Source organism: Leptonychotes weddellii, chromosome 6, assembly GCF_054177405.1.
Source record: "Leptonychotes weddellii isolate Sample4059 chromosome 6, ASM5417740v2, whole genome shotgun sequence".
Classification (NCBI taxonomy): domain Eukaryota; kingdom Metazoa; phylum Chordata; class Mammalia; order Carnivora; family Phocidae; genus Leptonychotes; species Leptonychotes weddellii.
In genome coordinates, this window is record NC_138374.1 from 15350751 (window position 1) to 15422839 (window position 72089).

The following is a 72089-nucleotide window of genomic DNA, read 5'->3' on the forward strand; positions in this document are numbered from 1 at the left end:
GTTTTAAATGGGAAGCGACTGAGACATGAACAACATCAAGTATGAGTTTTTTATTTCTCCATGGTGAGGGTGCAAGATCAGACTGACATTAGTTGGAGGGAAAAGTAACATTCTGATGATACATTTGAGCCTTAGCGTGTAAGTGTGGACACCCATCCCCCCAGTGGCTTTATGATTATGACAGCTTCCATTGTTTTTAGGATATGGTCCAATTCAGTCCCACAAGACCCTGGATGACATGGCCCCTGCGCTGCCCCTTCTGCAATCTCATCTGGGTGCCATTGCCTCTCCTCCCTCTTCATGATCCACACACTGGTCTGCTTTCCATTCCCCATTCTCAGATTTCCTCCTGCCTCAGGGCCTTTGCACATCTCTTAGTCCTTTCTCCTGAAAAATTCCCTTACTTCTCCTGGATCACTCTTATTTTCCCCTCCTCATCCCACATCAGATATTCTTTCTTTGGGGATGCAATTCATGACCCCTGAGAGTTTCCGTAGTGTAGTGGTTATCACATTCACCTCACATGACTCCTGAGATTAGGTCATGAGCCTCTGTTGTTACCTGGATTCAACAGTTATTAGTTATTTGTGAGTATCTTTTTACTTTGACTCAACTACCAGACTGTAAATTCCATGAAGGCAGAAACCAAGTCTGTTTTTATTAGTGTTTTATTCTTAACAAGTAGGCAACACTGGACACATATCTGTGGAAGGAAGGAAGGAAAGAGAAGGAGGGAAGGAAGGCAAAAATTGAAAAGGAAAGCCGAGGAAGGGAAGGATGCGTCCAAATAATTGACTAGCACTCTTGATGGTGCATTTTTTGCTGTGTAGATGCAGACTATTTTGCCAAGAATTTCTGTTCCTCTTAAGGATTATGATCTCCTTAGGACCAAGAACCTTGACTGATTCTGTATTTTGTCTCTACCATCTCTCGAGCACATAAAATGTATAAAATATTTATTTATTTATTTTTAAAAAGAGTTTGTTTGTTTGTTTGTTTGTTTGTTTATTGGGAGGAGGGGCAGAGGGGGAGGGAGAGAGAATCTGGAGCAAACTCTGCACTGAACGCAGAGCCTGATGTGCGGCTTGATCCCATGACCGCAAGATCTTGACCTGAGCCGAAATCAAAACTCAGGTGCTTAACTGACTGAGCAGACTGAGCCACCGAGGCACCCCCCAAAATTTATTTTTTTAATGAAATAGTTGCATTTGGGGCTGACAAAGTGTTGCCTGGCAGACAGCAGAGCTCACCTGAAATACTAAGAGATAGTTCTTCGGATGCTGTCATGGCCTGCAGCCGTTCCAAATTACCTAGAGCCTCCAACAACATGTGTACTCTATCAGTCTGATGGCCACCTATTTCCAAATGAGGTCAATTCAGCCTAGACCTAATCAATGCATTCCAAGTCCCAGATGCTCAGGTTTCTATTCATATGTAATTTAAAGAGAGAGGCTTCAAAGAAGGTCAGTTCTGAGCTGCCTAGGAGAGGATTGTCCTTGTCTACTATGGAGTTAGAAACGAATACCAAAAGTTGGAAACAAATACCACTTCTGAGTGTAGCCCCTAGAAGCTTAAGGGAAGGGACAGGGAGATGCCTAGGAAACTAGTTGTAAAAAGGACTTGGCCCAATCACCCTTGGCTTTTTAAAGGATTCTGTCCTCCATGACCTCCCTTGAGAGTAGGAATCTTGACCTTGAGCAACTGTCATTTTGTACCATTATTTCGTGTACCAGAATCTTGCTGCCCTACCAGACTGTAAACTCCCTGAGGTCAGAAGCCATCCCCATTACCTAGCCCAATGTGGGTACTTACAAGATTCTTAAAAGACTGATATCAGTGATAATGGCAGAGTAGGGAACTTGAAAATAGCTCATTCCTCCACAAAAGCAATGAGTACTTGGCAAAACAACTCAGAATCAACCCCTTTGGAATTCTGGAAACTAACCAAAAGCATACAGCAGAAAGGGGGACACTTAATAAAAATTTTGAAAAAAAAAAAAACCCAACCTCCAAAAGACAAAAACAAAAACAAACAAACCTAACAACTGAATCTCAGTAGGAGAGCTTTGTGGCATTTTTAACTTATCCTGGTCCCAGTCCCCACTCCCTAGCTCAGCAGTGGTCTTGAAGACAACGGTCCCGCAATCCCAGTTTAGGCACTGGTACCTTGAAGGAGAAAAATAGATCTTTTTCTCAAAGAACTGTGGCTGGTTGTTTTGACCTGTCTGGTGGCTCCCTGGAGCAGTTCAAAGGGCTCACCTTTACCTTGCCTGACTCAGAACTCACCCGGTGCTGGGATGGCTATCCACGGGGCACGTGGCAAAAACACTTAAAGACCAAGGTACTAGTTCCCGCTGCCTGGGCAGTGGATAACAGTCGGTGCAAGCAATAGACTAACCAAAAAATTTGGAAGGAAAGGCTGGGGAATGAGATGCTTTGGAAAATAAGAGCTCTGAAATTCTCTGACATTTTCTTGGGAATCGTGAAGGCCACATGCATGCCCAGGGCTGTTTGCAGGCTCAGGGAAGAACTGAGGAGACCCTAAACTCTTTCTTCTGGCTGACATTCAGGTGCGGCACAAGAATGAGGTAAAGGCTCAAGTGGAGCTGTCAGCTGCTTGGCTGAGTATTGAGGACATGTCCTGGTACGCACGCAAAGCCCATCTGCAAAGACTGGGAGTTTTTGTGGTTGTCATTGTTCCAGACATTTAAAGAAACCTCTGTCCAATCTCTACCTGGTAACCAGACTTAAGTGGTCACAAATGACAAGGAATCAGGCTTTATGAAGTCAGCTTAGAAAAATCATTCAACAAGCCAACAGCTAGAATATCCTGCATCGATACACCCCAGGAAGGATGATAATCTAATTTCCAGAGTTGCTACATTATAATATTCAGTGTCCAGTTTTCAACAACAACAACAACAAAACTGTGAAGTATGCAAAGAGACAAAAGAGTCTGGCCCATGCACGAGAAGAAAAGTAATCAATAGAAACTGTTCCTGAGGGCGCCTGGGTGGCTCAGTTGCTTAAGTGACTGCCTTCGGCTCAGGTCATGATCCTGGAGTCCCTGGATCGAGTCCCACATCGGCCTCCCTGCTCGGCAGGGAGTCTGTTTCTCCCTCGGACCCTCCCCCCTCTCATGTGCTCTCTCTCATTCTCTCTCTCTCAAATAAATAAATAAAATCTTTAATAAAAAAAAAAAGAAGAAACTGTTCCTGAGAGTACCTACATGTTGGACGTACTAGACCAAGACTTCCTATCAACAATTTCAAATATGCTCCAACAGATAAAGGAAACCATGGACATAAAGTTAAAGGAAGCCATGAAAATGATGTATACAACAACCATAAACATATATATACACGACAGCAGATCCCCCAAAATGTATGAAGCAAAAACTGGCACAATAGAAGGGGAAAATAGTTCCACAATAATAGTTTGACTCTTCAATAGCTTGCTTTAAATAATAGAGAAATTAGACAGAAGAATAGCAAGGAATTAGAATGCAAACAACATTGTAAGCCAACTAGACTAAACAGGTATCTATAGAATATGGCACCCAACAAGAGGGGAATACTCATGCTTCTCAAGTGCATGTGGAATATTCTCCAGGATAGACTCTATGTTAAACCACAGAACAAGTGTCAGTAAGTTTAAAAAGTTTGAAATCATACATTCCTCAGCCACGATGAATAAAATTGGAAATCAATACCAGAGGGAAATCTGAGAAATCCACAAATATGCAGAAACTAAACGATACATTCTTAAGTAACCAATGGGTCAAAAAAGAAATAACAATTTCAGAAGGGAATTGGGAATTAGAAAATACTTTGAGATGAATGAAAAGTATGACATACTGAAATTCATGGAAGGCAGCAAAAGCAGTACTCAGAAATTTGCAGTTGTAAATACCTGTGTATAAAAAGAAGAAAGATTTCAAATCAATGATATAACATTTTACCTTAAGAAACTAGGAGAAGAGAAAACTAAATCCAAAGCAAGCAGAAGAGAGGAAATAATAAAGCTTAGAGCCGAGCAGAGATAAACACAACAGAGAGTATGTGAGCTGGACACTGACCTTGGAGACTTCCACTGGCCCTAGGTGAGATGCACTGCTCTGGGGAGGGTGTGGACTCATTTGCATTAAAAGCTCAGAACCTACTGGGAGGGATGGAATTAGAACCCCAAACACTGCTTTCTGAGATTAAAAGTTCTAGAAATCTGATAGGATGGCTCTGGCTGAAGTTCTCTAGCAAGAAAGAACACATGGGCTCCCTAGAAGAACTATGGAGAGCAGAAGAGGGAGAGTCAGCCTGGACTGATGGCCAGAAATACATCCCAACAGTCCAGGAGTTTTGTTGGGGGGTAGGCAAGTGGCCCGGCATGCTGTGTGCCTTGTACCCTGGCTTATGTCGTATTTTAAGGATAAATGGCTTACATGATAGTGAATTGAAAGAGAAAATGTGAGGTCCATGGTGGAGTGCCCAAGACCATGGGAGGAATCTCAAACACAGGAGTGGACTGCAAAGGACCATCAGGGACGCCACGTGACAACACCCAGCATGCTACTCAGCTATCTGATTTCTCTCTGTTAATCCAGAAAACGGAGGCAGGACTGAAAGTTTCACTTCTTTATTTAGAGACTCAGGAGCTCGAGGGGTGGCCTGGGTGGCTCAGTCAGTTAAACATCCGACTCTTGGTTTCTTCTCAGGTTATAATCTCATGGGTTGTGGGATAAAGCCCCGTGTCAGTCTACTTGCTTGGTGGGGAGTCTACATGGAAAGATTCTCTCCCTCTGCCCCTTCCCCCCTTTCTAAAAATAGATTAAGAAAAAAGAGTCAGGGGTTCAGAAGTGGGTGGGAGGCTGAGGGGAGCCTTCATGATGGACATTCTGCTAACAGAGGGCAGATAGTGCTCAGGCAGTGAACTGGAAAATCAAAAGAGCTATGACCATATTTGTGTCCTAAGCTAAAGAAATCTACAAGCTACACAAATGTGTATACACACGTACACATACCCCCTACACTCACTGACATATAATATGACAAGAACAGTTAAAAACAAAGAAGAAAAGGAAAAGGAAACCAAGACTAGAAGAGTTGTCTTGTGCCCAGAGAGGGAAGCTAACTCACCAATTTGGGGCTGGGAAGCTCTCTGCGTGTGCTGGAGGTGGGGCCAGACATTTGTCTCTAAGTTTCCAGGAGTCGATGTGAAGTAGGAAAGACTACAAGTTACTCTGACTCATGGTGCCCATAAGGTGCATGTATATTTGTTGCTTAGATATTAGACGTGAGAATCTTCTGCCATGAATTCCCATGGGGTGGTCGCTGGTCACTTATATCAAGGGCAATGCTGCTCGTGACATTTTTATTGTAACAAGTGACAAAGCAATACAGCAGTCCCCCCTTTTCTGCAGGACATACCTTCCAAGAGCCCTCAGCGGGTGCCTGAAACTGCAGATAGTAGCGAACCCTATATAGACTACGTTCTTTCCTAACTGTGCATGCCTATGATAAAGTTCAACTTATAAAGGTACAGTAAGCAAGTCACAACCATAACTAATAATAAAATCAAACAATTACAAGATACTGTAATAAAAGTTATGTGAATACGATTTCTCTCTCTCTCAAAATATCTTATTGTATTGTAGTCACCTTTCCTCTTGTGATGATGCGAGGTGGTAGAATGCCTACGTGATGACATGAAGTGGGGTAAATGATGGAGGCACTGTGATGTAGCGTTAAGCTACTACTGACCTTCTGACCATGTGTCCAGAAGGCTATCACCTGCTTCCACCTCCTACCCGTTGATCGCGGGTAACTAAAACCATGGAAAGTAAAACTGCAGATTAGGGGGAATACCATACAGTCCTCTTGTGTAACACCCTCTGTGTCAGTTGATGGCCCAGCCACCCCCAAGTGCATCTCAGTAACATAATCAGGAAGGGTCAAAGCCCAGGTTTCTCTGACGATCGAGATGCATCTTTATTGGGGCACAGACCACAGGGTATGTGGAAGAAGAAAGGGACCATGCATCCTTCCTGTGCTCAGCTGGGCTTTGGTTGCTGGTGAGGAGCTGGAAATCATACTTTCAATCAAGAACTCAGAAAGAAGGTTCTGGAACCTAGTGGTTCAGAGTGCCAACCCAGGAGCAAACCGCCTAGGTCTGAGTCTAGCCCCCCACCCGCTATCTGTGTGATCTTGGATGGTTTAACATCACGGCATCTGTGGTCTCATGAGCAAAACGAAGGCTTAAATGGGATTGCACATGCGACACTTTCATTGTATTAGTTGGGGCTCTCTAGAGCCACAGAGTCAATCGGATAGATATCTTGTAGATGAGGAGCTTTATGGTAGGAATTGACTCATATGGCTATGGTAACCAAGAAACCCCACAGTCTACTGTCTGCAGGCTGGAAAACCCAAAAGGTAGTGGTATAACTCCGTGCAAGTCTGAAGGCCTGACAATCGGGGCTGATGGTGTGAGCATTGTCTGAGCCCAAAGCCTGAGAACCAACAGTGCCAATGTCTAGAGGGGGTAGAGATGGAGGCCTCAGTTCAAGCAAAGACAGCAAATCTATTCTTCCTCCACCTTTTTGTTCCATCCAGGCCCTCACCGGCTTGGGCGGTCCCCACTCCCATTGGAGAGAGCCATCCTCTTTACTCACTCTACCAATCCAAATGCCAATCACTTCCCGAGACACTGTCACAGACACATACAGACATGTTTTACCAGCTATCCCATAACCCAGTCAGGTTGTGCAGAGCTCTGGGGTTGTAGCATGAATGAAGCCAGTTCCCCTCACTCATAAAGCTTCATTTAGTGGGAGAAGATGGGCAATAAACAAACAGGTGAACAGAATGTGTCACACGGCAGTAAATACTTCATAGAAAAATCTCTGGGGGGAACAAAGTGAGGCCTGGGGCTGGGGAGGTTGTTGGTATTTTATGCAGAGGGTTCGGGAAATGGCTTGACCAAGAAAGTGCCTTTGAGAGAGACCTGACAGAAGCAAATGGGAGCCATGAAGGTATGTGGGGCGCGAGTGGTGCAGCAGAGGCAAGGGCAGGGAATGTGGGAGAAGTCTAGCCCTGTGCCTCAGGCACCAGAGTCAGCCATCCCAGGAAGCAAATGATTCTTCTTTACCTGTGTCTTCCTTCTGCTTCCCATCATCCTCTTTCCAGGAAGTGCCTTCTGGGGTTTGTGCGGCCTTCCTCGCCCCTGTGTGCGCAAGCTACATCTCAGCACGTGATTGTACAGCCATCCTGACTCTGCTGAGCGCTCGGTTGACCAGTCTTAGGGGGAAGAGCCACAGGCTAGTCCGGGGCACAGCTGCTGCTGAGACATTTGGAAGAAAAAGAGGGAGCCATTTAGAGAGCGTTTGTTTTGGGGTGTAGGCTGGGGCTGTTTCTTGGCTTAAACATATATCTTTGAGGTCTTAAATGTACACATTTGGCTTCCACACTTGAGAATCCCCTTCCCAGGGGCATGACCATGAAATCCGAGCGTTCCCAGCATCCATGCAGGACAAGTCAAGGGCTGTGCCCTGCTGACTACCGTGGTCCACACAGGGTTAACCCAAATTTGCCTGTGTTCCCCTAAAAAAAAAAAAAGCTGGAAGCATTTCTGTTTCATTTCTGTTCTCTGTGCAACTGTTTTTCTATGCTGTCCATTTTTTTCAAGAAGTAATGCCTTTGTCCTTTCGGAAGGATGAAGTCGCTTTTTATCTCATTGTGTTTACCCAGACCCTTATCACCAAGGGCTTTGTAAGTTACGCCTGCTATTCCTTCGCTTCTGGGTATAATTAGTGCCCATTGTAATCACACAACTGACCAATCGCGGGAGGCCCCCAGGGGGACCAGGGCTGGGAGACAGGCTATTCATAAAATCATACTTAATATAGTCTTATCTTGCCAGGGAAAAAAGCCATCTGTCTGGCATGCTGCACCCCAACGCCATGCAAGTACTCCAGCCCTCCTGGAGGTAACAACTCTTCCCCAAAGTGTGCGGCGCAGGGGCTTCAAAAGGGAAAAAGCCACACAGAGGAAATGACTGGACTCTTCATGGACATTGTCAAGGGGAGTTGCCGGTGTGCCATTAGGGGACAGATGCACCTCACAACCCATAGAAGAGAAAAGGGTAGGAGCGAGAGAAGGTGCAGGCTCTTCTGCATCACTCTCCCCCTATAGCAAAGCAGCTGGCTCTCCTCCTCCCGAAGATTTTCCTTGAAACTGCTGCGAAAAAGCGTTGCCAGGAAGTTAATGAGTCCCGCCCTACCCCTTTCTCCTCTCCCCTCCCAAAGAAGTGAAATAGGCTTATTTATATAAGTCAGCATCTGAAGGTAATTAAACATGTAATCTTATATTTGCAGCCAGCTCTCTCATCTGCAGTAAATCGCCCCCACCCCCCACACCAAGTGATGCCCCTCCTCTGCATCTCCGGTGCACCTTAAGCTTCCTCTTCTCCTCTTCTCCCTTAGGTAATGGAGTCAGGTCTTCATAGCCATCTGCCCCAGCTGAGTGGTAGAAAAGGAATCAATATTCCCATTTTACAGATGAGAAAACTGAATGCACAGGATTCCACAACTCACCTAAACTTAGGAAGGCCACAACTAAACAGCCCGGTTTCCTCATTTTCTGGTGAAGAGTTATTTTTCCTGTACCATGAAGGTGAGAAGGTAGGGTTTGTTCTGCTGCATTGATTTCTTTGGTTGGCTCCGTTTCCATATGTGCTAACTTAGGCTGCAAAATGTTCAAACAATAAAAGGAAGACACCACGGATGGAGGATTTTATGTAGCGTTTTGGAGATAGACGCTGACTTGCAGCCCACATAAACGGCCCCTTACGTCATGGACAGAAACCTGTGCCCCAGACTGGGGCATGTCAGCCAGGAGTGACACACAAAGGAAGTGGCCATCCAAGCCGGGAGGGCTCCCAACTCCCGGAAGGTTGATGCAACATCTTCCAATGGATCCAAAAGTTTTTTCCAGATCCTACTCCTATATGACCTTGTCTACTCATTGTCTGGGGTCAGCATTGTGAAACCACACACGATTAGGTGACTTTCTGTTGTTTGGATTCTAAATGGAATTTATGGTCTTAAAACGGAGCGAACACAGATCAGAATGTTCTACCAGAAAGCAGCATCATGTGGTAAGTAAGTCAAACACTTGACTGGGAGTCGCGACACCTTTTTTCTGACTCAAGTTCTATTAATAATAATTCCTTGGGTTATCTTTTTTTTTTTTTAAAGATTTTATTTATTTATTTGAGAGAGACAATGAGATAGAGAGAGCATGAGAGGGGATAGGGTCAGAGGGAGAAGCAGACTCCCCGCCAAGCAGGGAGCCCGATGCGGGACTCGATCCCAGGACTCCGGGATCATGACCTGAGCCGAAGGCAGTCGCTTAACCAACTGAGCCACCCAGGCGCGCCTCCTTGGGTTATCTTAAGGAAGGGGTTGGGGGTCAGGATCTCATTCCCCATCTGCCACCAACTGGCTGTCTGATTTCAACTTCTCTGACACTGTTTTCTCATCTGTGAAATAGGGAGGGGAGGTGTTGGACAGACTGATCTGGAAGAGCCTTGAGAAAATTTTGATTCTAGGGCACACCCGTAGCACGGTCTCTCTTCCATCCCAACCACTGGGAGGTCATCTCGGAATTAGCAAATAATTGAGGAGGACAAGTCAAATCTCAACTGGACCTCCAAAGGAGCTTGCATTTTACTTACATTGTACTTTCATTCCAGGGGGTATCCAATGGCGGGGGGGCGGGGGTATGAGCAGTCTTTAGTTACACAGCTGTTTTTGTTAAAATATAATGGTATTTGTTCTAATAGAATTTGATCTGTACCCGTGAGCATTTACGTTCCCTTAATAAAGCATCTTCCCTTCCCTCAGTCCAAGGGCCTCTAGCAGATCCTTAACATGGAGGTGACAGCCAGGGGACAGTGCCGAGAGATCTTCCTGTCCAACCCCTCACTGTTCAGATGAGGGGACCAGTGGCGACTGTAAGCATCACCAGGGCTCACAGTTAGCCATGGCCTCCCCAACTGGTGACTCAGAAAACAGAAAAGAAAAGCACACACAGAAACCTGAGCTGAGCATTTTTCTGACTGGTCGTCCTTCTCCTAAGTCGAGTGGAGAAGTTCAGTTGCAGGTCCACAGGGAGGCCACCTCCATGGAGAGCACCCTGGCAGCTCATGGGTTTGGAAAGGGGAGGCAGTGGGGAGAGCGCCCCCCTCTTCTCCCATGATTGGAGTCAGGAGCGAGCCTCCTTCATCCCCTCTACTTCGGGCTGCGTTCGCACATCGCTTCCCACCCCCAGCCCCCCGCCACACAATCCTGAATAAATATGCCTGGCCCTGGTCCATGTGGGAATTCTGGAGAGTTACGATTGTTATTTCCAGGAATGCACAGACACCAGCAAAAATTCATTTCCCAGACGCATGGCTATTTTGAGAACCAAATCTCCTGCTCTGTAGCAATCAAACTGGGGGCTTTTCAAGTCTTGCTTTACAATAGAAACCTGTTCTGCCTTCAGCTGCCTTTTACCTCCAAGAATTCAATAAGAGAGAGAGAGGCCATTAGAGTTTCCTCTCCCCATCTCCGCTTTGGCACGACATACATTTCGGGCCAACTTGCCTGGCTCTACATCTTAGTAAATTCTTCCTGACAATAGTTAGTGACAAGCATGTCAGAAACAACAAACTCCATCATCTATATGGCTTATCAATAATTTAGTCTCTTCCCCCTCGTGAGAGCCTGTGTGTTTTGCAATAATGAAATATATGATTTTAAAAATAAATAATAGGCTGTTGTCAGCCCGATTGTAGCTGCTAGTTATGAATGTGATTGATTGATTGAACATTTGACTTCATCTGCTCCAGCAGGATCAAAGGGAGACTCTTCTACCCGCCTAAGGCCACTAGCAATTTATTTAGAGACTGTGTTCCTGTCCCAGCAGGTAGCAATATTGGACTGAGGTACACAGAAAATCAGCTCTTTGAGGTTTTTTCCAAGTCCAAGGGAAGCAACAAATGAGATTTTTTTTTTTAGTTCATTAAATCATTAACCACTTAATCACTAAAAACAAGACATTATATGAATCCCCCTCAGCTGAGATACCAGGGAAACAGAAGGAGTGTTGCTCTGCCGAGAGATCTGGTGTTGGAAGGTGGGCCCTTTTCCCACGACGTGACAGTCTCTAATTTTTTATTTATATGGCACTGTATTTTTTTTTCCTTCATCTTAACTAATCAGTGTGGCAACAGCCACGTTGACATCCGAAAGTGACAGGTGTCTGAATTGCAATGAATCGGCTCTTCACCGGCCGATGTGGGGGCAGGAAAAGACAAAGGTGGGCAGGAGATGTTTGTAAGACCAATATCACCACTGTGAGGCTGGTTGAACGGAAAAGGAAAAGAAAGGGAAGAGAAAGCGGGGTGTAGGAGGTTGCCGGCGGTGTGGGGTCCCCAACCCCCCACCCCCACAACCACCACAACCCTGCACCTTCGGCCGGGGCAGAGGTCTTCCTTAGCTTGGCGGGCCAGTTGGCATAAGAAAGACTGTGTCCTTTCCTTCTCAAGAAGGGTCTCAGGGCCAAGTGTGATTCTTCGGCCCTCCCACGACAGCCTCCCTGGGCTTTTAAAAACCCTGCAAGCCAGAGGTCTCCCCCAGAGCGGGGAGCTGCTCAGCACTCCAATGAGCAGGGTTGGTGAGGAGCCCGAATCTGGTCCTGACCAGGGTGCCGGGAATAAAGGAGACAGGATGAGAAGGCCCGAGGACATCCACCCACAGAGGGACAGGCCCGTCTTCACAAGAACAAGTGCCAGTCTTAGTTGTTCTAGCAGGGGAATGGAAGAAAGGCAATGTGTCTTCCCTTTCCGGCTCCCCTAGTCCTGCGCTGTCTGACCTCAGGCAAGGCAATTTAATCATCATCCCGATGCTTTTGACTTCATAGGGCCTTTCATCCAGGGATCTCAAAGCACTTCACAAATAGCAATTCATTAACCTTCACAACCCACCCCGGGGGAGGAAGGGTGGGCATGTTTCCCCTGTGGTGGAAACGCTCAGCTGGAGGCAGGCGGAAAAGCAGCGCTTCCTTCAAGGTCACTTGAAAGTTGGCCAGGAAACTCGGGATTGAGCTCTGGAGCAGCTGACGTCAAATGGGGTGCTGCTGAGGGCCGGGGCCTCAGTTTACCCTCCTTCGCGCCATTTGGGCTGGATCCCCACCCTGATTCTCCTCACAGGGGGCGAAGGAGTCAAGTTCAGAAAGGGCAGGAAGGGCAACACTGCTCACGGGCAGCCACGCGCTGACCGCTCTCACACACACTACACTGCATCCCCTTCTGGCGGGAAGCCACTGGAGCTCCATCCACCCCATTTTACAGGGGACAAAACTGAGGCTAAAGGCTGTAAGGAATTTACTCAAGGTCATATAACTCATAAGGAGTGGAGCTGATGATCAATCTGTTTGCGATGATAATAATAATAGTAATTTATGTATATGCACAGGAACTGCCCAAGGCCACCCTTGAGAATTCTGTTTTCATTTATGGGCCTTTCTGGGTTTATGACCAACTCATCAATTGAGCCGATGAGCTGCAACAGGAAATGCTGAGGCCAGGGCTAGCCGAAAGCCTGGCTTGGCTTACAGAGCTGGAAAGTGGAGACCTGACAGAGAGACAAAAGAGTGACTCCGGAGAGGGATGGGGAGGCGGGGCAGGGGAGAGGGACAGCGTGGGAGGAGTGGGAGAGAGGTTTTAGGGGATGAGTTCAGCACCCGGATGGAGAGCTCCTGGGGCAGCAGTTACTGTGCCAGCGTGAACTGTATCACAGAGAGATGGGGAGACCAAGAATTTCGGGAAGTTTTGCTTTGCATTATGATGTGGTTTCTTAAGGGCATGCACTGGAGATTTGAGCTGCTTGTGAGTTGCTGCGGGAGGCCCACACTGACGCTTCGCCATGTGCCCGCGTGAGCGGGGGGCACATCTCTGCCCTGTTCACACCCCATCGCCTGCCGCTCCTCCCTGCTCACCTGAGCGGGGCGCTTGTTCTCCCGTGGCCCCAGGCCACGGAGCAAGGCTGTGGATCGCAGGCTTTTCAAATGCCCTCGCCACTGTTTTGTGATGGAATGCTCCTTCCCGTGAGTAACCTTACGGGGGCTCAGCAGGACCCGTGGAGCAGCGCACTCGGCCATCCGGTGAACTCACATGCATGCCAGGAAACGACCAGTATTTGCCAGTGGAAGTAGGACCCTAACAAACAGCTACAAAGTGTCAATGGCTTCACAAAATGAAATACGATTTCTCACTCACATGACATCCCATGTCGTTGGCTCTGCTCAGCAGTTCTCCTGGGCAGGTCACCCCCAAGCCATGGCTCCAGGGACCAGGCTTCTAGAGTTTTACTAGTCCCCTATCCTCTGGGGCCTTGGAGTCCTTTGCATCCAGTTGCCAGAATGGCAGAAGGATGGGGGGGGGTGGGGTGGAGAAGGGCACAAGAGCCAGAAGCCAGCCTGGAAGTATGAATATGTCCCTCTGCCAATCATGTGGTCCCACCTCACCACCAGGGAAGCTGGCGTATCTTGTCTAGCTGTGTGTCCCGAAGGAAAAGGAGACCTGGCTCGGGAGCATAAAGTAGTCTCTGCCATGCAGGGCCCTCCACACGGTACCAAGTGTTCCCAAATCGGCCAGACGTGGGACCCTGCTACTGTTGCTCCCCAAGGCACCTGCGCATCAGGTCTGTGGGTGCCATGTGATTCTCTTTCCCCACACAATGGATTTATGAGTAAGCTAGAATCCTCCAGAGAACAGAGTTTTGAACACGTTTGAGGAGTTTTGAGAAGGCTATAGGGACCTAGACAATTGGGAGGCATCTGACATTTTCCGGTTGGAGGGAGGACATGCCTGGTTTAATAACTGCCTTTAAATTGACATTGACCAAGGCACCCTTCTCTTTATTTTGTAAAACACAAGACCAGAAAAACAAAAAATACCACATGCGATGGTGCAAGCACCAAATAGAAAGGGATTCCTCACCAATATGCTAAAAGTCCTCAAAGGTCTATCTTCAGTGTCCATCCAACCACAGGTGACCTTGCTTTCTTGGAATATCCAGTCATTCTTGGGCAAAAGAGGGTGATTTGTCCCTCATTTTCAGGACAACAGCCTTGGTTTTCTTACCATGTGGAGTCATGGCCTTGGCAGTGAACCTGGTAGGAAACTGCATTCCTCTGTTTCCCTGGAGAAACTATGCTTCCCGGGTCACTATGACAATCCCCAAACATGGAGCTTTATCTTGGAACACAACCAAGCTCACTCCTCATGAACTGCAGGGGTTTCATAATGACAAAAACCTGCTTATAGCACAGTCTGTTTCTCTTCATTTCCCCCCAAAATACCAGACTCTGGTTGTAATGGAGAACTGAAGGCTGAAATATTGCAAAGCAACGTGTCACTGGTCCTTCCTCCAGGGTTCTTTTCTCTGATGCCTTCAATTCGCCCTCCCTTCCCATTGGTAGAGACAAAGGAGAACATTCTATAACCACTGGCCTCTGACCAGGAACGTGGAATAAAATGAAGCAAGATAAACAACAGAGAAAAGTGAACAGCAAATGGAACGGCTTACCGATCTTATAGTGCAGACCAGCAGGTGAGTGTGTTGATTTTTTCTCCTCTTCTTCCTAAATGTCCAGCTCTTGGTCCAAATTCTTACAGTAAAATCAAGGGTTGATAAAAGAGCCCTGCAAACCCCTACATGGAAATGACTTGCCCATCAATATGAGTCTTGGCTCTTTAAAGAAGTCATCTGGTTTGGCTCAATAGTTTGGCTTCTGTGACTCTACCTAAAGTTAATGACTTAGTTTGGAGTCTCCCAGAAGCAGAGCCTGAGACAAGGATTTGGTGCAAGTGAGAAGTTTCTTTGGGAGATGATTTTGGGAAGCATGATGAGGGGGTGGGTAAACGTGGGAAACAGGAATGAGAGAAAAGTGAAGATGATGGATACACTAATGAGTCGGACAAGGTGGGTAGCTGGGGCTCAATCCTGTGAAGACCATCTGACAGAGGATATAGAACACACCCTGTCAATTGTGTCAATTGCCATGCTGAAGAGCAAGGAAGCTTGAATGCCCATCCCCATTGGTTGAGGTTTGCTCAGAGATATTAATGCTAGCACATCCAAGCTATTCTACATGTACATAGGCCAAGCATGTTTCCATGGCCAGGAAACAAGTCCAGTCAGGTGACACAGGAAACCAGCAGACCATCCAGAGGCAGTCTTCGGGCACCCCTGGGAGAGGCCTAGGGATGGGATGTTGACAGTATCTGCTATAGATGATAATCCAATATAGAAAAAAAAAAAAAAAGAACAGAATTTCAGTGTTACCTATAACCGTGAAAAATTAGAAGCAATTTTAATGCCCACGGTAGAGGGAGGCTTACACATGTTCTGGTATATCTACTCAATGAAATATTGCCCCACTGCGATTTCGTTCAATAACATCACTGTTGCCAGGCTCTGTACTAGGTCCCAGGATCACTACAGTAGAAAAGACAAACCCGGTCCTTGCCTTCCAAGAGCGTATGGCCTCATTTGTTTATGCGGGATTTTAAAAAAAACATGGGTATATGCCTAGCTTGTACTTTAATACTCCACATGTGATCTTAATTCCGTTGTTAAAAAATGCATAGAAAAAAGACTGGAGGGAAGTATACTAAATTGCTAATAGGGATTCTCTTCAGATGATGGGAGTTTCTTTGCTTCGTACATTTCTATTTTCACCAAATTTCCTGTAATAAGAATGTATAAGGGAGAAAATCATAAACTTTATTTGAAAATAAGGGAGAAAGAAATCACCTGCCAAGCAGAGGGGAAACTCAAAGCTAGCCCTTTTCACCACCTCCCTATGCTGGACTTTCAAGTATGCCTAGTATTGCTGGTTCCCTGCTGAATCTGGAACCAGCATCTCATGCGAAGTAATTTGGGGCACTTCTCAGGCATGACTGGGGCCCGGGAGGGAGGCAAGCATCTCCTGATTCAATGTGAAGTTCTTAGGGCACCACAAAGAGAACAAGAAATAACTATCCTCTTCTTTCTCTTAAGTTAATTCACTGAAATAGGAAGCCCACAGTCATGTTGTCCGGGCTGGTTCCTCTGTATGCTGATGAGCTCTGATACCCTCTCCCGTCTTCCATAGTCAGCGAGTGACTTCCTTGTCCGCAAACTTCCTGCTTTTGCTAGAATGTTACCATCCCAGTAGGGGAAGGGGACCTCCATGTTGGGAATTTTCTGGCCAGTTCTGTCTCTAGTAGACTCTTGAAGCTTGGGAATGAAAGATGTTACCTAAATACAAACTATTCTTGTCAAATGCTTTGAAAACGTACAGTGAGCCAGGCTTAAAAGAGCAGAAATATGACCATATTCAATGTCATTTCACTTATTGCAAGAGTTACACTTGACAAAGTTCATCCTGAAATATTTTCCATACAGTTTAAAAGAGTTAAATATCTTGAAAATCCTCTCCCTAGACTCCCCCCAAACATCTCAATTCTCAGTTATTTCTGGTAGATGGAAACATTTTAGTTCTCTAAGCCTTTTGTTAATTCAGTCTTTGGCTATAGGTCCAGGCTGCAGCATTGTACAATGCCAGGGGGCTCCACTCACAGAGCTGTCTCCTGGAGTCTTGCAACATGGTGTCTATATGGATCCAAAAATGATTTTCAAAACAAGTCTTCTTGATGTTCCTGAATTTCTGATAGGGATTTTGGATATTTAATTCTGATAAACATGCTCAAAGGGAGGGTCATATACACTCTGGGATCATGATCATGATGATCACATCCACCCTTCCCAAAGTGTGTTCATTCCTAGTTCCTTGGGATGTCAACAGATCTTTTGCAAAAGACAAGGGCCATGATTTAAATTTAAATGAATTTAGGAAAGGCTGTTTAAGTAAATTTAAACATGGCTTTTATTGCAGGAGGACCTGGTCTTGAATATGCTGGTGGCCTGTATCTTTATGAATTTCCAAGATAGCATCAGAATATACAATGTTTCCAAGTTTTTGAATACTGAAGGGCCAGCCCCTCCGATTTCCCTTTTTGGCTTTGTCCCCATGCCTCATACGGCCCCCATCTGCTGTAGATACGATTACTGGCTCTGAGGCATCAAATCTAGGCGAGCGGTTCTCAAACATCAGTGCGCATCAGAGCTCCCTGGAGAAGTTAAAACATGATACCTGAGCCTGTCCTAAGAGGTTCTGATTCAGTAGGTCCCAGTGGGGCCTGAGAATATGCATTTCTGGGTTCCCAGGTGATGCTGTTGCTGCTAGTGGAGGGACCATATTTTGAGAATGACTGATTTAGAGATATTTAGTGATTCCCCAGCAACAGACAACCTGGAGGAACAGGAGTGATTTTCTAGTACAGCTGATCCTTTTAGATATGAATGTCCCATTTCCCCATGAAATGCAGGATAGTGAAGAGACACTTGGTTTTGAGAGACGAGGGTTGAGGGCCGAAAAGTGCAGATGAGCTCTATCGGGGAACGTAACTAAATGCACTCACAGAAGCTACAGCACAAGGTAGGAGCTCGTCTGGGACAGGGGTAAAGAGCGCTAGTTTGGTGTCTGACAACCTGGCATCAAAGCCCACGCCAATAATCTCTCTGCAGCCACAGCTTCCTCATCTGTCATGTAAGCATCATGCTCTTTGCCTGCTATGGTTATGGGAAGGGCAAACCGGATAGCAGGTGTAAAGCACTAAGCACCATATTCCACAACAGGCAGTCAATAAAAGGAAGGAAGACTTGCTTACTGGGAATAGGCAAGGATGGGGTACAGGAAACGGCCGAGCAAGGCCAGCAACACACCTGATTTACTGAACAGCTGGTCCAAGTTCCCTTAAAATCCTTTTGTCTGGGATTGGTTCCTTGTTGTGGTACTGCAATTAGGACGGAGAAGCCCCTCGGGGCATGGCAGGGGGTTGGTGGACTGTGGATGCCAGGGGCAGGACAGCCAACTCAGAAACTGCCCCGTCTCAGGCTTCTCCCAAAGCCCTCCAGTGCCCAGCACAATATACAGTAGATGTTCATGAAATATCTGTTGAAAAATCAATGTATTTGATAGAAGGATGCGACCAAACTTGGCCCCTGGGGCCACTGAATAATAAAACACCAAGATTTTGCTTTAGTTGCTCAAGCTTTTTCCTCTCAGAACAAACAAAAAAACAAAATGAAATGAAATGAAAATAAAATCAGACAAGCCTTTGTTTCTGAAAAACACTGAACAAATACACTCGAGTTATCATTCTCAAGAAAAATCAATGACTTGCCCATCCACCAGTATATGAGCCTTCGGCGTTGACTTGGAAACACTGGAGTCCTCCCGGCCCGAAGCTCTCTGGAGTCCTCTGGCTGAGCACACAACTCCAGCCTTCCTGGCTGGCCGATCCAGTGTGAAATAATTTCCTTCTTGGAGCGCGGAGCCTCCGCTGCAGGGACGAACGCGTCTGTGAAGCCCTCTGCCTTTTGGTGAACACAGCGAGTGCACAGAGAAAAGAGGCAATCAGGCAGCTCTAGGGCTTGGGGTTTTGGAAGAGTGGGGTTATGGAATAGCAAGGGGGAATTAACCACAGCCAGGAGAATGGCCAAGAGCTAAGCAGCTACCTGGCTGAGCAGCAGACTCACCCTGGGGGACCTTTTATTTAAATTATTGTTATTATCATTATTAAAATTATTATTTAATGACAGACTCCTAGGTCTCACCCCAGACTAGATTCAGAATCTCCATTGTCACATCCTCTTTTGGAGATTCCGTGGTAAAAGAAAGTGCGGGCGTCGATTCTGTTTCAGTCCCGGAGATACCATTGTTCTGAGGTACTTCCAACCTTTGCAGCTCACCCAGGGGTCTCGGGCTCAAGAGAATTCCTCCCCAAGTGCTCTCCATGGATGACCAAGCCGACAACATCGAAGAGGAGGGATGTGCTTTTAAGAACGTGCAATATGGAAACGAAGAGAGGGGGACATTCTTGAAGACTCTTCTCGTGGTGGCAGCCCATGTCTACACGCGCATCTTAGAAAGCATTCATCTTCAACGACGGTCCCGGAGAGGGACTAATGCAGAGCAGAAGTAGGCCATGATGTCTGCTTAGAAGAATGTTAAGATGCCTCCTTTCGGCAGTTTGGCTCTCAGGAAGGAAAAGTAGATGAGGAGGACCCTCTCAGTATCTTGCTAAGAAGTCAGGGGCCAGATCTCGAAGCTGAGAAGCTGGGAATGGCTCTCCCAGCCACTCCTATCCGGCTGTCCCTGCTGCACAGGGGAGAGGCTCTCATTATGAAGGGGTCTGTAGCAAGTGCTTTCCACACCCTATTTTGATTCATTGTCACACCGGTCCTGTGATATGGGTCAGGGTCGGCACGCTATGGTCACCACCAGCTTTTGTAAATACAATGTTACTGGCTCATAGGGACTGCCATTCATTTAGGTGCCACCTGCAGCTACTTTCACCCCCCAGCAGCAGAGAGGGGTGCTTGGGACAAACACCCTACGCCCTGTATTGAAGAGATGTCTGCCCTCCCATGTTCACGGCAGCCTTATTCACAATAGCCAAGATATGGAAACAACCCTAAGTGCCCATCGTCAGATGGATAAAGAAGATGTGGTATATATACACACAAGGGCATAGTATTTAGGCATGAGATACAGAAGAGACTCATGACATTTGTAGCAACGTGTATGGACCTTGAGGCCATTATGCTCTGTGAGACAAGGCAGACCCAAAAAAGGACAAATACTGGATGAGTTTACTTTTATGTGGAATCTATAAAAGCCACACTCATGAAGACAAAGAGCAAAGTGGTGGTTACCAGAGGCTCGGTGCGTGGAATAGGAGAAATGGTTGAAGGTACAAGCTTGAAACCAGTTGGTAAATAATCCTGGAGATCTAATGCACAGGATATTGAACGGAGCCAATGTTGTGGTATTATAATAACCAAACTCTTAATTATTCCTGCCACAAAAGCGAAATGATAATTATGTGAAGTGATAGAGACGCTAACACTGTAATGAAATCATATTATAATGTATAAGTGTATCAAATTTACACGATCAACATACTGTATACTTTAAGCATACACCATGTTATAGGACAAACATATTTCGATTCAAAAAGTAAAAGAAATTAGGCCATGAATAAGAAGGAAATCCTACCAGTTGTGACAACATGGACAGACTCTGAGGTCATTAGGCTACGTGAAATAAGTCTGACAAACACTGCATGTTCTCACCTAGCAGTGGAATCTAAAAAGGTTGAACTCAGAAATAGAGAATAGAATGGTGTTGGCCAGGGGTTCGGCGTTGGGGTGCATGGGGAGATGCTGGCCAAAGGGTATAAACGCTGAGTTATGAGATGAGTATATTCTGCAGATATTAGGTAAAGCACTGTGGCTATAGTTAACAGCACTGTATTAAACACTTCAAAGTTTCAAGAGAGGTTAAAAATGTTACTAAAACAAAAAAATAAAAACAAAACAAAACACTATGCTCCACAAAGTCTAAAATTTTTACTATATGTCTCATTACAGAAAAAGTGTGTTGATCCCTAAAACTGTGGGATCCCTATTGGCCCCACTTTACAGATGGGGAACAGAGGCACAGAATGGCTGTGGGTCACCTAAGATCATTTCGGTTATAAATGAAAGGGTCAGAGATGCCTTTGGCCCTCAGGGATAACTAGTCCCGTGCTTCTCCCACCCTTCACTGTTGTGCTTCCTGCTGTGTGGCATTGGCCCGTTCCTGCTAACTGTGTCAGCCAAGAAGGACATGTTTATCTGCTGTGAACGTAACGTCTCAGGCTGACGATCACACAGAGGCCTGCAGGGGATTCTGGAGTCCCAGAGAGTGGTCATCCAGCCCACCCCCTCCTCTCCAAGCCCCTAAAAACTGAGCTCCCAGCCTGCCCAGAGTTTATAGGAGAGAAAGAGCCATCCAACATGGACAGAGATAGCTCTCTAGAGTCCAGGAGACCAGCTCAGGGATACATGGACTGGGGAAGAACTCGAGAAGAGCTAGATAGCCCCGAGCAAAAGGGCAACAGCTGCTCTTGGCTGAACAACACCCCCCATGGAGCTCATCCCTGGTCCTCTCACTGAGGCCAGGCCCATGTTTGTCTTGACTCTGTTCTGTCTTTTCACCCAGCCTCGGCTTGATCTGCCTGTTGATGTTGCTCACCACCAGGATGCCTCCTGTGCGGGGTTCCCATCCGGTCTGGTTTCTGCCCGTTTGGCTTTGGTTCAGACTTAAACCCTGTGGGTAACAGATCACTCCTCAACTGGGGTCTGCAGCCCCTAAGGAGTGTCAGAACTAAAGCTCCACATCTTAGGCAGAAAACCAAACATTTCCACACATTTCCTGAGACCAAACCAATCCCAAGATAGGATAAGTAAAATTGGTGGAAAAGAAGGCTAAGTTAAAAGTCACCAGAATTTCTGAGAATACAGAAATGGTTATATAAATCATGGTAAAGCCATACAATGGAATACTATGCAGCCAGTTAAAATGAGATTAATGAAGATTTTTAAATGATGTGATATAGCAGAGGCAGGGGCAGCTTCATGGGTGTGGGACCTGAGCTATTAAACAGGGTCCCATCCTTGATGCCCATACTTGGTTTAATACTCCATGGCTACTATCCAGAAATTCTTAGTAATTTTTGAAGAGGAGGCGCCACATTTTCATTTTGCACTGAGCCCAGAAATTATGTAGCTGGTCCTGAGCAGGGATATCTCCCAGGGGGAGTCCTGGGGGAGTTGGGGGAGTCCCCTCCAACCCCCCCCCCCGCACTGTTCTCACCCTGACTAAGGCTTCCATGTGAGGATTCCTTTCCAGCATTTCTTGGGAAATTTTTGTGTTGTTCAAAATCCTGAAAGAAAAATTAGTGAAGAAATTAGGACCATGAAAAAAAGTATTGTAATTTTCCTGCAAGAATCAAAGCTTAACAATCAACAGAGAGACATTGCTGGTTTGAATCCATCAATGTTAACTCAAAAGCAAGAGCAGAAAACACGGGCAGGTTAAGATTGACATTTCCAGGAACCAGGATCAGCGTACATAGGAGAGAAGTGATCATGATCTACTCAGTCAATCTTGTTTGTAGCTCTTATCTCATTACAAGTGTGTGTTCATGACCCTGACTGCTGTGAATGGCAAGTCATTCTTGCAAATAAAACAAATATTAAATTTATATACATGTATATATATATCCTATTAATGATAATCTGATATATATACATCCTATTAATGATAATCTCAGAAATAACAAGTAATTTTGACATGTAATTCTGCACAGGGCTTTAACTTTGCTAGATCTAAATGTCACATTATTTGACTATTACCCAATAATGTTCACTGATATTTTCCAACATTTGATTATTTACTACATGCTATCATTCTTGTAAATTTACCAAATTTAGTATGTCTAATTTATTGAACCAATATTGTTAGAAATTCATAGAATGAGAAAAGAGTATGAACAATGTTGGAGTTCTTTTAAGACTAACTTAAGATTTCAGGAAGTTCCAAGAATTCCCAGGAATTCCAACTTCTCATTTGTAAACCCTGAAGATTAATATCCCCTGGGAAACACTGATGCAACATATGATTGTCCAGCGAGAGACCACAATTTCCAGCCTCCCTTGCAGCTAGGTATGGCCATGTTCTAGGTTTCGACCAATAAGATGTAAGCCCACATAAAACGTGAACCTTCTGGATTATATTTTTATGAGGAATCTGTTTGTCCTCCACTCTCTCTTTCCCTCTTCTCCCTGGCTTTGAAGTGATGAAAACTGGAGGAGCCATATGGAATCAAGGTATGGAGACCATGTGTTAAAGAGAGTACTCCTCCAGCCTGTTCCCTGGATTGCCTTGTGGAGCAGAACTGCCCACCTGCCCTAGCCTATCTTTAGACTATTACATGAGAGATAAATAAATACTACTTTATTTTTGCCTCTGTATTTTGGGGTCTCCTTATTACAGCAGCTTAGCCTATATGAACACACATAGGAATATGTTTGTGCTACAATGGTTAGCATTAATGACTTCTGCTACACAGAATACTAGAGCATTGTACACAGTTGCCTATTACATTATATTATATTGTGTATTACATTGTACACAGTGTGAGTATATGCAATATAATCTCAATCACTAAAAACTAACAAAGAAAATGCCCAGGAAAAAATATGTCAAAAGCCTGCCAACAAAGGGGATGGAAAAAGCCAAGACAGACATTGTTCCTGAAATAAATTAGGTGGTGTTATCTAAACAGCCATTAAACTTAATACTTACTGAGCACTATTTATGTTCTGGGGAAAAAAGCTAATAGAGAACAAGGAAGACTTATTCACTCCTAGAAAGGAAGATATTTGTAAGTAATTACCAGTATGAATGATACAAAGAATTTATTCTCTCCTTTTGATGAGTCTTTTTCCAGATCTTGGAATATTGGTGAGGTTTGGGATTTTGGATAATCTCAACCTCCTTGAAGGACTGGTCATTTCTACCATGTCTGATAGAAGCTGATGGTTTCACCAGGAGGTGGTCCACCCCTTCAGCGATCCTCCAAGGCTAACAATGGGCAGAAGTCCAAGGACTTCCATTTCACATTCTTGCCTCCCTCTTCAAAAACCTCAATGCACAGCTTCCCAAGCCCGGGGCTAAAGAAAACTGGAAAACATCCAGCTCCATTATGCTCTCTGTGTCGAGGGAGCCCTTACCTGAGAACACATAGGTTGTTGGGTTGCCATCTTGGAAAAACCAAGGGTGTCTATTTGGTTTTCATTGAGGGAAAAAGCTAAGAAAGCTGAACACACAGGAGAGTGGAAATTTGGCATTTGTCTTACACGGTAGCTTTAATTTTTGCACCCCTAAAAAAAGTGAGAAACTCTAGTATTCTGTTTAGCAGAAGTCATTAAATATCCTGTAAGAGCCTGTTCGAGTCAGTGAGAGGCAGTAAGTTTGCTGTTAAGTAATACTTGGTATTTACTAAAGGCTTTATCTGCCTATCTGTCCATCTGCATGCCTGGCTAACACGTCCAGCTCTGTCAGCTACTGCAGGGCATTTCTGTCCACATACCTGTCAAATTCCATTTTTCACCAGAAGCTTCATTAGGAAATAGAATCCGAGCCGTCTTAGAGGCACTTTACACAGCTGAAAATAATGAAGGAGAAGTCAATGCAATTAACCAGGCCCTTAACAGTAGGATTTGAATAGTGAAGGAACTAATTATGCGCCCCAGGCACCCACATATCATATTTGCCACATCATCAGGCCGCAATAAAGAATGTCTCAAAGCTGTGCATCTCAAAGGACAGGAGTGAGACAGGGATTACCTTGGTGAGTTCCTTTCCTTCCTCCTCTCCGTACAGAAGGCTGAATCTTACAAGGCAGAGTCTGCAGTTATCTGCCCACTATCCACTCTTCCCTTCTTCTTTACTAAAAGCATCATTTTACTCAGGTTGAAATATGCCCAGATAAAAGAACATGTTTCCTAGTCTCCGTTGCACCTATAAGTGGCCAATGAAATGTCAGTGGAAGTCAATTGAGGCTTCTGAGAAGGCTGCGCTTCTCCTCTCTCTCTTTCTTCAGCCTGAAACGTGGATGTGATAAACGGAGTTCCAGCAGCCATGTTGTTACCATGAGGTGATTTTTGGAGAGGAATTCATGAACTTAACATGGAAGAACAGAAAGATTAAAAGAGGTTGAGTCCCTCATGACTACGAAGCTGTCATACCGCCGTGGGATTACCAACCTCTACACTTCATGTTATATGACAGAAAAATAAACCTTAAATTTCTATCACAACTGCTAACTGGGGTGTTGGTTACTAGCAGCAAGTCTAATTTTGACAGGTACAACTTACCTTTCTACCTTTCCCACAGACATTTCCAAGAGCCCTAGAAAAATTCAATCATCGACTGAAGCAGTCGTTCATCAACAGACATTTACTTAATGCCCAACTCCCCAGTCCACACTGGGGAATGGAAGGGTGTGTAGGCATGGTCTCTGACCCTGTGACACACTTCCCCTTTTCCCCATTAGCATGAGTTGCTCTGTTCCACTGAGCTTGGAATCTTCGTTCGAGCTGCCTTGCAACAGAGGAATTATGTAAGCAGAGAAGGCAAAGAACCTCCCTTGTTCTTCTTACTATCACCCATAGTCCTTGGCACAATGCCTCCCCCTTAGGTGCTCAAGGTCTCTGGGTAGGGGTACATGAAAGCTGAGTTTTCAGCCCAGACCAGGCTGCTTAAGCATCTGCCCATCTCTGAAAATCATCATATAAAGGGCTGCCCACTTCAGACTCAAGGTTCACTGATGATGCCCTGCCTCTTTCCCAGCCACGCGCTTTGGAGCTCAGACCCCCATTCCATCCTCATCACCATCTTCAGATATGATGCAGAGGAAGATGGAACTTGCTCTCTGTTCTGGCTCTGCCTCTCCATCCTGGCCTCATATCAGGCATCACCTCATTGAGACAGACAGGCACCCTTAGGCAATGAGCACACCGTGCATCCTCCAACCAGGTCACATGTATTCAGGGTGAGGAAACCGTCAAATCAGCCAGGCTGTGGCCCATTCTGTCAATGTGTCTAGAGTGGGATAATCTCTAAAGATTGCGGGTTTCATCAGAGACCAGCCAGTGGGTCTCCCTGGGGTCTTTTTTTAGGAAAGGAATTGTGGGCCAAATACACCATTTGTCTCTCTCCAGCCTTCCTGGGCTCACCCGAGTGCCAGCTCCCAAGCCAGTCATGACAGAGGCAGGCCATCTGCCAGGTCCTTACTCTAGCCAGCTGGTGAGGGGAGCATCAGTCTTGCCGCCCAGGCCCACGTTATGCTGGAGGGCAATGTAGTTTGAATACCTGCTCCATCCCTTTCGACTTCTGGGACTTTGGACAAATTACTTAACCACGCTAAGTGTCAGTTTCCTTGGGGATAATATATCGACCTTACAGCGTTGTTATAAGGATTAAAGGAGTAAGTGTGTAATAACCCTCAGCCCTGTTCCTAGAGCATTGTGAGCTCTCAATAAATGTTAACTGTCACCATCAGTATTATTAACACCTAGCATCACCTGTTATTTTAACTGTCTTGTAACTTGGTGAACATTAAACATATTTAAGGCTCTGATGTCGATAAAGAATCACAGACTTTTTGGGGGGGGCGTACCTTTTTACTTATTTTTCTCAACTCCCTTACTCCTTCTTCTCTCTAGTGATATTATTTATCTTTTAGATTGTAAGGAAACAACCAAATTCCAGTCCGAGCTCTCAGTGGAATGCCCTTGCTCAGAAGCATCTTTATCACTCATCATCTGATTGGGTCCACTTGCTGATTTTTTTTTTTTTTCATGAAGTTTACAGTAGAGGGTCAAGTTACCTGCCCATTTTCTTCCCAGGACGCTCCCATCCACGGATATGTCTGAGGTGTGGTGAGACAGGCAGAAACATAAAGACACATGTGGGAATAAATGTGTAAATGTATTTAGACTGTATTTGGGGAAACTGGGCTTTCACCGCCATCTAAATTCAACAGAGCTGAATGTTCAGACCAAACAGTGGTTAGCCGTTGACACCAAAAACCATTTGCAGCCCAAATTAGACACAACAAACCTGGGAAAGAATTTTGAAAAATCCAAACCTTGCAACCCACCCCTCACCTCAGACTACGTTGGGCATCAGAAGTGAAGGGAAATATGCCTGCCAGGAGGAGACAGAGGCCGGGGCAGATTCCTGGGGCTGTAGCAGGTGAAAAACACATTTGCTGAAGCAGAGCATGTTTGGGGATTGGGATAAAAAGCCGGGGGTGTTTATAAGTCAAGGCCCTTGGTCCTGCTTCCCGTGGATGCCCACTAGGAAAAGCTGTCAGAGCTGGGGTGGGGGGCGCGAGGGCTGGGGCTGGGTTATCCTTATGCCTATGTGACCGGTAACAAAGTGGGAAAACTCAGGGATTCAGAGCATGAGTCTGGCCAAGGCTGGGCCTGCAAAAGCCAGACCAGATTATACGTAGGTGGAGGACTTGGGTGGGCCAGAGAAGGCAGGCCCTGCAGGAGAGGAGAGCCTCCACCACCCTCAGGAGCGGCTGTCTCCTGGTGACTATGAAGAAATGGAGGCCTAGGGTGGTCAGATCTGCAGATGTTTTAAGAAAAGCTATAAAAGCTCCCGATTTTCAATTGTTGGCAACTGTTGGAACACACTTTATAGCACTGTGTACAGGCTGAAGCAGACCAACCCTTCTGCTGGGTCCAGCTTCCGGAGCAGCGTCTCGATTCTAGGTGGGGGCTGGCTTTTATCTTACCTCTGACGCTTGGAGGTGTCAGGGGGTGGGTTGAGAGCCCGCATGTAACCACGTTCACTCCTCCGCCCGTATCTTCCTACCGCTAAATTAATCTAGCCTAAGAACTCCTTTGCAGCTTTGAGAAAAGTGATGCTCAAAAATCAAAGGACAAGCCCAGACAAAAACCTTCCCGGTGGAAGCCTCAAAGATTGAGCTTCACTTTTCTTTTTTACGTATTTTGTCAGGTCCCAGAATGGTTGGCCACATTAAAAATCACAGGTGTCTTAGTCACAGATGCTCTGTAGGTCCTCCCAGGACAGGACAGGCTTGGGAAGGAAAGGAGACATGGTGGGGAACGAGCACCACACCCTAGACCACCCAGGAGGCGGAGGACACCTAGTCAGGGGCCAAGTTTATGGCCCTGCCTCTACCGACTTTCAGTTTGGGGCCTCTATTCCCAATCTGCCCCTGGAATTTGGAATGTCCAGACGATGGCCCTGTGGGGGTCCTGGGGACCAAGGTTTGCAGAGAAGAGTGTCGTGCGTGGGAGGGAAGAGTGAAGTCAGAGGGTGCCCCGTTGGTCCCCAGCAGCGGGTCACAGTGGCACCTCTGTGTTTCTGCATTGACCAAGCGAGGGCTGTCCATGGGAGCCCAAATGCCGAAGAGGCCAACATGTCTTGGAATGAGGGCCAGCATCCGAAGACACACACTGCACAAAAATCTCCAATTCCAGGCGAGTGCTGTAGCAACCCCATCAGTCAGGGCTTCTAAAGGCTGCACAGCGTGCCTTCACCATCACAGCGTATCTGGGCAAAGGGAAGAAGAGGAAGGCAAAAACAAAAAACAAACAAAAAAACCCCCAAAAAAACAAACCAAAAAATAAAACTCAAGGTACGGCTCCCAAGCCTGAGATTAAGCCCTAAAGGGCTGGCTGCGAATCACCACGGTGGGAGCAGTTCTCTCCCCACACCCACCTTGCCTTTCCCGCCGATACCAAAGTCCCTCTCTCACCCACAAGCACACGCCCCAACCTTTCACTTTGTTCCCTAGAGCTCAGACACTGGGGCTGCTCAGAAAGATCTGGGAGCTTGCAGAGCATTGTGGGTACTGACATGCAAATGAGGAGCGCAACCAAGCGTGTCCCACATTGCTTCCGAGGACCTGAATTTTTTATGGCTTGTATGTGCTTTTTGATGTTTTCATTGTCTCCAGCATAACTGATATGCATTCTGATTCTGACAACTGGAAGTTTCTTTCTTTCTTCTTCTTTTTTTTTCTTTTCCTGGAGCTGGTCTTCTCTACCTCAAAACAAAACAAAACAAAAACAAGGGGGAGAAAAACAAAACAAAAACCAAAAAAAATCCACTGTAACAAACTGAGGTTACTTTAAGAAGTGAAAAATTTTAAGCAAATCCAACCACAGGAGCAACCAGGAAAGGAAAACATGTTGATTCTCTTAAATTCCTTGGAGGCAAACAACTCCAGCTTTCCTATCTCTCTTAAAGGGACAACTTCCAGAAGTGGGGGGGGGGGGGAGTGCTGTTTTTCTCATGGTGGTCAGTGGTGAAGAGGCTGTTGCTATTATGAAATACGCCCTCCCCATCTGTTTGCACTTGCTCCTAATGAAGTTGGGGAAGTTCATTTGGAAAAAGTGAGAGCCTTACAGGACCTCCTCCCCTACACACGCTCACACACACACACACACACACACTTCAAGGACGAAGTGAGCTTTTAAGGGGATCATTTCATTTTATAGCCATTTGCCCTTAAAGGATCCAGAACACCATCTACCCACGCCAAATACCTCAGATTCAGTGGTTTTTCTGGTTTGGCTGAGGGAAGGAATTGCTGGACAAATCACAAGAAAGACATTTTGGCGAGAATCCTGCCAACTGCCCACCCCCCAACTCAGGTGACTAAGATTGTCAGGTAATGGGCTGGGTCTGAGAGAACCTGTCAGAACCTGGACATTGGACCTTCTGAGCATTCCAGCTTCGTTCCAACCTTAACCACACAAAGAAAAAACAGGGCAAATCTTGTTGATGTGAACACAATGGCAATCTCTATAAAAATCCTAATGAACCTTGCATTTTGCTTGCCATTCTGCTCATCCAAGGACTTGCGACTCATCGTTCCAACCTCCACATATCTCCTTTGTCCAAATTCAGCATCATTCTTTCCATTCAGCAACATGCTGTGCTTCCATCGGCCTTGGATGACTTGTCCGCCAAGAACAGACAAATTTCCCACTCCCCGGTGCCCCTACTCCCCACCCTCCATATCCGGGACAAGTTAGACCCAGTTGCTCTTTGACATCCCTCTTTGGAACTTTCTTCCACATTCCTCACCTTCGCTGCAGTTCCCCCACAGGTTCCAAATGCCTCCAGGTTCTGAGGCCAGAGCTGCAGAATGGCACCCTCAAGGTCAGAACTGCTCCTCTGGCAACTTCTGTCCCCATCCTCAGCTTCCAGCTGCTTTCCCGGCTCACAGGCTGTGTTCCAAGTATTTCTGAATGAAAGAAGGCAGCACTCCATGTTTATTAAACAGTTTCAGACACTTGGCATCTAATTTCCACTAAAGGCCTGAGAGGTAGGTATTAGCATTTTCATTTCACAGGTGATAAATTCGAGGCTCTGAGAGGGTACACGACTTGCCCAAAGTCCCCAGCTGTTAAGTGTCCAAAGTTCAGAGATCTCCTGGTGACACACCCTTTCTCCAGAAGAGACACCTCTCAGTCCCTTCTCCATTGTGAAGACACTCCCACAAATAACATTTCTGGGACCTCCGCAATGACCCCATCAAGTAGATATTAATAACAACCCTGCTTTACAAATGCAGGACCGAGTAGCATAAATCCCTGCATTCCTATTGCAGTTCTGTTCTCTTTTTCCAGAACCTTCTTTGAAAGACCACAACAACTGCTGTGATTAAAAAGGAGTCTGATTCTCTCCTGGCCTAAGCCACTGGGAGGGGGAGGAAGGTCGGTGAGGAATTCCAAGAAGCTATGTTAACCTTTTCAATTATAAACGCCTTTAGGGACTTAATTCACGAAACCGCTCTGAAGACCACAAGCATTTATGATCCTTCTAAATATACCCACATGAGCCTCCAGAAGCATCTTAGGTAGTCAGAACCCAGCTCCGTAAAACACATAAATACATTTAAAATAGCAGTAACTGTTTCCACCCTCCGATTTTTTTTTTTAATGACTGAGTGTACCCCAAATAGAAATGTGGGCAGCCACCCCTTTAATAGCACTATTTATATTTAGCTTATCAGGATATAAATGGAAGCACAGTAGGCTCACATAGCAGCTCTGGGTTTATTTGCTTTCAACTTCAGAGCCAGACAGTCCTGAGTTCGTACTGACAATAAAAATAAAGAGAGACCCAAGTAAGCGTTCTCACCTCATCTCCGGCTTCCAGCCGTCATGCCCCTCGGTGCATCCAGTTTTCTCCCCCTGGAGCATCTGAGAGCTCTCCCGTGGGGAAAGGAGAGAGATGTCAAATGGGCTCAGCTTTTCAGATAATGAAAAGGAAGAGGACTTCTCGAGAAAGGCTTAGTGGTGGTGGCTACAGTAGGGCTCTAGGAAAACTCAAGTGGAGCAAATGAGGGCGAACCCAAAAAGAAACAATATTCCGCACTTCAAATTCGAGCTGTCCAAACTCCCCGCGCGCAACCCCTCCCCGGCACCCTCACGTTGTTTCGGCTTCAGGCTCTTGAAGAAAATGTATTTCTTTTGACATTTAATAATGTCTGTTGACACGCAACATCCCTGCTAGAGCTTTTCATTTTTTTATTAAATGATGTAAATTCTGTAACTGAGACCAGTTGTCATCAAACATCATAAGGCCAATCATGCCTCAAGTCATCAATATTTATTGTCCCTGGTGGGGGAGAGGCTGTTTTCAGTTTGGAGCAGATGGGTTTAATTTTTAAGTGGGATAGTTAAAGCAGACGCACCTAGGATAAAATGTCAGGCCAGCAAGGATCTGCCGACATGGTACAATTGAGATGTTCGTGCAGCTGGAAGGAAAGGGGGACGAGGAAGAGAAGGATACCCAGGGAGAAGGGAGAAAGGGAAAGAGGAGCGGAGGCACAGGCCAGAGAAGGGGGAAGAAAAAGAAGTGGGAAAAGAGATTAAAAAATATATATATATATGCTCATCGACGTGTAGCATTTACAGGAACCAAAACCTCCCCTGAAGGATATGCAGAAAGACCTGGGGAAGTGAGGAAGATGCCAGGTTCTGGAAGGGCAGGCTGAGCACCCCAGAGGAAAGTAAATTGGAGAAAGTGAAAGTGAAGTGCAGGAGAAGGAGGGAACGTGAAAGAGAACCTGAAAGAGAAGGCAAAAGGCAATAAATAAGATAAAAATGTGAGCAAAAGCGAATGACGAAAAATGAGAAAGGAAAAGAAAAAATGAGAGTAAAACAGAAAGCAAAAAGAAAGAAGGAAAAGGGATGGGGAGATCCGTAGAGAGAGAGCGAGAGAAGGAGTGAAGGGAGAGGCAGGGGCAGGAGGGCTGGCCTGGGAGGCGGGGCCCGTGGGGGACCAGGAAACAGGCCGCATGGGAGGGGGGTTGGGAAGTCTTTGGGCAGGCCAGTCCAGGGTCAGTCAGGAGTTGGTGGGGTTTGTCTTTGGCACCCTCACCTGGACTGCCTGTGCCCTCTCCACCTCTTAGAAGTTCCCCTATTACAGGCAGGCTTCTGGAAGGTTCTATAATTTTCTCACACCTGACCCTCAGGAAAGGCTCCGAGTATTTCATTCACACTGAGCCATAAATGACTAGTAAGGCTTAATGGAATACTTCTGGCTGGGCTCAAGTTTTCCTTGTTCGATTTTAGTTCTAATGGCAAATTCTGAGACATTGGGCATCCAAGTAGGGAAAATTTTAGGGGATGTGAAGCTGGTGGCCAGAGTCTCATGCTATATTCAAGTCTGTCCTGCTTCCTGAATGTTCTGTGGGGTACACTTTGCAGAACCAAAGTTCTTTTTTTGGAGTAATAGATGGGAGCAGTGTGACTAAGCCTTGGGTCTACGTGGCCCAGGATAAACCTTGGGTCCTGAGGCTTCTGCTTGGGACCCCAGGCCTGGGCTGCTGAATAGAGGGACCAGAAAGTGGGACCTCTGGGGGACAGAGGATGAGAAGCCTTGTCCTTTGTCCTTGGGGTTCAATGGGACTCTTGCAGAGACCAGGGCCTGGGAAGAGGAGGGACCAGGAGTGGACTATTCTGCAGTATCTCTGAATGCCCAAATTCTGCCCACGCCGGCTTTTGTGCTGACGTCAGTCAGAGGGAAGAAAGGAAGAAGGAAGGAAAAAACCTTAATAAAGAGAATTTCAAAAAAACTCCCGGAGAAAAATAAATAGGTCAAACCTCAAAGCAGCCCAGCAAACTCTCCTTAATGGTCCAGCTCACCACTTGCATTTTGAAATTACAGGCTTTCGTATTTATGTAACCTGGCCTGTGAGGTAGGCTAGGGCCAGGACCCCTTTCCACCATGTGGATGAGGATTCTGAGGCCCGAAGGGTCCTACCCAGGCTCTCAGAGCGTGTCAGAAGCACTGGAGACGCCAGGCCTGAGGATCTCACTCACACCTGCCCTCTCCTTGGAGGAATGAGAGATGAGGGGCGGGTATCAGTGTTCCAATGCCTCTGGACTGGCCTCTATTTCTCCCACCTTATGCATTCCTAAGTGGAAAGAAATTGCATTCTGTAGCCTCCCCCCTCTCCTGAATTTTCTCTCCTGGTGCCCGCATCCAGGCAGCCCTGGTGGCTCATTACAGCTCCACCTTGTGTGTGTGTCATTTGAAATGGCTCCAGGCCATTCCTGCCCAGGCACCCAGCTAGCAACCCAGAGCTCACCCAGGACGCTGGGTCCCTGTCTTTCTGGAGGATGATGCCCAGTGCTGACTGCTGGCACAAAAGCTGATTGGACGCTTCGATTCCTCACACCTTCACTAACATTTTGTCTTTTCTTTCTGACCTTTCCAATTTTTGCCCATCAGCATCTCATTGCTATTTTTATTTTTATTTTTTTAAGATTTTATTTATTTATTTGACAGAGAAAGAGACAGTGGGAGAGGGAACACAAGCGGGGGGAGTGGGAGAGGGAGAAGCGGGCTTCCCGCTGAGCAGGGGATCCCGATGCGGGGTTTGATCCCAGGACCCTGGGATCATGACCTGAGCTGAAGGCAGACGTTTAACAACTGAGCCACCCAGGCACCCCTCATTGCTATTTTTAATTGCCTATTTCTAATGACTGATGAGGTTAAACAGTCCTCCATCAACGTACCGGCCATTCAGCTTCCTCTTCTAGGAACGGTGCACATCTTTCCATTGGGTTTCCTGTTTTTCTCTTGTTCGTTTGCAGTGTTTTGTAGTCTAGAGTCTATTTCTTTGTTGGTTTTAGACAATGTTCATTATCTCCTCCCAATCTGCCTCCCGTCAGTTAACCGTGGTTCTGGTGGCCATGTTTGAACAGATATTTTTCATTTTGATGCAGTCCAGTTCACCGATCTTTGCCATGTGGTTTATGTTTCTGGTGTCTAATTGAAGAAATCCTTACCACCCTAACGTCAAAAAGATACTCTTTTACATATTCTTCTATGGAATACGTAGCATTTTTCTCTTACATCGAGGCCTTTTTTGAGTTCGTTTTTGAATGTGGTTTGAATTAGAGCCACAATTTTATTCATCCAGTGAGCCAGTTACCCCAACAGAATATACTAAATAATTCATTTTTTTTTCCTCCACTGAATCCCGGTGACTTTCTTTTTTTTTTTCAATCATTTATCATGGATCTCTTTCTAAGTTATTTTCTTTACTTTGTTTCTCTATTTGTCTGTTTTTGCACTAGTACCCACTATCTTTATGACATCGTAGAATGTCTTGTTCTCATGCTTTTTTTAAGGGGCGATTAATAGTAACTTTTACTCTGGGCTACTTTAGTCTTATCACTACAGTGTGACTCTTTCAGTGACTCTGCTGAAAATCCCAGATATACAAAGGACTCTTCTTTAGCTGGTCAGAACTCAAGTGTCTCCCAGCCCTGGGTCAACTCTGGACATTGTTTACCTCACAGTGGAAACTTACAGGAAAGTCCTTTCCCCGGCCTTGTAGAGTTTTGCCCCACATGTGCACATTCTAGTAAACTCATGGACTTCTTTCTGCTTCTAACCTCCTTCCTCTCTGGTTCTCTGCCCACAGATTCCTGTCTCCTCAGCCTCACCAAAGCCTCTGATCACTTTCTTCTCAACTCAGTGAAGCAGCCATGGACTGCTTGAGACCCTCCTGTTTGTGCTGTATTCTAGAACCTTCCTCCAGGAAGAAGGGCAGGGATCGTAGGGTTTACTTCATTGGCTTGCCTTTTCTCAGAGACCACAGCCCTGTGTTGCCTGCTGTTAGATGCCTGAAAACAGCTGCTTCATATATTTTATCCTTTTTTCTAGTTGTTTATGCTAGGATGGTAAGTCCTGTCCTGGTACTTCAACAGGACTGTAGGCAGAAGTCAGAGATGACTTTTTTCACTGACATACGTCAACTACTCTTGACAATTCTGGCAATCTGGCAGTCTTGTGAACACTTCTGAGTATTAAGAGTTTTCCCATTGATCATTACCATTTGCAAAGAAAGTTTTTCTTTTTATTCTTTTAATTTTCATGTTTTGTTTTTTTCTTATACTGTTGTATTGAATGGAATGTATTATACTATATTATACATATCGTATATATATTTAGTATATATATTATATATTTTTAAAAAGTAACCTTACCTTTTTTCTCAGTTAAAAAAAATCATAATTAGATGTTGAACTGTATTGAAATCATATTCTGGAAATACTGAGATAACCATGTAATTTTTCTTTTTAGTACATTAATATGGTGAATTACAATACTAGATTTGCTGAAGTGAAGTTATCTTTGCACTCTGAAATACAGCTTACTTTGCCATTATCTATTTTAGCTATAGAGTTGAATTTGGTTGGCTAATCTTTTCCTTTTTACTGTTTTATCTGGGTGTTCCGTTGAGGCATATGCCTCCCACAAAATATGTTAAACAACTTTCTCTCCTTCTGATTTCTGAAACAAAATTTGTGTAAAGTAAGGATTATCTCTTAATCTGACAATTTAATAGAATTTACTTCTAAAATTGATACCGGGACTTAACATGGAAAGCTATTTGATCACCTTATCTATTACTTTATTATGTCTATTCAATACTTCTATTTTTCTCATCCCAATTTTGGTTTTTTATATTTTTCTGACAATTCATCCATTTTGCCTAACTTTTCTGATTTTTTTGGTACACAGTTGTTCATAATATACTTTTATTACTCTATACTGCATCTGTAAGTATTTATCTGCTTTCATTGTGTATCTATTTTTTTTTATATCTTCACTCCTTTTTTAAAAAATTGATCTTTCATGAGAGATCCTTATGGTGAAGGAACTATTCAGTGTCTTGACTGGGGTGGGGGACATACGAATCTAAACGCGACAAAATTGCATAGACCTAAGTACACACACATGCACACACACCAATGTGTACAAGTAGAATAGAGAAATTCTAAATAAAATCAGTATATAGTATTTGCATCAATATCCTGGCTGTGCTTTTTACTCCGGTTTTGCAAAATGTTACCTTTGGGGAAACTGAGGAAAGAGTACATGAGACTCTCTCTACATTAATTCTTCTGATTGCATGTAAATCCACAATTCTCTCAACCAAAATTTCAGTGAAAAACTCAATTTTGCCAGATGTTTGATCCTCCTTACTAACCTTTTCAAAATGCTAGCTTTTGGTCCTATTGGTCTTAAAATCTATTTTTTTTCTGTTCTCTGTTTCATTAATTTCTATCCTATATTTATTATTTCTTCCCATCATGCCTTTCTGAGATTTCTTTTCTGCCACTTAAAAAGTGTAAAAGCTTAAATACCAAAGCTTAGCTGATTTGTTTTCAGTTTTTTTTTTTTACAAATGTATTTAAAGCCATATGTTCCTCCTTTTATCTGTCACACAAGTTTGACATACAGTGTTTTCATTTTGCTTTTAGCATTAAGTATTTTAGAACTTCCTTTATGACTTTCTTTCTGACCCAAGAGTAATAAAATAGCCCACTTTTTAGTTACCTATCATATAATTTTTTAAGCTAATACTTAGATATTGGTTTCTTATTTCCTTAACACCATCAAAAAACACTGTCTGGTTTATTTCTTTAGAATTTTTTGAGGCTTCTTTTATGGCTAAATCTATGCCAGTTTTTGTGTGGGTTCTATGTGAGCTCAAAACGTGATGTATATATAGTTAGTGTAAAATGCATTGTTCTATAAACACCTCATTTGAGTTTACTAATTATGGATACTTCCATACCTTGGTCTTCATTCATTTGTTTGGTTTTTACTTTTGCTCCGATCTGGAATCTCAATTTTTTTTATAAGTGAATTTAACTTATTTACAACTAATATATTAGGACTCATTCGTGTCACTTTATTCACGTGTTTGCATTTGCCACACTGGCTTAGGTCAAATTCTCCGGAAGCAGAGCCTGAGGCAGGAATTCTTGTCCAAGTGATGTGTGAGAGGAGAGCCCTCAGGACAGGGAGCATCGGGGACACAGAACAGGGCAGGGAACACAGAGAAGACTGTTTCTGGCTGGAGAGGAGCTTCCGCGGAAGGCTGGAGCTCACCCTGATGCTTACCTGCCACCCCCAGGAGCCACTGTCCAGGCACTGCTGTGCCTCCCACAGGAGACAAAGAGATCAGGGGTCTGCCCTGGGCAGTGTGCAGAAGAGAAAAGAGCAGACCTTAAAGGCATTCCCACACCTGGGGAACCAACCCTCTTTTGCTTGGGGTGCTCCCACTCCTCAACCTGGAGACCCCATCATGTTGGGCCTCCTTCAGAGTTCTCCCCCATCTTCCCTCACTTGCGGGTCTCACCCACCTTGCTCTGGCCTCTGTGGCATCTGCAGCACTGGGGTCAGGGAAGGGGACAGCAGCCTGTGCCAACTTGGCATCTTGTCCTACCCGTTCAATTTCCACTCGTCCTCTTCTGTTGTGGACCCTCCTCCGAGGACTTGGGCCCAGCTTTGGTGGGTGGATCGGAGGTTCACCTGAGTGCCCACCCCATCTTTTCCAGCACTGTCCATTGTCCCTTCCCCTAGGATGAGTCCCATCCCGGGAGGCTCTCCCATCTCTCAGGTAAGTAGACTCCTGTTGGGTGGGCCCCAGGTCCTACAGCCTGGACCCCACATGCCTGCATCTTTGGGGGACGGCAGTTCAGACTTGAGCAAAGATCCCCCCACCCACCATGGCTTTATTATGTATACCCGGAACTGGCCAAAACTATTTGAGGGGGCTCATAATAAAAGAGGAACATGTAAAGTTAGAAACAAAAACACATCCAGATAAAGTTTGAGAGACTCCAAGTCACAAACACGGGGAGGTAAAAGAATTCTTTCAGGAAAAAATCATTGGATTTCAGCCCCAACTTTTTCTGGCAGCTGGGGTAAACTTGGAGGCACTGGGCCACATACAATTGGGGGTTATCACCGAATGCATTTTTCGGAAAATCTACAGCAAACATTTCTAATTTTAAAATCCCTCTTTTTCAAAGGCCTATTGATTAAACAATTTGGCTAAACTCCTCCTCTATTCTATCTGGACAATTTTTCCTTCAGACTCACTTGACAAGTAAAAAACTAATCCTTGACGTGCTCTTTGAATCCGCTTTCGGCTCACAATGACCACTCCATGATGATCTTTGAGGATCGATGATGCTGGAAGGGGACTAAGAGCTAAAGAGAAGGGGGTGAGCACCCCAGAGAAGCATAAATTGGGGGTGCAAGCAGAGACTCTGGGCTCTGTGTCCTTAGCTTCCCTCCCAGCTCTGCCTCTGGGAAGCTATGTGACCCTACAAAAGATAATTAACCCTGTGTGACCCAACACCTGTTGTTTAAGCTCTGGGCTTCAATGTCCTCATTGGGAAAATATGAATAAGACTAGCGCCCCCCTCATCGGTTTGTCGTGAGAGTTAAATAAGATGATGAATACAAAGCACATTGCCCAGAATAAGGAGAATAAGGCAAGTTATAGCATCGAAATGGGAGCCAGGATTTACTGATGCGCACCAGTGCCGGACCCTGTGCTGAGGGCTTTTTACTCAGTTCTGCAGCTGAGCTTTCCAGGAGCCCTGGGAGCATGTGTGTATTTTAATAATGAGGAAACTACACAGGTACACTCTCCCCTTCTCCTTTGATGGATGTAGAAGCCGGTGTCCAGAGGGAGGGGATGACTTGCTCACGGTCTTTCTAATTGCAGAACCGGTGGTGGTCCAGACTGAGCCCACAGCTAGCTTTGCTCTGCCTGTCGGCTTCCTTTTTAGTGTCGGGTTAAACAAAACTTTTTTAAAGATGTGTCTACACTCTCCCCTTCCCCGTAGGAGGCCTCTGTGGGTTCTAGGAAGGAGGTGTTGTATTGTGCTCGAATGGTGTGTGTGTGTGTCCCGATACCACTCCCAGAGCAATTCATTTCTTACCTTGAATCCTTGTGCTGGGATTGTTTTGTAGCAAACTATCCCCATTTCACAAGTAGCCTCAAGCAACAATTAGTCCTGCATGTAATTTCTGAGTCAAATGGCGGGTTTGGGTGAGAACAGTGCACGCAATTTGGAAGCAGATGTAGCCCGAGGTGGAGTCACTCCCCGTGTTGAGGGGAGGTTGGGAGAGAGTAGAAGGAAAAAGGGCAGATGCACAGCCTGGTGGACTGCCCGGAGCTCTGAAGTAGGAGCCAAAAGAGTGGAGACTTGTAGTGGACAGAACAAAGCTCCCCCCACACCCCGAGATGCCCACACTCTAATCCCCCGGATCCTGTGAATATGTTCCCTGACCTGTCAGAAGGGACTTCTGTGGATGTGATTAAGGCTAATTAAGGACTCCAACATGGGTACATGATCCAGGTGGGTGCAAAGTAATCCCACGAGTCCTCAAAAGCAGAGAAACTTTCCTAGCTATGGATAGGGAGGTGTGCCGGCAGAAGGGGCAGGGGGGATGCATGGCTGCTGGCTTTGAAGACGGAGGAAGGGGCCACGAGCCAAGGAATGCAGTGGCTTCCGGAAGCTGGAAAAGGCCAGGAAATGGATTCTCCCCTAGAGCCTCCCGAAGGAACAAATCCTGCTGGCACCTTGATTTTAGCCAATGAGACAACTCTTTAAGGTACTAAAATTGCATTGTTTTAAGCCACTAAGTGGTAATTTGTTACAGCAAATACAGCCTGGCTCCAACTCTGCCTTTTCCTAATGCTTCAGCCCTGCCATGAACTCTGTGAGCCTTGGTGTCCTAATCAGTAAAGCGGGGCCATGATCACTTCTTATCATCCTGAACGCTCCAGGCCTGGCCAGCCCCGGGACCGCTGAAGTCAGTTCAACACTAACATACAACTGTGTGGCTCTGCCCCATACCTGTTGGGTCTGCAGGCACCCGGCAAGCCTCCTCCCAGCAGCCTCGCTGAAGGACAATAGCCTCCTCCCAGCAGCCTCGCTGAAGGACAAAAGCCTTGCCCCCTGCGCTCTACAAGCTGCCTGGAGCTTCCCACCCAAAGGACCCTGCCATCAGTTTCCCGGCTGGCCCCTACCCCTGCCCACTTCCATGGAGGCGCTCAACCCTGACTGCCTCCTGGACCACCTGGGAGCCTTTAAAACCATGGGATCAGGCCTCACCCCAGACCGACTGAACAGAATCCCTGTGAGGCCCTGCAAACTGTCATCTTGCAAAAGAACACGAGGGAATTTGGGAAGCAGAGGTCTCAGTCCATCTTCTTCCAATAATTATATCATTCCTACATCATTCAGGGCAAGTCATTTGATCTTCCTGGTCTCATTTTTCTCATGCATAACCTGAAAAACCCATCCCTAAGCTTCCTTCCATAACTGAATATCTCTCACGCACAGTTGTCTCTTCCTTTCATTTTTGAAGACACCTTAGGATTTTATCCCATCTTGGGGCCATTGTGGCAAGCGTCCATTTTCTCTGTAAAAAGCTGTCAGTGTAGATCTGAGACCCTGGGGTGGATCTAAACTAAGATGGTAGCATAGCCCAGAATTGGTTTCAAAATACATAAACTTTTAACTCTTAGAAAAGTAAAATAAAAGCAACTCCAGCAGACATTCTAACGACTACCCAGAGATGGCAACCAGTGCCTGAAAAGATGGAGGTCACTGTGTGGGCGTTGGTGGGGCGGGGGGGGGGTGGGTTCGGAGAGAGGGTGAGGGGAGCAGGGAGGGAGAGAGATGGGGCGGTGGGAGAGGGTAGGGGGAGATGTGTGTGGGGGGAACCAGAAATGCAGAAGACCCAACCTCCTCCATCTTTAACAAGTATAAAATCCACCTGCTCTGCCTACCTCCTTAGGTTAGCGTGAGAAGCCACAGGATGGTGGTCTGTTTGGACCATTCTGCTGCTTCTCCCTCCTTTTTGAACATGGACTCTTAGCAGCCAGCCTTCTGAGACAATGTTGTTGGGTTGAGGGAACAATGAGGCCCAGAGAAGGCAAGTGACTGGTTCAAAGTCATACCTTCTTCCCTAATAACCAGAGTCATCGATCTAAATCAAGCCCATTATATCAGTGAGGAGAGGCGAGCTGTGTTACAGTAGCAAACAACTGCCCACATAACAAGCTTTATTTGTCGCCCATCCTACAAGTCCATCATGGGTTGGCAATGCTTCTGTTTGTTGCCATCATGGGGGGACCTAGGCCGATGGAGCGGCCATCAAAGAATGAGATCGCTTTGGAGCGTTTAGCACTCTGGCCTGAATGGGACACATGTCACTTCTGGTCACACCCATTGGTAGGAACTAATCACAAGGCTCCAACCAACTCCATGGGGCCACGAGTAAAAGGAAGTACAAACCCACCATGCGCCTGCACGGCAGGATCGGAAAATACTTGGCAGAGGGCACAACTTGCCCATCACACTCATCTCTCTGTCCCACTCCCCTCCGTGGTCCCTCCTCTACAAAACCCCGCCTCATCCCATGAACTGTATTCCTGTATTTCCGAAAGTTCTATTTGACCGGAACATCAGGGTGCCTTCAACTCTGATCCCGCAGCCCTTCTTACCTGCCAGATTGGTGCTTCATCTTTGCACCTCTGACACCCAGCCCAGGGCCCGGGTGGGGGAAGATTAATGCTGCTTCCAAATACACATGACGTTTTCTTTAATTTTTGTTTAGGAGTTACAATGCACCTGCGCTATTTAAATGACTTAAAAATTATTTAATCCTTAAAAAACCCTTTGTGGTCATAACTTATTCCCCCCATTTTATAGCTGAGGACATTGAGGCACGGAGAGGTTAAGTAACTTCCCCCAGGTCACAAAGCTACCAAGAGGCGGAGCGGGGAGCTGCCCTCAGGCATAGTCCTGATTATCCAAGTGCAGGGCGCCTACTCTCTGCCGCTGTTTGTTGCCCCAGCCGGGAGGGCTACAATTGAGGGCGCCTTCCCACTCTTTGATTCTAGCCAATCAGCTCAGTGCTCAAGCAGGCTCCATTAGGACCTGCCTCTCCTTTTGGGGGGGCGTCCTAGACATTGTAACCCAGTTACCTTTTCTGTCAAAACTTGCCTGTCCTGGGGACGCCTGGGTGGCTCAGTTGGTTAAGCGTCTGCCTTCAGCCCAGGTCATGATCCCAGCGTCCTAAGATCAAGTCCCACATCGGGCTCCTTGCTCAGCAGGGAACCTGCTTCTCCCTCTCTCTCCCTCTGCTTGTGCTCTCTCTGTCAAATAAATAAAATCTTTAAAAAAAAACTTGCCTGTCCTGTGTCCTACCCCCATCCCTCAGGAGCTTGCCCTCTGCAGACCTGATACGTTCCAGGAGAGCTGGGAGGTGCAAAAGATCATTATTTTCCCCTTGACAGTTTTGCCCGAGGCTGGCCCCGGAGCAGATAATCCACCCTGGGCAGAACCATCTTGGTGGCGCCCGCAGCTCAGATCCTTGCGATGCAAACATGCAGGATCTGTACGGCCTATTTGGAGAAATATCTTCCAGCAAACAGCCTCTGAGCACCCAGTCGAGGCTTTGCTTCATTTTAAATGAGATCTTCAGATGAGGAGCCCAGGACGCCACAGGATTACGGGAAGGATGAGAGGCTGCGAACATTCGACTGTCCCAGTGCCATCATCTTGGAACTGGCAAGTGGCTTTTCTACCTGGAGCCCTTGGGGGACTTTTGCTGGTGTCTGTCCCTGACCCACAGTTTCTTCCAATTCAGGCCGAATCATTCAGTGCGAATGCCATAGAGTTTGCAAGGGAGATTTCGGAAGCTGAGGGTAAAAACCCACATCCAGCACGGGCTTCCTGGACAGGGCGGCCGGCAGGAGCAACTCTGGCAGATGGAGGAGCCAACATGCTTAGCCCTTGTGGCCTGTGCTCTGAGCTGGGCCCCGGACGACGCTGCACACACTGGGGAGACTGTCCTCACAGACTCTCAATGAAGTGCTCTCTCTGAAGAAAGAATTCCAAAAAATGCCCAAGGATTCAAAAGTGCATTCAAAAGTTGTGCTCTTTTCAGAAAAAAAAAAAAAAAAAATCCAAATTCCCAAATGATATTCAAACTTGAATTTGTTGCCAATCTGGAGCAGGGTGTGCATTGGGGGGGGCGGGGCGCTGTCACGTCAAGATGGGAAAAGATGAGAAAAAGGGAAACGGTGAGTTTGGGAGGAGCCCTTCCTCCAGGTGCTGGTTTGTTGCCATCGGCCTGAGTACCTTGCTTTGGCCTGAAGGTACCACAAGATGGCAGCATTTCTGAATGTTCCAGATCATCCCCCCTACCCCCACCCAGCCCCCACGGGGCCGCCTCTCAGAGCGCTGGGCTGCCTTGGCGTCCAGTCAGGAGTATATCCTCCCTCGTATTTAGGAGGATTAAGAGTCACGACCTGAGATGCTCTCGTCCTCAGCCAGAGACGAGAGAGCAGAAGGGCTGAATCTCTCTGGTGCACATTCAGCTGTTTAAACAAAATCAGCGTGAACCCAAGCGCCTGTTGGCCAGTGGCCACTTTGGATATTGCGCTGGATTGTCTTAGTTTGTCTGAGAAACAGAATGCTTGTTTGGCCAGATGTTGTGTGGAGGCCAAGGAACTTTGCGGTGCTCTAGAGAGTTCATCCCCACTAACTAACCTCAGTTTGGATGCTCTGGGGGACTTTATTCTGTGGAGCCTGGCACCACTGCAAACAAGCAGGGTCCCCCCACCCCACCCCCGACCACCACCCTGGATGCCCGCACCAAGCATCTGGTGTGAAAGAGTGGACAGTGTGTGCTGTTAAAAACTCTTCCCCGTGGGGCGCCTGGGTGGCTCAGTTGGTTAAGCGACTGATCCTGGAGTCCCTGGATCGAGTCCCGCATCGGGCTCCCCGCTCGGCAGGGAGCCCGCTTCTCCCGCTGACCCTCCCCCCTCTCATGTGCTCTCTCTCTCTCATTCTGTCTCAAATAAATAAATAAAATCTTAAAAACAACAACAACAACTCTTTCCCGTATCTATTTTACATACTCTATTTGTTCGTTCATTCATTTACTTTTCAATATTTATTCAGCACCTACTCTGAGCCAGGTGTCCTGCTATGTCCTGGGGATCCAAGAATGACTGTTCCGCCATCAGGGAACGTGCATCTAGTTGGGGGATGGAGGGGAGAATGAATTAATTACAATGGTAACAAGGGCTCCGCAGGAAAAGTGCAGGGTCTTACGGCAAGGATTCTGGAAGGCTCCGCCATTTATTAGCTGTTGATCTTGGGCAAGTTACTTAGCCGGGGTCCCTGTGTATGGTTCCTGAGATTCTGCACAGGATGGCCGTGAGGACTAGAGAATGCACGATGTTAACAGTGTCGGGCATATCCTGTGTGCAGACCAGTGCACCTGCCGCCTTCCCTACTGTCATGCACCTCACAGCTCCAGGGGGCGCTATTCACACAGACCACCCGGAATTGTGGAGGCTTTGACTGCACCACCCGGAGGCTCAGTTTCCTTATCTGTAAACAGAATAATAATAGTGACATCATGGACTGTTGTAAGTCCGAAATGAGCTATGGAAAGAGTGTTAGGATCCAGCTCCACGCCTGGTGTCCGTTATTATTAGACCTAGAAGCCTTGATATCAAAGCTCAATGTAAAGCCTTAAATCTGCATTTTGGAGCCATATGGAAAGTCCCGGGTGCCCATGAAGGTGTGCGTTTGGCCAATGAATGGCCAATTTTCAGCTAGTCATTGCTGCTTCTTCCTACCACCTGAAGGGGCGGCGGAGAAAGCTGATGCCAACCATGTGGCAGGGTACCCAGGCCACCATCTCAGCTTTCAGGACCTGGGCAGTACCCATCCTTATGGAGTACGAGAAAGATCTAAGGGCTGACCAGTCAGGTCAGCAACGAGGCAGCCGAGGGAGGGAAGAGGGAAGGCCACTCCCTTTGTGGAGTGATTTCCCCCATGGCAGCTACTGGGTGATATTTGTTACCTGCTGTCACCCTCTGGGCACATGCCCCTGTGTGAGCATCCTTACAGGTGAGGAAATGGGGGCCAAAGATCCCTCAGCAAATACGTGCTGAGGCTAGGCTTACACCCAGGGCAGTCAGACTCCAAATCCAGAAGGCTGTCTTGAGACGTTTGATGGAATTGGCTAGAATGTTACAGCTAGCTTGTCCCCAGGCCGAAAGAGGGAGGCACTCAAATGCTTGTGTTGGTCCTATGGACCAGTTCTGTCCTAACAGGCTATGTACTGTCTCCACATGACAAACACAGGGTGCTGGGAAAGTATGACGTGGCCATCCCACCAGCTTACATGCTGTCCTTAGCTTCCGTCCAGCCCACCTTCAGCTGCCCCGGGGTGAGCGGACTCAGGTGGGCAGATTGCCTATCTGGGGGACAGGAAGTCCCTCAGAGCCCCGTTCTGGCACTATGGCTGTCTCATCTGACTTCTAGGAAGGAGATCTCATTGTCCCAAGTCAATCAGGGGTAAAGTTAACCATGTGCAGACCCCTGAGGGAAAGGCCGTTTCGAGGTTCCCCGGGGGAGAAGGGAAACAGCAATGCCTCTGAAGATCTCCCCCGACCTGACGAGGAAAACCGTGACATCCAGCGACCCGCAGGCCAGGGCAGCCCAGAGGATGGATCGCAGTTGAGCCACACACAAAGCTCTTTGTGACACCTTGGATTTTAGGATGCTCTGGAAGATTAAAGTGTTTCTCAGATAAAGGAAAAAGTGGTGTTACCAAATGTTTGAGGATTGAGGGGTTTGGGTCCAATGGGGGTGTCTGTCAAGTGTGATGCAAACAGCGCGTTTTTTCCCTCTAAACTTGTTTGGCTAAAGTTGTTGTGGACATCTGATGTTTCTACCAGCTGGTATCAATTCCCTTTCTTCTCATCATAGCATCCTGGGTTTTCCTGTGGGGGGCCCTCCCCTCCCTCACTCCTAGGCTTCTGGTTTGAATGAAGCTTACTCTCTTCACGGGCTCTGGGGATGGGCACATGACCAGGGCCAACCAATCCCTACGCCTCATACTCTGGAGGGGGGATTGTTTCAGAGGTGGGTATGAGTCTTCAGCCAAACCATAAAAGAGTCAATCCTGAGGTTTTGCTGGAACTGGGGGACAACCCTCATTCTTTCTGCAGGGGTTGCTAAGCTGGGAGCCCCTCGGCCTGAAATTAATGGCTGTAATTCCCCTACATGAGGAGAACCAGCTGAGACTGAAGGCAGCCCAGAGAAAAGCAGAGAAAGGAGATGCCGTGACAAAGATTTCTGGTGACATCTTTTGATTGGCTGGATTCAACTGTGAATTTTTCTAATAATGTGAGTTAATATATTTCATTTGGTCTTTTGCAAATTTGAGTAGAGTTACTGTCTCTTAGTCCTGAAAGCCTCCTAATATAGAAACATTCTCAAAATACTCTATCAGTAAGCTGGGAGCTGAAGATACAATGGAAAATTTCATTTGAAATGTATTTGATACGAAATATCCATCAGAGTTGTTTTGTCTTGTAGATATTAAAGATGTAAGAGAAATTGAGCTGTGCCTACACTATATCATGGAAAAAAATAAACAAACATAAACAAATACACTTCATCATATTATCCAGTAAATCCCAGAGACCTACTTCTCTGGAGTCAGAAAGATCTGGGTTTGAATTCTAACTCTGCCAATTATCTTGAGCAACAGTCATAACTGTCACAGGCCTCAGTTTACTCATCTGTAATATGGGATAACAAGAGTAGCTCCATCATCGGGTCATTAGGGAGGATTATCTGAAATAATAAGAATATTGGGTCTTATCACAGTGCTGTGAGATAAGAACTGACGGGCAGGAACATTAAGTAGCTTGTTCAAGATCAGCTAACTAGTTTGTGGCGGAGCTGGGATTTGAACTTTGGCAATGTGGCTCAGAGCTTCTACTCCTGACCACCATGTTTATCATCTCTTGAACCTAAAAGAGGTTGAGTGACTTGCCCGAGGTCACACCTCATAATATTGTGCACAACGTGCTTATCATGGGGTCTGATACCAACACATGTTAAGAGAACATAGCAAGGAGAGTGTTAACCAGCTAGTTACATTTCAGCGCAGGGTCACATCTGCAGTAATGGGCAGATGCAGGAATGGGGTTTAGGAGGCCTGGTTTAGATTTTCCTCTGCCACTAACCTGACATGTGAACTTAGGCAAGTCACTTGCTTTTCTGGGCTTTGGTTTCTCATATGTAAATTGAGAGGATTGATGGGGCGCCTGGGTGGCTCCGTTGGTTAAGCATATGAGTCTTGATTTTGGCTCAGGTCATGATCTCAGGGTCGTGAGATTGAGCCCTGCATTGGGCTTCACACTGGCCATGGAGCCTGCTTAGGATTCTCTCTCCCTCTCCCTCCACCCCTCCCCCACTCACTCTTTTTTCTCTCTCTCCAAAAAAAAAAATATATATATATATATATGGATCAAAATTGTTCTCCACCCACCATAACCATCTACTCGTGCAGGGTTTGGAGCCATTCAACAACCAAGGAGACTGAGGCCACATGAACTGGGCTTAGCATGGAGTTGTAGGCAAGGTGGTTGGATTCAAGACCCCATCTCCCTGCCAGCCAGTCTGAAGGTGTGGGTCCGGGGCCTTATCCTCCCTGCTCTACAGTGCTTGCAGCTTGGAGCTTCTCTCCCACATTTTCCATATTTCCCTACCCTTCCCTGGTCTTCTTCTCAGGTCAAGGAAGAAAAATGTGACTGAAATTGGCCACTTCCGACCTGGAGCCAAGAAAGCCCAAGCCTGGCCCTTAGCCTTCTCACATGTCGAATCTGTGGCCGCCTCCCAGCCTCTTCCCTGCTCATTTTAATGGCTTTTATCACATCTGAACACACTTCCCGAAAGGCAACAAACTCTCCCAGGAAAAAGTAAGGTTTTGGTGAGTTAAGTGTAAGTGAATCAAAACCATATGGAAGAAATTTCCCCTGAAATACACTCAGGATGGACCATGAGGCACAAATGCTTTGAGAAACTATGGGCTGCAGGTGGGAGGGGTGGAGAGTCTTGGGTCTGACTTCGAACTTCCTCTCTGCTCCTTAGCACCAGGGACATTTGCTCCATAGCTTGCACAACCCCAAAGGCTCAGACCCCCTAACTCGTGCTGTCTTTAACAAATGAACAGATAATCTTAGGATGGAACTTAATAAGACCTTGGGGTAAAAATTCAACTAACCAAGGGCATCTTGTTTTGGCTGCTTTGTGGTGAGAGTCTCCCTGAAAGTGGTAAACTTGTTCAAGGTGGTAGATAACCTTCAAAAGTGAATTTGTTCATTCACTCAAAAGTCACTTGTTGAGTACCGACTTTGTGTCTAAAATTGCAATGTAATGGGAGGCAAAAAAGAATAAAGTAGGGTCCCGATGTCTCTGTCCGCTCTACCTCTGTCATGATGTCATTTACCCTGCTGCTATTTCTCGGTAGGTCTTGGTCGCTTTCAATGACACTAAGCTCTCTGCTGAGAGGCTTTCAGACCAGTTTGGGAGTATTTTCTCAAGGTGTTGGTTAAAATTGGGAATATACCGAATGGAAGTTTCTCCACTCTTATGCCCCCACTGTACTGCTTATTTATCAGACCTCATCTCCTACCAGAATACCAAGGCAGACTCCTAATTGGCATCGTGTTTGTCCCCTTCCAATCCATCCTCCACCCAACCACCAGAAAAATCTGCTTCAACCTCAAATCTGACCATGTCATTTTACTGTTCAGAGTCAGAGCTATCAAGAGCCTACTCAGTTAAGGGCAACCTCCAAGCATGGTAGGCAAGGCCCCCTACAGGATTTGGCCCTTACTTAACTCTCAAGCCTCTTTGGAAAGATATCCTGTGTTCTTGGATTAGAAGAACTAATACAACTAAAATGTCCATAAAATCCCAAGTGATCTCAGATTTAATGCAATTTACATCAAAATTCCAATGGCATTTTTCACAGAAATAGAAAAACTATCCTAAAATTCATATGGAATCAAAAAAGACCCTGAATCGACAAATTTGAGGAAGAAGAACAAAGCTGGAGACATTGGGGAGCCTGGGTGGCTCAGTCGTTAAGCGTCTGCCTTCGGCTCAGGTCATGCTCCCAGGGTCCTGGGATCGAGCCCCGCATCGGGCTCCCTGCTCCCCGGGAGGCCTGCTTCTCCCTCTCCCATTCCCCCTGCTTGTATTCCCTCTCTCGCTGTGTCTCTCTGTCAAATAAATAGAATCTTAAAAAAAAAATAAACTCAGTGGCTATCACGGCACCCCCCCCTCAGGTCCTATAGGCAAGCCTTAGTGCACTTGGGCTCTGTCAAATAAGGAAATAAAATCTTAAAAAAAAAAAAAAAAAGCTGGAGGCATTACATTAACTGATTTCAAACTATATTACAAAACTATAGTAATCAAAACAATATGGTACTGGCATAAAGACAGGCACATACACCAATGGAACAGAACAGAGAAATCCCAGAAAGAAACCCAGGCATACACAATCCAGTAATCTTTGACAAGAGAGCCAAGAACACACATCAGGGAAAGAATTGTCCCCTCAGTAAATGGTGCTCGGAAAACTGGATATCCCCATGCCAAAAAAATGAAACTGGTCCCCTTTCATATAACACTCACAAAAGTTAATTCAGAATAACTGAAGACTTAAATGTAAGACCTGAAATTATAAAACTCCTAGAAGAAAACATTAGGGAAAAGCTCCTTGATATTGGTCTTGGCAATGATTTTTTGAATAAGACATTAAAAGGATAGGCAACAAAAGCTAAAATAAATAAGTGGGACTACATCAAACTAAAATACTACACAGCAAAGGAAACAATCAATGAATTGAAAACGCAGACCACAGAATGGGAAAAAATATTTGCAAACCAAATACCTGATCATATATCCAAAATATATAACACCCAAAATATATAAGGAACTTACACAACTTAATAGTAAAAAAGCAAATAGTAAAAAAACAATTAGAAATGAGCAAAGGACCTGAATAGACATTTTGCCAAAGAAGACAAACAAGTGGCCAATAGATAATGAAAAGATGCTTAACATCACTAACCAAGGGCAACCAAATGCAAATCAAAACCACAATGAGATATCACCTCATCCCCATTTAGGATGGTTATTATAAAAAAGGCAAGAGATAACGAATGTTGGCAAGGGCATGGAGAAAGGAATACTTACACACTGTTGGTAAGAATGTAAATTGGCACAGCCATTATGGAAAACAGTGTAACAGTTCCTCAAAAAATTAAAAATAGAACTGCCATGTGATCCAGCAATCCCACTCCTGGGCATATATCCAAAGGAAACAAAATCAGTATCATGTTCATTGTAGCATTATTCACAATAGCCAAGATATAGAAAGAACCTAAATGTTCTTTGACAAATGAATGGGTAAAGAAAATGTGAGATATATAGAGAGATATATACATAGACATACACAGTGGAATATTATTCAGCCATACAAAAGAAAGAAATTCTGACATTTGCAACAACATGAATGAACCTGGTGGGTGTTGTGCTAAGTGAAATAAGCCTGACAGAGAACTTCTATGTGGAATCTGGAAAAAAAAAAAAAAAGATCAATTTCATAGAAACAGAGACTAGAACAGTGGTTGCCGGGGCTGGACAGAGGGGGAAATGGGGAGATGTAGGTCAAAGTGTACAAACTTTCAGTTATAACATTAGATCCTCAGATCTAATGTACAGCATAGCAACCAAACAGTTAATAATATGATATCAAATACTTGAAATTTGCTGAGAGTAGATCTTAAGTGTTCTCACCACAAAAAAGAGTTAACTATGTGAGGTGATAAGTGTGTTAATTATCTTGATCTCAGTAATCATTCCACAACGTATATGCATATCAAATCATCATGTTCCTTGCTTCAAATGTATACAATCACATTTGTCAATTATTCCTGAATAAAGCTGGGCAGGGGTAAAGGATACAGGAAATGTCTCTGTATTATCTGTTTAATTAAAAAAATTTACTGTCACAAACCAAACAATTTCTACAACCTTTTGTATCATCTTCTAAGGACATCTTCTAAGCTATGTTTGCTCTTGTGAAAGTCTCTGGTGCACTTTTTTTTTTTTTTAGGGGGGGCGGGGAGGGGCAGAGGGAGAGGGAGAGAGAATCTTTTTTTTTTTTTTTAGATTTTATTTATTTGAAAGAGAAAGAACACGGGCAGGGTGGTGGGGGAGGGGCAGAGGAAGAGGGAGAAGCAGACTCCCCACTGAGCAGAGAGCCTGACATGGGGCTCGATCCCAGGACCCTGAGATTATGACCAGAGCCAAAATCAGAAGTTGGACACTTAACCAACTGAGCCACCCAGGCACCCCACTGGTTCACTTTTTAATCACATACTCTTTGTTCTTACGCTTAGGATCTACAGGATGTTTCGTATGTTAATATAAGTTATATAACTTTACAACAATGAAATCTATATGTGTACACACATGTATTACCACACGGTGGACAATATTAGCATGTAGCATTGGATCCAAGACCATGAGAAGTACAACACAAAGCCAAAAGCAGAATGGTATTTTCCCCGGACTTGACTATGAATCTGCTTGACCGTGTGGGAGCCAGGGTGGAAGAAGGAAGGTAGATGTGGGACTCCCAGAGGTCCCTCTTATTTGGAGACGTGGCTCACAAAGCAACATGGCGTCTCCTACCTGAAGCAACCAGTTTCGACTTTCAGTTTTAGAGGCACTTGTGATTTGGGAACAAAGTGAGATCTGTGAGGAGTCCGTTGTAGTTATTGAGAAGGCACATCTAAGCAAATCTGTGTAATTATTTTTATTTTTCCCAAGCACAAGAATGGCGGGGAAAAAAACGATTAAACCAAGCTAGAAGCAACCTGAGGGCTTAAGGCGTCTATCCTCAACTTAGGGCCTTATCTACTTGAGAGACTGAAAATACAAAGGCACAATGACCACAAGTAAGAAGAGAACTTTGACCCACAACCCGCAGCGCCCCCTTATCTGCCACCAACAGCCCAGGAAGCCAGGCTGCTATTTCTAGGGACAATCCAGGGAGCAAAACAGGAACGTCTGTAACCATCAGCCCTGAATAGCCAGGACTCGGATAATAACTGACAGCCTCCCTAGTTGTCATCCCTGATTTCAACTTAGGACCAAGGAGAGAAAGCCAAATAGATACCCTAACCAACCACACGGGACACTCCCCTCCTAGGACACTCGGCTTTTCCCACCTCCCCCTTCCCCAGGCCAACAGCCTCCAGGCAGGCCACACCTCCAGCTTCTCTTGCCCGCTGGAAAGCTGCCTCACTCCTGCCTGCCTTTGAGTCTCTGCCAAAGGCAAGCGATGGGGGCTGACTCCCTGGCTGTGGCAAGCTCTAATTAAATAGCCTTTACTTTTTTTCATTTGGTTGGTCTTTTATTTCCCCACACCTTTCTAGATATTTGTGGAATGAATGATTCCAAGCAACCAATGGTACCCACTTCCCGGATTCTGTCTCCTGCAGCGCCGACTGGCAAACAGATGGCTGTCAGCTGCACCCCCCCTCTTTGCCCTGTAACTGGAGGTTCGTTCACCGTGGTGAACGTGCCATGATGGCTTCCTGACGTCGAGAGCAGGCCTGATGGTCAGCTCTGAGATGCCCTGGGAGGGCACGAGAGCATGCTTATGGCTACTCACGGAGGATGAGAAGCGGTGGGTTGGCTTCTAATCCCAAACTAACAAGCAGGGAAAGCCCCAGATGCCTTCCCGGTTCTCTCTCTGCCGCTGGACTAAACAATATTTTCAGCCCCTTCTGTGTCTTACCCGGCTGAATCTTCTTCTCCATCGGCGTCCAGCCCTGCCATGCGTTGGACATTACAGAAATCTCAAAGGGACCACCCCCGATGGGCTCACCCTCTGCAGAGAGGCCAAAGAGAGGCAAATGCAGGGTGGAATCCCCATTTTCTCTACGCTAGACTCCTCGTTCCAAATGGTACCCTTTTGGGGCCAGCAACTCTTCGGCCACCACACCCTTTGCTATAATTCACACTCACAGACTTGATTCCCCTGGGAACACGGTTTTAAAATTGAATGAATCCCCAGCTCACATATGTTGCCTGAATGCGACATTGTGTGATACCTTTTTCTCCTCCCGCCTATCCGCACCATCGCCCCCTTTAAAAACCCACTCTCATTGAGTGGCCTTAAAAACAAAACAAAACAAAACCCTCACTCCCACTTAGAGGCCTAAGTCCTGGGGAGCCGGAGCTGAGGAGAGGTTGTCACCTCTCACGTTCGGCAATAAAAATGACTTCCTCCTTTCAGCGGCTGTTCCCTGATGTGACTCTGTGATCAGTATCAAATGCTTGGTAGCAAGGCTTTCTGTAGAGCCTTCTCAGCTAAAATAGATTTAACCGGCCCGCTGCTCTTTGTGCAGGAACAATGGGCGTGACAATAAGGAGCTGCTATATTGTTCATGCATGAATAGTCCCGATTCCAGATATTTGCTGTTGGGCCCTGTAGATTACCTGCAAAGAATGTCCAGCTCCCTCGGCTGAGAAAGGTTATGCTGCAGGCAAGCAGTCCAGGCTGTTTCATGGTAATGAATCAATAGGGGCCTGCAATTAATGAAGTCTTATTTCAAAATGGTAGGGAGTCACCTTTTGAAATAGGGTCTGTTTTCTCCCCCAGCCTAATTGCACAGCCTGGGCTGTCTCCAGTTTGAATGGGTCAACTTTGTGTGTGAGCGGGAGCTGGGGGCCGGCAGGAAGGCGCAGAGGGTGACCAGCAAGGTGGCTTTGGGGGCTTACTTGGGCAAGCTCTGGGGGAAATGAGACCCATATGTGTGGTTATTAGCATGCGGCTCGGAACCAGGCAAACAACAGAGGCAACCTGGAGGGCCGAGAGCACCTTCTGAGTATCCCGTTCCCACGTTTTCAACTGGGCAAAAATCTCCATCGGCAGGGGTTTCTGCTGTGTGGCTAGAGATTGAGTCGTTGAGAACCCACGGCTAGCCTATGGTGGTAAAGGCAGAAAAAACCCACGGGCTTCAGCTCCAGCACATCTGAATCTTAATCGTTGCACTGCCTCTTGCCAGCGACGCGATCTTAGGCAAACTCCTTAACCTCTCTGAGCATCCTCTGTCCGATCCGTCAAACAGGGATCTCATCACCAACCTGCAGAGCTCTTGCAGAGAAAACAGGTCCCCCTCGTAGGGATTCAATACATGGTTGAGGCAAATGTTGCTAGTGTACCAATATCTGTCCTTCCTTCCTTCCTTACTGACAGAATCTCAATTTTGTTCAGGGCAGCAGTGTATCCAGCCAAGAAAATCTCGATTTCTCAGTGTCCCTTGTAGGTGAGGTATCCATCTGACACGGTTCTGGTCAGTCAAAGGGGGATGTCTGCTGGGTAGGACTTCCTGGAAAACTATGGTTTTCTTGCTTTAAAAAGAAACAGACTTTGCAAGGCTTTTTCGCCTTTTGCCCTGCACACTCTTCCTTCCCAGAACACAGTTGCAAGGCCTGGAAGTATGGGAGCTGCCATCTTGCAACCATGAGGACAAGCCCCACACAGGCTGAGGAGAGTGGGACAGAGGGTAGAGGATGGGGGAAGGTTTATGGAGTTGTGGAGGAGCTGTACCAGCTTGGGTGCCTTCCTCAGGCCCTCTTGTCGGGTGAGAACAATAAATCCCCATGCATTTAACTCATGCTTACTTGAGTTTTCACTTACATGCGGCCGAGCACAATCTCCCTGTGATACCTGCTGATTATTATTTCTTCAGGCTGGCACAACAAGCCTTGGAAACTTCCTTGAAGACCGACGGAAGTCAGGAAGAGGAAGACGCTGGGAGAAAACCACCTAGTCTCTGATATTTCAGAACCCCCCCTTTATCTGTCCACCCGTGCACCTGAGCTTTTTATTTACATAGACTTCCTTGCTTATTATTAAATCCGGGAGTCCAGGGAAGTAGAGTTACATTAAGGGAGATCAGAGACAAAGATAGCCACCGCTACCATATAAATACCTGTCTGCCTCCCATAAGATACCGGAGTTAATCAACTCCAAGAACGACGACAGTGCCCAAATGCAGGAACTGCCTGCCAGATCTGGCTGCAGCAACCTTGCTGAGTGCAGGAAGTAAATGTGGGAACCAATAGGCCAAAAATAATAATGGTAATGAGATTTTAAAAATTTCATCCCTAATAAATAAGCCTTTGCTGAATTCTTATGCCCTGGAGAAATAGCCCAGAGTACTTAGGCTTATCCAAAAGGACTTAGTGGGAACTTGGGAGAAGTGCAGGCGTGTCTTAGCTAAGGTTGGGACGGGACCCCTTGACCCAGTGGAAGAGCTAGGAGGGAGCAATCTATTGACCTCTGAAGGTCAAGCTACTGGCCCATCGCTCCGGACAGTGTGGCTTAGAAGCCGCCTCACCAGGAAGATAGTTGGAGTAAAGTGAGTCGCAAAATGAGCTAATCACCATTAATGTTTCGGCTGAAACTGCCAGTCTGACATCCTTCCTAATGGCTGACAAATGTCAGGGTGACTTGTGTGCTTTTTTTGTTAATTGAATTGGTTAATTAGGTCCCAGAGGCCTAGCTGCTAATTATGAGCTACAGCCGAATATGAGCTTTAAAAAAAAAAAAAGATGCAAGGAAGTTAAAACAAAAGAGAAAATACACCCCCGCGCGCACACACTCACGCACACACACGCACGCGCACACACACACTCCAACTCCTTTGTGTTCTTTACAATCTGTACTGTTACCTTCTCTTAATTTTTGACCTGCCACATGTTACTACCTTCTTGATGTGTTCAAAAAAAAACAAAAACAAAAAGAGGGCAAGAAAAACTCCAATTCTGCCTTTTTCCATGAGGAGCATCTGTTCAATCAGTGCCTCGTTCATTACTTTTCTGCCAATTAGCAAGAAAAAAAAGGTAGACAGGGAAGGGGGAGAAAAAAGTCCAGATTTACTGCCGAATGCCTTACTTACCTTGTGAAGATGGTGTTTTCCAAAGCTCCACACTGTCCGTCGTTTGGCTAAAGAGGCATTAACAGTCTTGGAGACCCAGCAGCGACTTGTTGATGTTTAAGAAAACTTTTCCAGAATCTCAGAGAACGGGCCCCCGACACCAAACCGTCTACACGGTCCATAAAGGAGGATCCTTTCTCAGAGGTAAACAAAGCGACTTCTAGCTCATGGAGGCCTCTGGGAATTCAGTGCCGGAGGTATCTCCAAGAAGTATCTCCCAACTGTCAACCGCATGGGTCTGGGGCTGTCTTTTGTGTTCGCCTCCCATGAAAGGGGGAACGTTGAAAACAGTTGAAGTTGCAGCTTCGTACCCCCAGTTCACCCTGCTTCTGGAAGCTGGCAAACCCAAAGTATGTTATAAACTGGTTGGCATTCTTTGGGGGAAGGAGGGATGAGAAGGAACCTGAGGTAGAGGGGAGGGAAAGGAGATGCACTCAAAGGACCTTTGTGGCAGAATCAGAATTTTCCAGCCCCTAGGGTTCTGGCGGACATACATGGAGAAGGGTAAGCTGCCCAGAACAGCACTTCCTTGCTCTCAGAGTCTTGGGCTAGCAGAATCTGGGATTTTGAAAACACATGGCCAGATGTTTAAGGACTTGAAGGACGTGTGTGGCCCAGACACACTTGAAACCATCTTCCCCTGAGAGACCAGGTGAACTTGACTCATATTCCCAATTCCAGTCTGCCTCCCAGCTCAGCCACTAAGCCCAGAACCCTCCTCCCAGCTTCTCCCAGTTCCCAGCCTCCCCCACCCTCCATGAAGTTCTATGCATGTGTTCCTGGGGTGATGCCTCAGGATGGCCACAGGCTAGATTTTGGTCCCTTGTTGCTCTCAAGGCTTCCAATCATAAAGGTTTTAACTTTTCTGAAGACTTGAGAGGGAGGGGCCATGACCTACACAGAGCTTTCTACTTTCTATGGCTCTCCGCCCGCTGCACCAGCATCTTCCTCTCCCTCCCCCACCCCCTCCAAATTCTTCGGAATTTAGAGGGCTGTACCCTCTAAATTGGCTGGCTGACAGTCACTGAGACGGATGCATGGAAAGCTCAAAGTTAAAAGAAAAGCTACATGTTTTACAATGATTCCACTTGTGTCTCTGCATTTTTACCAGCCCGTGTGTGTGCAGGTGTGTGTGTGTGTGTGTGCGTGTGTGTGTGTGTGTGTGCACGCGTGCACGTGGCAGACAGCATTACAATAGCATAGACTACTTGGGTTCCTCTTGAGCAAAGCACCTATGAAGTTTTCAAGAAATCATGTTAAAAATCTATGGCAGCAATGGTGAGGTTGAACATAAGTGGAAGACAAGACAGTGGTAGGCAGTGTAGCTCACTATTCAAGACCACGGCTCTGCGCCCTGAAGACCAAATTTCAAATCCTGGCCTTGACCCTCGCTAGTTGTACAGCCTTAGACCAGTTCCTTCCACATCTTTGGAACTCATGCTTTCAACTCCAAGATACAAATAATAATGGTACCTCTCTTCTAGGCTTGCTACTTAGAATAGATGAGATGAGGCCGATGAGCAGTTGGTTTGCACAGTGCTTGGGGTTCACCACATACCCAGGAAACATCAGCTACTATATTTGCTTTCCTCGCTTACTCCATTTCTTTAAAATCTAAAGTCCACAGAAACATCAGTTATACCAGAACTGAACAGTATCTTTAACCTGGTTTGTTGTGCTTATGATTAAAATTATTCTCAAGTTTCTGTTACATATCTGGTAGAGTGGCTTCTGCTGTTCTTTCTCAAAGAGACTAGAGCTTTTATGACTCTTAAACCCAGAGAGATACCAAAATTGTCTTCAGATTTACTTTGGGCTGTGCTTTACCCCAAGAGGTCTTACATAAGACTCAAAGGGGAGGTGGGGAGTAGAGAAAAGGGGTGGTCATGATTCAAAGAAGTTGAGTGCTGTATCCCATCACACCATCCATACCATCTAGTCCTTTCTACAGAATCTCTTCTAGGAAAGACCTGCCTCGTATGTTCTCTGCGGGAGCCCAGGTCTCTTTGGGTGTCCCTGTTCCTTTCTGCAAGAGAAACCCCACAAGTGGTCTCAAGTTTTTTTCGTGTCATCCTTAGCTTAAAGGGAAGATAATTTGATCACCCAGGAAGGTAGGGTAACAGATGCGGTAGGATGCCCAGGACTGAGGAGGTTCTTGGGACATGGGTCTTTCAGTCCTGAAAGAAGGAAAGTTCAGGCAAATCCAGATGAGTCAGTCACTCTCCTGGAAGGCAGATTTTTAAATTGTTTGTTTGGAGAGTCATTACCGTTGGGGGAAGTGCTAATCCCAAAGCACCCAGCCAGTTAATAACCTCAGTAAAAACCAAGGCCCCTCAGTGCATCATCAGAGGCTAAATGTGTATATGTGGCTTGGGCAGCTGTCATGGCAGAAGTCCTAGAAACATAGTTTCTCTGTCACACAGCAGAGGGGCTGTGGGGACTCACCCCCTTGGAAGTTGGAGTCCCATGCAGGAACTTGTAAAAATGAAGTCCTGAATTAACCAAGCTGCTTCCCACAGATTGCATTGTGAAATGCAGAGAGGAGGAGATGGTTAAGTGACAAAGGACAAAAAAATAAAAATCCATAGGGGTCTTGTGGACATTGCCACCTGAGACACCACCTGAGGGAAGTCAGCCATGTTCTCACATCCGGTGCTGGCACACACACAAAAAAGGAGGTTTACATCTCTCCACAGAAGGAAAGAGAGAAAACTACCCTTGGGGGACGGTGCATTGAGAGAACCTCAAATATGCCAGTCTGTGGATCACACAATATTTTCATTCAATTCTGAGAATCTTGAGAGGTTGATGCTATGATTCATATTTGACAACTGAAGAAATCAGGGCTCAGGAAGAATAGTAAGTTCTCCAAATTCACTCAGTTAAGAAGTGGCTGACCTGGGAACTGTAATAATAATAATGATAATGATAATAATCTTTTAAAAAATTTTATTTATTTATTTGTGAGAGAGAGAGTACAAGCAGGGGGAACAGCAGAGGGATAAGCAGGCTCCCTGCTGAGCAAGGAGCCCAACTTGGGACTCAATCCCAGGACCCTGGGATCATGACCTGAGCCAAAGGCAGGCGCTTAACCGACTGAGCCATCCAGGTGTCCCGATAATGATAGCAATTTAATAAAATAGCCATCATCATGGAGCAACAGTGTCTCTTAGGTCTTAGGTACTAGACTACATACACCCTTTAATGTTTAATCTCATTTAGTTCTGAAATAGCCTATTTAACACACGGGTAAATTGGGAATTAGAGGGATTGTGTAAACCACTGGAGGGCACCCAGCCAGGAAGGAGCAGAACTGGAGTTTGAACCTGTGTCTGTCGGGCTCCGTAAACCATTGCACAACCCACTTGACCCATCATACTGTTATAAAAACACTTTTGAATGTGTTACCACATTCAACCATTGAAACATATTTTCTAGACTTAAAAAGGGAAGCAAGAGAGCTTCTGACTTATCCCAAAGTGTGGGAGCCTGGCAGAAAATTGACTCCGATTCCAGCACCCCAGGAGAACCATGGTCCTATGGGTCTGTTGGGAAAAAAGACATTCTTCCAAAACGGTAGATTTCTTCCATTGCTACAACAGCAAGCTTCTTCAATAACCACATCAACCCTGTAGGTGATCAGTGACTCAGAATGGGAAAGAAGATGGTGATAATAGAGGGCAAAGACCAGTGGGATGGAGCCTCTGCCAACTGCAACCTCCTCCCCCAGACCATGCAGAAAGGCCTGGATCTTGCCTGCGCATGCAATATTGACCTGTCAGTATTGATGCGCCACCTGCTGAGCTGCCTTTCCTTATCGATAACCAATGGCAGTGCCTAAAGTTCAAACACCGCTGGGCGGCTTTCATGTTTGTAAACAGTATTGATGTGCATAAATAAGGGCCCATCAGACTGCAGGATTAAACAAGGACGGGAGGCAGAACATTTGGGAGATTAAATCCGGAAGCAGCTAATTAAAATAAGCTGGGAACGAAGGCATAAATGGTGGCCAATTAATGTAAATGCCTTGCAAGCCTGGACACCCCAGTACCCCAACCCAGGCTTTCCCAAGCTCGTGGCCAATAACGCTGCCTCTTTCTCCTTAGGATAGAACTGGTCCAACTCTGCCTTTGATTTACTCCCCTGCCACAGAGCCTCATAGGCCAGCGACCCACAGCAAGCACCAGGAAAGAAGCTCTGTCTGAGAAGACTGGGTGGTCTGTGGGAGAGGACAGACATCTGACATCATAACTTTGACCCAGGATGCTCTGATGCAGCCTAGAAAACAAATGCTTAAACTTTCCATTAAAAAAAGAAGTTATTAACAAGAACTGTAGAAATAGCAACACTTCCTCTTCCCCTCCCATAGGGTCAGTTTTGAGGACAAGGTTGGGCTCAGTTTTGCATTTCGATGGCTCAACATCAAAAGGGCTATGTTGAAATGTCCCTGATTCACGACAGCCTTGTCCAAAGGTCCCACTTTGCTGTTGGGGCGACCTAGAAGAATCAGTTGTAGTTGGGATAAAGAACGTCTTGCCCTATGGATTGCTCAGGGTCACAGCTTGAGAGCTGTGATTATAGGGAGGTAATTCCTGCTCTTGCTGGTGACACACTTTCTCCTTTTCACCATCTTTGGTGTGGCTTCATTCAAAGCCAACAAAAATAATGGCCAACATTTACTCCATACTGACTGTGTGCCAGGCACGATTGTTAAGCATGTTGCATGCATGAACTCACTTCATTTTCATAAAAACCCCAAGAGAGACAGCAGAGGCACACGGATGATGTTATTGCCATAGTGACTTTGTTTCCCCAAGCAATCTTGGAGGTAGGGCAAACAATGTTGGTCTAATTTTGATATGAAGAACATGAGCCTGAGGGGTAAATGATTTGCTCACAGTCAGAGGTGGGCACCTTGCACAGAGAGCCCTTTGGGGGCACCTAGATGCCTTACTTGTGAAGAGGTGGGAGGGCTGTCTTTCACCCCAGGCTCCATTTACCATGACCATTTTCTCTGATGGTCAGCGGTGGCCCAACATGCTTCCAGAAGCATCTTTATTGGACTGAGGAGAGGATGAAATGCTCCCCAACACTGGGCTTTCATGAAGAACAAAATCAAGTATTTGAAAGAGCAAACTCCTTTAAAGATGCATTGGGGCTATTATTCCTACTAAAGGAGCTATCCCCCAAGATAGACTCAAGGCTGCTTTGTCTTAGCTGGTCCCAGCAAATGTCCCCTCCACTGGCTTGAGCAGCAAGAGAGCTGCATTGTATAAATGCAACTAAGATTTCTGGGAGCAGTCAGGGGAGAAAGGGAGCAAGCGGGTGTGCGAGGGAGCGGTATCATGTTCCTGGTTTTAGGTTAGCTCCAGGACTGGGATGCTTAACTCATGTGGTTTTTCAAGATTAATCATAAGTTACAACAAGCTGCTCCCCCTTGGGGCATTTCATCTGCATCATTTTCTCTCCCAGAGGGTTGAAGGAAGAAAAATATCCGCTGCACAGCTTTGGAAATTAGTTGCTTGTCACTCACTTGCTTGGAATGGGATTTGAATCTCATGGCCTTTGCTTCAGAGCACTGGACGGGCTCTCCCTTAAGTAAGAGACGTACAGCTGGAAAGGACACTGCTGCCAAGGTACTTAGAGTGAGGAAAGCCAGTTGTGGGCAGCTCAACGGTAACATGAGCCCCTGGCTTCTGAGTGCCATCATTTATCTGCAGGTCCCCAGGCACCTTCAAAACTAGGCATTTAGCCCTCCATGTTCATTTGAGGATCAGGAGTAACAAGCACGCCCCGTTATCTGTGGAAATGAATGGTTATGGTTATACCTTGGGGGAAGGGAGCTTGATGTGCAGTATACAGGGTCTTCAGCAATCCAGGTGGGGCAGCCTCCTGAACAATGGCCTGGCTGGAAGGTTGTTGACTCCTTTCAGAAGGGTGACCCATTGTCCAATTTTATATTACACAAGCTGTCACAGTAAACACAGGCTGGGTGGAGTCAGTGCCCATGGGAGATGGATCGGAGGAGTGGATCATGTTGCCATGGTTCTCCAGGCATGAGGTCCCGATCACCTGAAGGAGGACCTCTGCCAGAACCTCAGCGTGATGAGTCCATCAAGGCCCAGAGGCCCCAGGCTGATGCTCAGTGCTCTGAACTCAGAGAGCTGGAAAAACTGGAATGGAAAACCAGGAAGGCAGGCAGAAACTATCACACGGCCATGGATGGGGCAAACATGGTGGGATCAGGTCAAGGCTGGGCTCCTCTGTGGCAGATCTAGGGCAGCACTACTCATTGCACACCCAACTTTGGCCAGTCAGAGGTTGCAGTGTTCTGCCCGACTCGGGTGGACCTCTTCAAGCACGGGGCTGATGCCAGGGGCTGGAGAGAACAGGCCTGCCAAGACTCAGTAGGCCACCTCCAGGGGGGCTGATTGAGATGTCACTGCCAAGCGGAGAGATGTATCAGAAGTTTGACCAACAAAGTACCTTCTTCAGGAAGCAATATGTGCAACTACGTAGCCAGAGGGAGATCTATTTACTTCCCAAAAGCCAACCACTCTAGAAAACTACTCATTACTTCATTACTTATTGTCCCAACTCCATGATTGCCTTTGCTCAACTACACTTGGTCCTGATTAAATTTTGACCATTTACAAACCCCAGATCCACCAGAGAATGCTTCAGAAAGCTGTAGCAATTTCTGATTGTCAAAAATGAAAGCATTCTGGGGCACCTGGGTGGTGCAGTTGGTGAAGCGACCAACTCTTGGTTTGGGCTCAGGCCTTGATCTCAGGCTTGTGAGATTGAGCCCCACATTGGGCTCCGTGCTCAGTGTGGAGTCTGAGATTCTCTCTACCTCTGCCCTTCCCTCTGCTCTCTCCCTCTGTAAAATAAATAAATAAATCTTTTTTAAAAAACAAAAGCATTCAGAGTTAGTCCATTCATCAAGACCAAGGTTTGCTTCCATGACGTGGCCCCAACCTACCTTCTCCAGCATCTCTCACCCAACACGTGAGCAGAATCAGTGTACTTTCCAGAACTCAAAGACATGAGGTGGATTCCTCATGCTGTAGCTTGCCGATGCCATACCTGTGGAGTATCTCTTCCTCTCCACCCCTACTTTTATTTACCAAATATCATCTCATTCTGCCCTAATTTGCTACCACCGATTTGTTTCCATCTCCATACTCTTAAGAAATTGAAAGATATATGAGGTGTATTTATTAGGGTTGCCATAACAAAGTTTCACAAAGTGGTTGGCTCAAACAACAAAAAATATATTGTCTCACATATATGGAGGCTAGAAAGTCTGACCTCAAGGTGTTGGCAGGTCGGTTCCTTTTGGGGACTATGAGAAAAAGTCTGTTCCAAACCTCTCTCCTTGGCTGGCGGATGGCCGCCTCCATGTTCACATGGTGTTCTTACTGAATGCGTGTCTCTGTGTCCAAATGTCCCCTTGTCATCTGCACAGCAGCTGTATTGGCTTAGGGCCCACCCTAATGACCTCGTTTTTACTTGATGACCTCTGTAAAGACCCTGTCTCCACATAAGGTCACATTTTGGGGTACTGGGAATTAGGACTTCAGCATATGGATTTGGCAGGAAGTGGAGGGCACAACTGAACCCATACCAAGAGACATCAATGGCTAAAACTGTGCTGCTCTAGCCTATAATCAGAAATATTTGATTTTGTGCCGAGAGGGAGCTAATCAGGACTGTATGAAGAAGACAAGTGTGTGCTAAGATAGGAATCAGAGGCTGTCATTATCAAGCCACTGGTACTATCTTCTTCTAAAAGAGCAAATGTTTCATAAAGGTAGAGGGTGGTAAAAGGTACAGATCTTGTGCATGGACGGTATGTTTTATAAAGCACACTATATCTATTAGAATAGGCAGGGTTTTGCTATGGTAACGTACAACCCCACAATCTCAATGGCTTACAACCAAAGGTTTGCTTCTTGCTCATATTACATGTCCCTTGTAGGCCATCTGCAACTCTGTTTCACATTGTCCTCACCAGGGGACCCAGTGATAAAGCAGCCTCTCACTGGAACTTCGCCAATGTTATGGCAGAAGGAACAGGCATATAGCAAATGAAGCAGAGCTCTTAGAGGTTCTTCTTGGATGAAGCTTGCATTTCACTGGCCAAATGAAGTCACCTGGCCAAGTCTGATGTCAACAGGCAGAAATGTAGAATCCTTCTGCAGGAAGGGTCATGGCGGGGAGAGGCACCGAATAGAGGCAGGCAGAACTCCAATCAACCATACCAGGACAAGTACCGTGACCGATGTCTAAGAGAAGCAGCTTTGGGTGACTCTGGGCTGTCATTTCACTTCTTCGACCCTCAGTCTCCTCATTTAGTAAATAGGAATCATAATACTACCTTCCCTTCCCTCCAGGGCCATTAAGAAAATTAGCCATGAGACTAAATAGGAAACTTCTTGGCAAATGATGATTAAAGCACCCCAGGGACAAAGGCACACATCTATTTGGGATATAAAGTCAACTGCAGTTCATATCAACTGCAAAGACAGTGGCCAATGACAAACCAGGTCTTTCCCCTGAACTCCTAGAAAGAAGGGCAGCCTGGTGTGGTCAAGTGGAGTCAGCAAGGCAGTCCCACAGATGTGGCCTGGACAACTGGGAGGACCAGGAAGGGATGGGTCAACGTGCTGGCCTGTGAGTCCACTCACCATAATGGGTTCTTTCCTTCCATCAGCTCCCCTTATCTCCCTGTCTTCCCGGCTAGTGTAGGTCCAAGCACTGGTTCACATTAAAGGAAAATAAATAGGACAATATTGCCACCTACATTTGGTAATTGAGGAAACAGGCTCAGGGATATTAAGCAACGTATTTAAGGTCACATGGTAAGTAAATGCTCCCATAGCATCTCCTTGAAGCACTTTACATACATTAGTATTTAATCCTTATAACAACGGTATGAGCTGGGTGCTTTCACTATTCCCATTTTACAGATGAGGAAATCGAGGCACAAAGATGTTAAATAATGTCTCCACTGTCACACAAGTCATAGTGGCCAGCCTTGGGAGAGCCCTGGGGTTGAACATCCTGAGATGTACATTTTTGTCCCCGTATTTTAACGTCTCTGAAATTGAGATGAGTCTCTTAATTGATGGCATTATCATAACTGAAGAGTCAGCATTTTCTCTTTCTTAGTTGTATATAAAATAATGATGCATCTTCAAATTGATGACATCTTACTTAAAATCGATGAAATATGAGACATGATTCTCCTTGACCTGCCCTTTCCTGCTTCCCTTCATCAATTTTGAGATTTAAAACGATTCTTCCTGCTGGATGGAGGGGAAACTAGACAGAGATTCTATCAGCATTCCTTCCCCATTTCTCCAGCCCTCTGGGCAAAAATGCAAGAGATGCCAACAAAAAGTGACCTAGTTAGGGTGCAAGACAGCAAGTGTGGCTGCAGAGGGTGTGCAAGATGGGGTGTCTGGGAGACTGTGGAGCCGTGCTGGCCAGCATTTCACGGGCTCAGATCCGGGCCGGAGAGCCCAGCACACAGCGCCCATCTGTGGCCCCCATGCTGAGGGCAAACCCATTCTCCAGGGTGCAGACAAGAAGTCAGGAAACACAGAGAGGAACTCGGGGGCAACTGTGGAAGGTGTGTCTAAGGCGCTGTAATTACTGAACAAGACACGAATCTGTGTCCATTTCTTGGGGGGTAAATACTACCACATGTGCCTAAAGCTCTCACATCATTTAGTCTGCGCTGACATGAATCCCCTTGGAAGAGTTAGCATTTGGTTAGGTAAACGTTTCCCCTCTCCCTCCCCTCTTCATCTCCCTCATTCTCATCAATATCTTGCAGATGTTGGAACAAGCCGATGACTGACTCGGTTCCCACACTGGAATGCAGGCCCGGGGAAGAAGAATGCAGCAAAGCTTTGTGGCTGCCTGCGACCCTCAGCTAAGCTGGGACTCCGACATTCTCTTGCTTGTGCGTTGAGCCTTCAGCTGCTCACTGCCAAGTATTAAGTGCTTGTTCCACAAACCTGGTGTAGATTATCACTTTGCTGTATAGATGTATCTAATAGAATTAAATAGTTGGCTCCTGACCAGTAACAGATGTGCTACATATAATGCAACAATAATGAGATTGAAACCACCATGTAATATTGAGGGAAGAGTGGAGGGCGACTTGCCTTTCTCCAGTTTGGAAGCCAGCTTGAAGGAAAAAGAAACTAGAATGAATGGCCATTTATTTGCATTGAGTGAATCTGTGTGTTTCAGATTCCCCAAGGGCTGTGTTTCATGGCCCCATCCATGCCCAGGACATGAGGCAAGAGGCAAACATGGTGGAAAGGGAGATGTTTTGTGCAGGAGGTGGACTGATCCATCTGATGACCTCCCATCTATCCTCACCAACCTGCTGTTGTCCAGTTTGGGGACCCAGTAATGAGACTATAATGAAATATAGTCTTGCAGGCTGCTCCAGATGAGAAATAACCAATGAAACCTGAGCTCAGGAGGTCAGCCACGTGGGTAGGGGGAAGCCAAAAGTGTAGACAAGGACAAAAGAGCCCCCAGCATTCCCACGTGGGGTCTCCAATGCTCTCTCCTGATGGTTGTGCAGTTCTAGAACCTCAGAACTAGGATGGGTCAGTCCCTGAAGATAATCTCCAGGAGTTGACAAACCCGGTTCCTGGGACTGCTAATCAGAAAGGAGCATACCTTCAAGTGAAAGGATAGCCAAGCTCGAACCTGGAGGTCAAATGGCGGCCACAGGGGTGGGAGTCCTGCTGTACAGTAGTGCTTCATGTGAATTCAGAGCTGAGGTTTTCTGAGTGTTTCAATCTGTTGCTGTACCTTCTGCCTGTCTTTTTCCCCCACTGTCCCCCTTCTCTAATATTCAGTATTAAGGTCTGTATCAGTTAGTTATTGCTGAGTAACAAAAAACCCCAAAGCTTAATATAAGTTTTATTATTTTTTCCTCAGGGCCTAAGGGTTAGTTCAGCTGATCTGAGAAGCCTCCACACATCTTGGCTGGGCTTGCTCATGTATCTGCAGTCAGTGACAGATTGACAGTGGACTGGCTGGCCTAGGATGGCCTTAGGTCCTCATAGCTCCTACAGCCCTTCAATAGGCTAGCCTTGCTATGTTCTTACATCAGTGTCAGAGTTGGAATGGAGAGGGACTCTAGTTGTGCAAGAGGGTTGGTGAAAATAGATCCACGCTTTCAAACCTCTATTTGCCCCCCATCACTAGCGTCCTATTAGTCTCATGGCTAAGCCAGAATCTGAGCGGGACGGGGCTATAAAGTTATACAGGGTAAAGACATATAATAAGAGAGGCCATGATGTAATCAACCTACTCCAGTATCCTTGGAATTTTCCAGAGGTTGCCTACAGATTAGGAACAGTTAATGGGACAGGTCAGTGATATACCCTAGAAACCCAAGTCCTCCTTCAGTCCATCCAAAGAAGTGGTCAAGAGGAAGGCAGTCCAGTTTCCCGTTGTCCCCACTTAGATTTTCATCTTCTATGTTCCTGCACACTGACTTGGGATTGCCCCCTTCTCTGCTTCTCTTCCACCCCCCAGAATACACATATACTTTCAGGAGTCTGGTCCAATTTCTGGGGACTCTTCCTGCCACAGCCCCCAGCCCCTAAGAGAATGGGTAAGACACAGAAAGCCTGAGTGTGTGAACACAGCACACAGCTTCAGAGAGCTTGAGTAGCAAGAGATAAAAGATCATGACGAAAAGAGACTTGATACAGAGAGGTCCAAATAAGACAGGGGTCCCCTCATGCCCTGAGCCCAAGGGCACAACTGAGGCCAAGACACGATGAGGGTCAACAGGCCCACTTTGTCAGGTGAACAAATCTAAGGATAGTGTAGTCAAGAATTCCTAACAGGACCAAACAGGCTAGAAAAGCAAAAGAAACTTCCGGGCATATAATAATTGCTCAATGCATATTTGGGGACTGACTGGCTAGGAAACTATTCTAAGAAACCAACAGAATCTCAAACAAAGATTTAGGAACAAGGAGAGTCATTGAAGCATGTTTGTAAGAATGGAAACAAACCAAATATTTAACAATCGGGAGATGATTAAATAATTTATGGCACATCTATCTATATAATGGCATAGGATGCAGCTATTTAAAATGATGTTTTAAATTAAATATTTATGAGTGGAGGAGAGGCTCACCATGTAATTTGAAATGAAAAAGCAGGTTACAAAACTATATGCAATATGATCCCAAGTAGGCATAAAACAAGTGTGGTTTTAACAGTGGTTTATGGGAGATTTTTGCATCTTTACGCTTTCTATATTTTCCAGGTTTTCCATAATGAGTCTATATTTCCTTTATGACTCTAAGTATAACTGAAGTTCCAAAAAGAATGTGGATCTTAATTTTGAAACAGGGACCAAAATATTAACTTCTTGTTCATTTTCAGGCATCCCTTACATACTACTCTCCTCGATGCTCCTGTATTTTCATTGGGAGCGCTTACCACGTGTCATAGGTCATTGGCGGCCTCTCATCTCTCTTCCCCTACAAAATGTAGACTACAGGAGGGCAGGAACTTTGCCTGTCTTGGTCACGATGTGTTCCTAGCAGTCGCCACAGCCTTATAGACACCAGGCCCTCAGGAACTATTTGTTGAATCAATGAATGAATGACTCAATGAGTGAATGAAACCACTCAAAGGGAATTCCCTTTCCCTTTTACTAAGTCAACTAAAATGTCCTACAGTATCAGTATTGGGAGCAACTTGACTGATCCACAGAGAGAAGCATTAGGAGCAACTTTGATTTGCAAGTACTCACTGCCTCCAATGGCTATAGATTGCCTCCTGGGGACTGAGCTCGGTACCGAGCACTATGGGAACAAGAAGGCAATCCTTACCTAGACAGAGTATATTGCAGGACAGAGTATATTGCTCAAAGCAGGGGACTTGGGCATAGAACACAAAGAAAGGCTCAGTGGAACATTGTTGCTATTTTCTCCTTGAGATGTACCTTCCTAGAGATCTTCAAGAACCAATATAGCTGTTCTTGGTCTCCTGCACCATTTGGGGGTCAGCACCAGAAACCCCACACATGTCCTTCCCACCCATCCCCTTGAAGTGAATGATGCACACTCCAGACCCCCCACTCTGTCTACTACTGCATGGAACCCACTTGTTTGTATCCCAGCTGGGTTCTTGTCTCACATACGGGTCCAAGCAGTTATGATGCTACTAGTTACTGTTAGTTAACTATTATAAGAGTTATTCCTTTGTATTCTTCATCTCTGTGGCACACTCCTTAGGCACATCAGGGGAACCTGTATTTTCTGTCTCTTTCTTCTTGTCTCTTCTCTCTCTTCTCCTACATCCTATTTTGAGTCCTCCCCTCCCCCTTAAAAAGTCTCTGACACCACGAGAAAGCAAATGAGTAATGTCAGCGACAGGAAAGGAAAAAGAAAGTGACCAGCAAAATTAGCCAGAAAGAGGACATTCACTATGTAAGGTCCTTGAAAGTGTTCCCAAGATTCACATCAGAATCTTCACACCATTCTTCACTTAAACCTGCCTTTCTGTACCCACCAGTGCTTGAGAATAAAGAAAATAAGTGTTTTCATCAGGGGTCTTATTAGTCTCTCGTTTCATTATAAGTGAAGTTCCCCATGGTTGTTTAAAGCACATACACACAGTGCTTCACTTTTTAATAACAATGCCTACAGTTTATTGAGCTTGCTGTTGCCCAGCCAGTGTGTGAAGGACTGAATCTACCTGACTTATTTAATGACCTCAACAACCCGTGAGCTAGTAATCTTACTATTCTTCATTTTCCAGGCAAGGAAACTGAAAGTCAGAGCGATAAGTAACTTGTCCGTGGTCATCCAATTAACTTTTAGACTGATCTGGAAGAATAACCATCACTCATAACATCATTTTGATAAGCAAATTATCTATTCCTGTTCCAGAGGACCAACACACCCACAACCACACCACCCCCACCCCCCACCCCCACACACACCAGGAATACCACCTGCTTCTGCTCTGCTTTGTAGAAGAGGGAAGAATCATCATGTGCAACAATTCTGTCACCATGGAAGATTCTAATTCAAGTGGCTTTTGGTGACAGATCAATAGATCTGCCTCTGGATTAATGCAAGTTCTTGTCACTTCCCAGCCAAAATGATTGGTCCACGAGGTGAACCTCTCATTTGAGCTGGACCAATCAGGTCCTCCTCTAGGATTTTAAAAATTGTAACTGGGAGGGAGCCCGACTCTGCCTCCTATGTCATCGCTGGAAAGCTATGAATATGGGGCTGCTGAAGGCTGCCTGTTTCCAGGACAGCCTATTTATAGGGGAATAGAATGAGGCCAAGAAGAGAGAAGCAGAAACTAGCAGTATTGGAGAGGCAAGGAGAAAGTGAGACTGAATCCTGTTGTCCCCAAGCTCTTTCAGTTTTGTGAGCTGCCCCCTTAACCGCTTCCTTCTCTTTACAATTGAGGAAGCGCAGCAGGGACAGGGAGATACTTGCTGGAGGTTATGCACTGAGCTAGTGGCAGAGCCCGGAGCGCAAGTCCCTGCCTCCCGGACACCCACGTGCCTGGGGGACCGAGGGCAGGAACAAGCCGAGGGTTGAAAAGGGAGAAGGGGGGATTGCTGCATGCTTTTGGGCATGCCCACGGCTTAGTCAGCCACGCTAAGTGCCTGCCCCAGCTCCATGCCTGCTGCCTGGCTGGCTCAGTGGCAACCCAGTCGATGCCTCATTAACTGGATCCACCTGTGGGCACTTTATTTAATTATCTCAATTGGAATGGAGCTAATGTCCTTCTGCTTTCTGAGAGCTAATTATCACCTGTAGGTTGGCCCCAGGCACAGACGGAAGGGGTCATCAACAGCGCTGTCACTGTGTTGACTGAGTCAAGAACATTCCCTCTCATTTTGCTGGGAAAGGTGAGTTAAACATGACAGAGGGTCAGAAAGCATCTGGTCCACCGCCCGCCTCCAGGGATTAGAGCATTGTGCCCTGGGTCGTCTATTTCCATCATTGGGCTGGGCGTAAGGAAGTGGCCAGAATCCTGGCCCCTGAAAACAACCTCTTATGGAGTACTGGTGCATGCCAAGCCCTCCTGGGCTCTTAACTGCGGGCGTGCACAACAGCTTTGAGGGCATTTTCACCCGCACCTCTGCCTGGGGAGGGCCTGTAGGCTCAGAGGTGATGTGATTTGCCTGGAAGTTCACAGGTAGACAGCTGGGCTAGGATTCAAACTTCAGTCCAGTTCATGTTGGAGGCAGACCTACCCCTTGCCCCCTCTGTCTCAGGTGGGTGACTGATGATCTACTGGGTGCCAAGCACTGTGATCAGTTTGGGAAATACAAAGATATTTACTTTGTATATATCTATTTCCTTTAAGGAGCTCACATAAGCTCTTTTTGGTATTAAAACCATTAGACGATCCTGATCCCCTAAGAGGAAGGAGCCACTAGAAGCATGTTGAATGTGGAATCAAAAGGGACGGATTTGATTTTCAGCTCCACCCATCCCTAAATGTATGATCTGCCATCGATTTCTTATCTTTTCTGACCTCAGCCTCCCCATCATGGAATATCTACCTTGTTTCACAGGGTTGCCAGGAGCTCAAATCCAATGACATATGTAAAAACGCTGTTTACAAATGTACGGCTTTGTTTGTTGTAGAAACTATTATTCCTGGATGGACTCCAAGATTGACTTTACTCCTCAAGGAGACAGACAGAGGCTTGACTGTAGTATAATTCACAAGTGAGAAGTCTCAGCTCATGAAGTAGGGCCCAGAAATGGGAACGAGGTCCCTGCGTAGGATCCTTTTCTTCTGCCTTACACAGATCCAATGGTAAGCAGAAAGAGTACCTCTGTGCCTTTAGTTGGACCCGTTGGTTAAAAATAATAAACAAGAATCATGATTTGCTTACAGACTTTCTGGAACTGGAATTTAAGATGATTTCCTCCCATCTTGGCCTAGGAGATTGTTCGAGGGGAAATTTTGGTCTCGTTAAACACATTATCATGTGTCATTATAGTTGTCCCCTTCTTCATTTGTCAGATATCAGGAGGGTATTTTTTTGGGGGGTGCCCTCTAGGCAAGAAATGAGATCATCTTTACTAGGCCAACTTGCCAGGTCACCTTGGACAGACAGAGCTACAGGCTGAGTGCTCATTTTTCTGAAAATGCTCTTGACATCAATAGCTAAGGAGGTTACTCATGGTCAGACCATC

General features: G+C 46.0%; 1 long non-coding RNA gene across 2 annotated transcripts; it reads right to left on the reverse strand.

Moving 5' to 3' along the window:
* Positions 1-13441: 13441 nt before the first annotated feature.
* On the reverse strand, positions 13442-33116 carry LOC145722140 (uncharacterized). Of its 2 annotated transcripts, XR_014146194.1 has the most exons (6): positions 30738-33116; positions 29679-29838; positions 24390-28628; positions 21852-21921; positions 19868-20010; positions 13442-19310 (listed from the first exon to the last, which is right to left on the reverse strand). It is a non-coding gene; the product is annotated as an uncharacterized LOC145722140 (long non-coding RNA). The 2 variants fall into 2 exon arrangements; XR_014146193.1 differs by lacking the exon at positions 24390-28628.
* Between the last annotated feature and the right edge of the window lie 38973 nt (positions 33117-72089).